Below are 72,089 nucleotides of genomic sequence, written 5' to 3'. Positions count from 1 at the left end.
TTCTTTTGAGTATCAACAATTGTCCTTTTGATATCATTATTGCTTTTATCCTTTTCCTTTATGAAAAACCTTCTCAGTTTTCTTTTCTTCATGAAAAACAACTTTTTCATCACAAACAATGTTAGTAGAAACAATTTTTGATATCTTAACAGGTTTATCAGTACTAGCTTTAAGAAAAATGTCTCTTAGATCTTTCTTCTTATTCTCATTTTTGTCATCCTCAAATCTGTATCCTAGACCCTCTAATCCTGATCTAGTAGACATGGTTTCATATAGTCTCTTTCCTATGCTAACCCAATTATTAATCCTTTGTTTCTCAATGGCTAATTCTTTTTCCATTTGATCATACTTGAGTCTAAATATGGATTCTGAGACTTTAGCAATCTTGCATTCATTTTTAACTTAATTCATCATCACTAGTTCTCCTTCTAAGAAGTCATTCCTCTTTTTACATTCTTCAATCTCACTTCTTAGTCTAGTATTTTCTAGTGTTTGCGTTTTAAAACTAAGATGCAATGATTTCAGAAAAGATTTTAGTCTATATGTATTATCAATATCAAAGTTGTAAATTGGCTCTTGTGTCTTATCAGTAGAGGATTCATCAGTGGTTTGATTTTCCTCGAAACTTGCCACCAATACATAATTCACTTCTTCTTCTTCAAATTCAGAAGATGATTACATCCAATCTTTGATTGAAGTAAAAAGTGCCTTACCTTTGCCTCCATATGACTTAGACTTTTTGCAGTCTTTTGCAAAGTGTCCCGTCTTCTCACAGTTGAAACACTTTATTTTTGACCAATCAACCTTGCTTCCATCTTTGTCATTCACTGATTCATAAGAGTCTTTCTTGTAGCTTACCTTTCTATTATCTCTTCCAAATTTCACCTTCCTTAGTCCTTTAGCTATATCTCCTGTATTTTTGATTCATTAGAACTATCATCCTCATCATCTTTGGAAGAGTCATCAGTAACTGATATGGAGTCAGTAACTAAGATTTGATTCCTGATCTGATTTCTAGGCTTTTCAGCATAGCTGCTCACTTCCTTTCTTGTCTTAGCCCTCAGTGCTAATGACTTGTCTCTATTAACCTTCCTGGCTTTTCTCTGTTGAATCTCCAAATCAGGTGTTCTTAGTAATCCATATACTTCATCCAAAGAAACAGTACTTAGGTCATACTAATGCCTTATGATAGAGCTTGTAGTATCGTATTCTTCAGGTAATGATCTGAGAAATTTTATGTTGGAATCCACAGCTTCATATTCTTTTCCAATAAGAGATAAGTTGTTCAATAGATTAAGAAAACGATCATATGAGTCAGTAAGATCTTCATCAGGATTTGTCTCATATTTATCGTAATCTTGAACAAACAATGCTCTTTGATCCTTTTTAATAGCTTCTGTTCCTGGACATTGAACTTCTAATGTATCCCATAGGGATGGCAACGGGTCGGATCGGTTCGGATATCTGTGATATCCAAACCCGAACCCGAAAATTTTCACCAAACCCGAACCCGAACCGAACCCGTTTGGATTTGAAAAACAAAACCCGAACCCGATCCAACGGATTTCGGATCGGGTTCGGGTTTATCCAAACCCGAAAATTCAATTATACTACATTTTTCAAATACCTGAACAGCTGAGCAATTGAACCACGATTAAATTAAAAGACACCAGGCAGGCAAACATTACATGATTACAGTGCAAGATTTTACGGAATCAAAGACATCAGTTGTACTACTAATAATAAACATACAAGTTCATAACTAATCAGCAGCAGGTGTACATCGACTTGGCAAAGATAGACCATGTAAATTGTAGGCGGAGATGGATTGATGGACTGGCAAAGTGGAGGAGGCTGCAGGCGGCGAGTCGGCGACTTGAAGTGGGTATATGAAATGAGAATATGAGATTTAGAATTAGGGATTCTAAGTTGGAGAGGCTGAGGGTTGAGATTTTAGACTAAATGTGCACACGACTACACGTGACTCCTGAGTAAAGATTATATTAAATAATGTTAAAATTATATATTATAAATAATAAATATAATATAATATAATAAATAATAAATATAATATGATATATATTATTCGGATTTTTTTTCGGGTTTCGGGTTTGGATCGGGTTTGGATCGGATTTGGATTTCGGGTCGGGTTTCGATACGGAATACCTAATATCCAGATCCAAATCCAAACTCGTTCGGGTCTAAAAATCAAATCCAAATCCAAATCCAAATCCAAAATATCGGGTTCGGTAAAATCCGTTCGGTTCGAAACGGTCGGGTATCCATTCGGATCGGTTTTTTCTGCCATCCCTAGTATCCCATATCTCTTTAAAAGTTTTACATGTAATTACTCTATTAGACATGACAGAATCCAGACTATTATGGAGAATTGATTTTACCTTTGAGTCTTTGAATACTTCAAGTCTTTCTTCTCGTGTCATCTCTCCTCTAGTTTTATCCACAGAGTGTTCTGGTGTCGTTCCTTCTTTAGGGACCAGTTTCTTTGGAACGTGAGGAACATCAGTAATCATGTCGATGAAGTGAGGATCTGCGGCTTCGAGATAGAGTATCATCTTGACTTTCCAGGTCGGATAATCAGTTTTGTTGAGGACTGGAATTTTGAGTGATTCTGGTTTGGTTGTTGACATGATTCGATCTTTACTGGTAGCAATTAACCAGCCTGGCTCTGATAACACTTGCTAGGCCTTTGTTTGAATCAATAGACTTAAGCGGAATTTATCTATTGATCAATCGATTGTCAGATAAGCTAGAATTGATAACAAACAAGATTCAATTTAACTCAGCTCTTATTGATCACTATAAGAACTGTTACAATACTCTTTCAAGAAAAACAACGTTCTCAAGAGCTGCTAGGTTACACAAATATTACTCGTGTTGTGCTTCTTACTCGTATCTTCGTAAGACCTAATAATCTGTGTTTATATAGTACACAACTTCTACAATTACTAACTTGATTTACTCAAACAAAAGTATATATCTATAAATAAGCTATCTCGTATCAATTACTTTCTTTCCTTCTCTAACTCAATCTCCGGATACTAATTATACTCGATACAGATCAAGTATCCGCTTACTGATGCGGTTTTATCAGTTGCTAATGCGGTCATCAGTTTCTGTCAACTGTATTATTCCTTGTCGCTTCATTGTGATGATCTCCTGATGCATAAATGAATCTTCCTACATAACAGATACATTAGATTTTTAAACATAATTTAAAATCTCGATTGACTATCACCTTTTTTTTAGGATAATTTAAAATTTTTGAATACTTTAAAATTCTAATACATTTTTTGAAATCAGAATTGATTACACCTGAATTTTAGTATTGAAAAAAAAATCTTTAAAAATCACCCACTAAAACCTTCTTAGTTACTAATACAATATATACTAAATTATAATATTAAATATAGAGATAATTTATATTTCTATGGTATCATATTTTTAACTATATCTTCTAATAAATCTGTTATATTTTTTTAAATTTAGATTGATGTGGACCACTAAGTATAACATTAAACTAAATTCAAAAATTTTAAGATTCGAATCTCACCAATAACATATCACATTATAATTTTAAAAATATAAATTTTAAATATAAAATTCTGACCGTTACGGTATATCTTATTTGGAAAAAAAATAATAAAATAATAATAAAATTTATTAAAGAAAGGTGCAACATCTTTAGTATTATGGGTGTAGAGAAAATTGAAGTCGAATTAGTTTGCTTAAAAAATTATATATACATGACGTTATATGTTTTTCAGAGAAAGAACCTACGAGCAGGGCTGCAGCTGGCAATATGAATATTAAATGATTGGTCATAACGACGTACATGAAAAATCCACGTGTGCATTTATTATTAATCTAATAAATAAATAAATAAACAAATACTACTGCTTAGAAACATGAGGAGTGATCGGTGTCTTCAATTGCTGCATCGACACTCGTTTCTCTCTCTAATCTACACACCATTAATGCATATATATCTCTGCAATACCTATTCACACACACACACACAAAGAAGCAATCGAAAATCTTTGTCCTGATAAATAATTACATGCACCATTAATCAATGATATAATAATATGTTCATATATTGAGTGTTGTTACAAACGCTATATTTATTGATTTTGTCATTCAGAGTGATAAAAATCTTTATAGATATATAAGAATGGCGACGGCGACGGTGCCATCACCAACGGCAGTGAGCGGTGGAGGGACGGCGATTAATAATGTGTCATTGTACGTGGGTGATCTGGACAAGAATGTGGGCGAATCACAACTCTACGATTTGTTTAGCCGGGTGGGGCAAGTGATGACGATTAAGGTTTGTAGGGATCTCATCCGCAACACATCTCTCGGTTATGCCTATGTCAATTTCACTAATCCACAAGATGGTATCTCACTCGCTCCTCTTTTTCTGCATTTTATTACCTATATATATATATATATATATATATATATATATATATATATATATATATATATATATATATATTGTGTAATGTGGTCTTCTAGCTACTTATGTTTGATCATATGTTTTCTTTTCTTCTTTGTATGACATATATGTATTCATGTGTTAGTGTTGTGCTTGTTTGTAAGTAATCGATATGATGTGCGTTTCTGGATCATTAGTACGAAGGGTTAATTCTAATTGTACTCTAAAATCCCATGCTTCCTACTTCTTTGGCAGGTTTTATTCTGTTGTGAGAGAGTTAATTGATGATTATTAGTGTGAAGGGTAAATTAGTTATCTGTTTTGAGTCTATTTGAATATATTCGTGTTTTAGAACTTGGTAGAATTTATATATGTTGCATTGAGATTTATTTTAATTATGAGACATTAATTGTGTTTCAGTTTCTAGAAAAAAATCGTAGCATGTTCTTGGGGTGTTAGCAACTACCGAATTTGGTTACAGTAGAATGCATTATTATCACGCTTAATTTTCATTTTACACATATATATCTTGAAAAATATTAACGAAGCCTCTTTGGGAACTTGAAATTCAGTTGAAATTCTGGATTTGATCAAAGGACATGTATGAATACACAAAAATGTTGGAATTTGATTTTCCTTTGAGATCCAGGACAGTCATTTACTACTATAAAATCGAGAATTTGAAAGATACCTCAAATCATGTCATGTGACATCTAATATTTGAAATGATATACATGTTCCTAAATGCAATCTATGGATTTCTATACTTGCATATTGATTCACTAAAGAAAAGATTATTAAATAAGTACTATATATATATATATATATATATATATGTAAGTTAAAAAATTATGATGGGAAAAATCTTAATTTTTTTTCTCTGTTGGTATATTTGTTGCAGCTGCTCATGCCCGGGACGTTCTAAATTTTACTAATGTCAATGGAAAACCGATCAGGATTATGTATTCTCAAAGAGATCCTAGCATGCGGAAGTGTGGATTTGCTAATGTTTTTATCAAAAACTTAGACAAATCAATTGATAACAAAGCTTTGCTGGAAACCTTCACAGCCTTTGGTACAGTGCTTTCGTGCAAAGTTGCTCTTGACAGCAACGGAAAATCACGAGGGTTTGGCTTTGTTCAGTTTGACCAGGAGGAATCTGCTCAATCTGCAATTAAACAGTTGAATGGCATGTTAATGAATGATAAACAAGTTTATGTTGGTTTTTTTATCCGTAAACAAGATAGGTGTCGGACTAGTGGCTCGCAGAAGTTCACTAATGTGTATGTTAAGAATCTCCCGGATACAGTTTCAGATGAGGACTTTAAGAATATGTTTGAGAAGTATGGTCTTATTACCAGTGCAGTTGTAATGAAAGATGCTGATGGGAAGTCTAGATGTTTTGGGTTTGTGAATTTTCAGAATCCAGATAATGCTTCCGCTGCGGTTGAAAATATGAATGGATTTTTATGTAATGAGAAAGTTTTGTATGTTGGAAGGGCTCAAAGGAAGAGCGAAAGGGAAGCTGAACTGAGAGCTAAGTTTGAACAAGAAAGAATTAGTCGATTTGAAAAGCTTAAAGGGGCAAATTTGTATTTAAAGAATCTTAATGATACTATCAATGAGGAGAAGCTGAAGGATTTATTTTCTAAGTTTGGAACCATAACATCTTGCAAGGTATGTCCTTGGACCTTGCATGTTGTTGTTGTTGTTGTTGTTGTCATGTGTTGATATGTATTCGAGCAATAATTTTCTAAAATTTACTAGTAATATCATTTAGGTAAATCTTGATCCTCAAGGGATAAGCAAAGGTTCTGGGTTTGTGGCCTTTTCTAGCCCTGATGATGCAGCAATGGCTGTAAGTTTGTTTACTTTTGTTATGCTAACTATATTATTATTGGAATTGTGATGGTTTAGATAATATTGGTTTTATAATCTCTAAAATTGTATTTATACAGTTGAATGAAATGAATGGAACTATGGTTGAAAGAAAGCCTTTGTATGTTGCTGTTGCCCATCGAAAAGATGAAAGGAGAGCTCACCTTCAGGTTAAACATTATATCATGGTTTTGAGTTATTTTATTATTTCTTGTGATTTTTATTTTTTTCTCCCATCTGCTAAAGTGATAAAAAAAATTATGTACTCTTGTTGGTTGCTTATCTAGTTATCTGTAACTGGTTGATTATGTAAAATAAATATGAGTATGAACTACAATAGCTATGAACTACGAAAGCTATTACACTGTATCATCTTAACGAGTATGTTCAGTTTGTGGAGAATTAAGCCTAATATAATAAAAGGTATGTATGCACGAAGATATTTTAGTAGGATTAACTAATCGTTATATAGCTAATAGCAGTTTTTGTGCCTCTCTTAATTAAGTTAAAATTTTAGGATGCGGGTCTTAATTTGTCTTAATTTCCATCATTAAAATGTAGTTCTTAAGCTGATTTTTTGGATGTTATTTTTCTAGTGTTAGCTAAATTTTAGGGTACCGTTTAGCATCATCACTTATAGTACTACAATGGTGCAATTATTATAGTTGCTTTTATTATCTATATAATATGCTTACAGACTTACAATGGTTGTTTTTGATAAAAAAAAATTGTTGCTATATATTGTTACTACTGCTACTACTTCACAATTTTTTTTTGTTTTTTCGCTAAATACTCAACAAACTAGATTGCACTAAATCTAAAAATATACAATAGAAATCCCTTCTAAAAGTTTTGGAATAAAAGACTATACATGAATGTGAGGAGGGAGATTGTGATCGTATATTTACTCCTACAAAGTTTAGAGGTAAAATTAAATGTTAATATGTAATAATGTTGATCAGATCTGTTTGGGTTTGCTTTTTTTTCAAAATATTGGTAGATAGAATATTCAAAATTTGATTATCATCTAATATTGTTCATTGTACTTCACCTATGCATGGCGTACCTCATTTATGCAATGACCACATTTTTCCCATTATGGTAACTCAGTAGGTTCTAACCTTTTATATTTTCACACAAAATTAATGTTAATTCATTAGTCACTAAAAATATTCTCTTTTAGGCACAATTTGCTCAAATACGAGCTCCTGGTACATTGGCAACTTTGCCTGGGGGAATGCCTGGGTTCCATCCTGGGCCACCGAGGCATCCTCAGCAGTCTCTATATTTTGGCCACGGTACCCCTGCCTTGATACCCCCTCAACTTACTGGGTATGGTTTCCAACAACAACTTGTGCCAGGAATTCGTCCTGGTGTGCCCCAAAATTTTGTTATCCCACCATATCAATTCCTAAGGCAAGGACCATCGGAACAGAGGATGGGTCAAAGAAGAAATGGAAATGCTCAGCACATGCAGCAGCAGGTAGATAGGAAATAACCTTTGTGGACTTCTTACGTTTTTCTTTCCAATCTGTGAAAATACGTATTCATCCGCCGTTAGGGTTAAAGTTCAACTTAAAATTTTAAAGAGGAGACCATGTTATGAAACATAAAAAATGACAAAATATAACTTCACTTTATATAGTACTACGATTTAAAATGGGGCTTCAGTTCTATGGATAGGTCTGAATTTAATTATTATTGTAAGCTTTAATGTTACCCCTACTTAGCAGATTAAGATGCTTTCTTTTCCATTGATAGGTATGAATTGAATTATTAGTGGAAGCATTAAAGTTGTCATAGTCCTGTATAGCCCCTTAAATATCATACTTATTGAACTCAAATTTTCTTGTTCACGACTGACTTTTTATTCCTAGACAATATATAGTTCAAAATTTATCTTACTCCTCTCTGGCTCTGCTTCTTTGTACTAATGGAGATAAAGCTTAGCTGTTAATGGATAATCATTGAGAAATATATGTAATCTTCAAAGACGTCATACTCCTTATTTTAGCTTCTTGATTGTATTGAAAAAGTGAATATTCATTGTTCATGGATTAATTTGGAATAACTTTCTAAGTAAGTGTCATGGACATATCAGTGGTTATTCTTTTTATAACTGACAGCTCCTTGATGAACAATCGGTACATTCTTATATAGTTTAATGTTATTCTTAAGTGTTTTGTTCTTAAACGACACATGTACATGTAGCCCCTTCATATTTGTACTTACCAAATTGTAGCTATGTTCTTCATGGATACTTTGATGCCTCATAACTGAAAGCTTTAAAGCCATCATATTCTTAGCCCTTCCCTGTTGGTTTTCAATATATGAATCATACAATCTTCAATAATGAATCATACAATCTTTAAAAACTTGCTTCTCATTTTTAATAAATCTCAATAAATACAAGCCGGGTAAAACCAAAATATGAGTTTTTTAGAACCAAAGTGTAAGAGGCTATAGGGTCAAGGAGCAAAAAAGCCCATGTGGTTTAGCCACATGAGCCGATAAGCCCTTGTGCTGTAAAAAAGGATTAAATATACCTCAATGGTATAGGTTTATAGTTCAATAAAACTGAGACGGACCCATCATAAATAACCGACTAAAGCATGCATAATACGATATTAAATTAAACTACAGAATTATAAATATTAAACTACAAGTCTAAAATCCACAATCCCGGAATCACCAGGGATGAGTATGAACAACATCTAAAGTTATTACAACCCAAGAAGTTAAGTCTAAGTCATTACTACACATTTTAAATCCCAAAAGTTTCCAAAAGATAAAATTAGGGAACTACGAGTTCCCAACCTGCTCCATCATACGGCGATACGCAATCCCTGATCCTGAGGTAGACTTACGGGCGGTCTACTTGAATCGGGCCATTCTCGGGTTTCACTGAAGGGTTATAATAAACAACAATATATATGAGCAAAAAGCTCAGCAAGTGAAAGCAATCTATAACAGTTCACAATATGCAGTATAATCAAGTGCAATAACAACAATGGATATCACAAGGTATAATCACAAGTAAAGGTGCAATGTGAGATAGCAATTTATTGGAATTGGAAACACACAGCGCTACGAGCATTGAGGGGTGATCAGCCCACACCAAGCTCCGAACCACATAAAGTGATTCAACCAGGGAGGATCCTCGGCACACATTGGCCATAAACAGACATCAGGCTCCCCGCTACTGATGCTGCAATAATTGACTGGCGCCTCAGTCTTAATAAATCATTATCCAATTCCTTTTAAGGTCATTTCAATTCAATTCATTTTCAAAAAGGGTCTTGATCAAAGACAAGTCATAAGCAAGGGTATTTTCAAAATACAAATGATCTTTCTAAATGAGGGAATGTTATTAAGATCAGGGTTCCAAAAGAGGTAATTCAGTTTAATGTGGGGTATCAACTTCTCATTATTCATCATGGGACTATTAGAGTGTATTCATGTGGGTATAAGGTGATATTATATGATAAAGGTAATTCAAGTATTGAGGGTATTATTGGAATCCAAAGTTTTGATCATAAGGGGTGATAAGGTAATTTAGTTCTAAGTAAACAGTAATTCAACATTCACAGGGTATACAATTATCAAGCAAGTATAAAGGAAGAGTTTCAATTGCCTAGACTACGCTTACTGAGCTCTTGTATAGATGCTTCTAGGGGTTCCTTTCCTGGCCTCCTACTTGCACCTATAATCAATAGTATCCTCGTCACTACAAGGCTAACTACCCTTTCGTGTATAAATATATATATATATATAAATAGATATATACACAAATATATATAAAATATACACTTAAACTTAATTAAACAAGTAACATATTCATCAAGTAATGCACATAACAAGTAAAGCATGGCATTTTATTACTTATCTATTATCATTTAATAATCCTCTAATTATACCTAAGTCATTTAAGCAATTAATCAAGTAGCACATAAGGCCTAAGACCAACACTTCCTAATTACACTCTACTGACCTCAACTTAACCAAATAAGAGTAAGGCACACTTGTGCCCCACCTCCCAAGACTTACAAGTGAAGTGCAACTTAAGTGACTTACTAGTAGTCTTACCTTGGCGACACTTGTGTGCCTTGGTAAAAATAATGTATCTACACTAAGTGCATTGACTTAAACTAACTTGCACTATCTATTATGACTTAAAAATAACTCATGGACTCAATATGAGGTCAAGGCCTCACTGATGACATACTCAAATGCAATGCACCCTAAGTTGGTTCTAAAATGTGACTCTATGTGTGACACTTGTGTTCTTTAGTGGAAATGAGGCATCTCCACTGAAGGCATTGACTCCAAACTAATTTCTACAGGTTGATATGATCCTAAACTAACTTTATGCAGTGGTGTTACTCAAAGGCCTTGCCTACAAGGGTCTTTAAAAACTAGTGTACTAAGGTGACCATTCTGCCTAGGCAGTTTGGCACCTCTTGGGGGTCTTGGCAAAAACAAGTGTTTCCACCATGTGCCTTGGTAAAATTGTGACTCCTCTGGATACCTAAGACTTACATCTAAGTTTTGCACTTGTAATGACACTAAGGCCTTGCTCCGGCCTCCTTGGGCCTCCATGCCAAGTTGGCACAGAACACCTTGACTTGCTGTGGGGACTGCCCTGACTTTACCAACTTGAAACTCACTATACTCACTCAATACACCAATCCAATGTCTCAAATAGCTTCCTAAGACTTCCCTAAACTCATCTAAATCAAGGCCCCATGAGGGCCTCACCAATGACATAGTTTTAACCTCTTAAGGATGCAATTGATCCTAAAGTGCCCTGTTCTGCCCTATACTCAAAAAAATGTGTGTGTGTACCTATGTAAATGATTGTTTTTATGAATTTAATGGTTACTGGAGACTTGTATATACCAAGTCCTAACTCCAGGTAACTCGGGCCTATGAGGGCCTAAGCATGACATCTCCATTTCTCAAGGTTTCTATGGTGTAAAAATCTGTTTTTGTGTGTGTGTGACTCCTTCCACCTTAACTCCCTTCCAATCACCATAAACCAACAACCAAGCCTCAAATCTAAGTCTATACTATACATATACCTACTGACTATCCTCACCAATAAAGATACCACAATTTTTAACCATATAACATACAATGCCGAAGTAAAATAGTGAACCAAAACAGAGCAAAATTTTCAGGGAGCATACATGAGCAAAATTTCGAATATATCAACATGATACTCTCAAGATAACTACTGACTATTACTAGATATCATCATACACACTATAAACTCTCATTTAATCACTTGGATCATGGCATGCATTACTCAAAAATCGCATACAAAACTCAAATTCATGGCATTGCATTCGGTTTTCACATAACTCAACATGCATTACTAGAATCTCTCATATATAGGTCTAAATCATGTTGTAACATCTAAATACAAGTCATGCAAGGGCTGAATATACACAATAATCTCACCACAACACTATAGCCTTCGGATTTCAAGAAACCAACTCCCAAAATCATGAAATTTTCGAGTGACAACATACATACATTCGGCTCTTCTTTAGAGTCATGGCCGAATGTGATGACTCATGAGTATGACTTGGTCAAATAGAGGCATAACCCTCACCAAGAGCACCTCAAGTTCATCTTTAAGAACCTCCAAAATAGTGACCCTAAGCTCATAAGAACCAAGGCCCTATTTCGGCTCCATTTGAACATGCAAAGCACAACTAACCTTGAATTTGAAAGTACTCACAAGAAGTTGCTAGAGGAGAGCGATCCTTGCTCGGTTTTGTGAAGAGATGAAAAAAAATGGTGAGAGGGAGATGAGGGTGAGCTTCGGCCGAATGGAGGAGAGAAAAGTGGAGAGAGTTTGTGTGGTTTTGTGTGGTTTTGTGTGTGTTGAAATGAGAGTTTTGTTTGGTTTTTGTGGCTTGACTTGACCAAAAGAGTGAGTGGAATGGAGAGATTACAAGACTACCCTTTTAGCAAGTATTAGTGGAAATGCATGCAAGGGCTTATTGGTAACCTACATGGTCAAGTGAGGTGATTGTACGGTCTTACCCTCGGTCATAATACTAGTCAAAGTTGCATGCAAGGATACACTAGTCATTTGCTAATTAATAAAAGTGTGATTAAAGAGTATTAAAAGAAAGAGTTTTAGTAAATAAAGTACAAATCTATAAATCATGAAATTAATATCACAAATAATATGAGATTTTAGAAGTTTAATAAAATAGTTTTCAAAAATTTTGGATCAAGAATGAATTTTAAAAGAATTATTACAAGTAAAGCTCTAATACTCACATCACACAAAAATATAAAAGCACGAATACAATACACGTAAAATCACGAAAGAAATCTATATCACATCGCTATTTAGCAAGTTATAATCTATCGGCTACTCGCAATTTATCAAATATCACTAAATCGCATAAATCTATATTATTATTAAATCGGGTAGCGACAACGATCACATTTATTAATATTAAGCCAAAACCGTCGCAACTAGTAATATCATTTAATCGCGTAGCGAGATTTATTCGTCAAATTTTAAACAAGTACATTCTAATTACAATCGGAAGTCACATAATAATAAACGAGTCAAATTCACATAATTTAACAATTAAGACACGAAATTTATATATCACCAAAATGAAATACTGTAATATATATATATATATATATATATATATATATATATATATATATATATATATATATATATATATATATATTTGAGTTAAGTTCTAAGGAGTACACAAAAACATTGGAGTATTGGAGTACAAATCATAATTTTTTAGTTTGATCCTATATAATATCTTTGATTATCCAAATTTTGATATAATCTATCATTTATAAGTTCTCTTGCACATTATTGTCAATTAATCATTAATATCTTTCAACTTTAACAAGTATTAAGATTATTGTTCTGCTTATTAGTTATATTGCAGAACATAGAGTCCTACGATTTATAAAAGTAATTATTCTACCATTTGATCACGATGTTTATGTTGCAGAACATAATGTGCAGGTTGTCAAATATTTACAAATAATATTATTGGACAAAAAAAATTGAAATTTAGATGACTAGATTACATTTTATCAAACTTTGTACTCCAATTTTTTTTGTACTCCATAGAACTTAACTCTCTCTCTCTCTCTCTCTCTCTATATATATATATATATATATATATATATATATATATATATATATATATATAAGTCAAATATTACAGGCGTTACAAAAACCCTTCATCAAGTTAGTTTTTCTTAAGCATGGTTAAAAGTACAAGCTTATATATATAAAAAAAAACTTAACTTGTGAGCTATATATTTATATTTATATTAATATATTAGAAAATTAATGTATATATAGTATGAGCTCACATTTATAAACTTGACATTATAATTGTCATTATGTATTCTCCAATTTCATTTAACATTATTAGTGCCAAAGATGAGTGCTAGAACTTAGCTCCTAATCTTAATAATTTGGTAAGGATGGTACCTAAATAAACTTATAAATGGCTTGATCTTTGTGTACGTGAATATGTTTTCAACAGACTATATTTTTATCATGCTATAAGGATGCTTCTATTAAGGAAATGGTTTTTAAGTGAAGATATTTTGATTTGGAATGACATGTCAAGGAAGTATAGCACAAGGTCTTGCTATTTAAGTCTTATCCAAGTTAAAGAAGATCCATGTATTTAGAGTTTAATGGGGAAATTCGAAATTCTAGCTAAAGTAAAATAGTCATTACCGCCTGTTTTTTTTAAGAAAAAGGGATATTAAAAGATCATGGATTTATTTGGTTCCGCAGCTAAAGGTGATTTTTGCTCCTTAACCTGAGGTTAAATTACCTCTATCAACATTGTTTTTGGGGATGGGGTGTTGAATGTTTTGTGATAGTTTTTCTTTTTAATCTTTTATATTTGGTGTTGAAAGTCTGGTGATAGTTTTTCTCAATCTTGTATATTTTATCATTTATATATTTTCTACTCCAGCTAATTAATATTTGACAACATACGCTGAAAATTATTATACCTCATATTAGTCATTACGGTCACATTTTGTACTTTGTTTTCAAAAAATTTGTAGGCACGTTAGAGTTCTTGATAATTTCCATGTAAAGTATTTTTCTCTATTTTCTTTATGCTACATTCGAGAAATTTAAACTTAAATTCGAGTCCAAGGTTATTTAAAGTTTTTGGTCAATTTTCATTTCATGCAACATGAAATTGGTAGCCCAATGTGTCCTTATACTCTTATTCTTATATCAAAGCAAGATCGTTTTGTTTTTTAACTTTTTACGAATGTAGTGGATGCCACGGAATGCCAATAATGGCTTCAGCAGATACATGGCAAATGGGAGGAGTGGTGACGCAACTGTGGTTCCTCAAGCTGTTATGGGCCAGATGATGCCATTGCCTATTGATGGGTCTATAAGAGCACCTCTTGATTCCCAGCATGCTGGTCCAGTGCCAAAGCCGACAACACTTGCTTCAGCTCTAGCTTCTGCTAATCCTGCAAATCAAAGAGTGGTACTTTATGTTTACCATCCTTTTGTATATCCTTATGTTAGGTCCTATAAATTTACTATATTAGTTTATATAATGAACACAATCAATCACACAGAATAACAATATAAGAGATTGAAAGCAGTAAATTCTTATTCACAAAGCTTAATCGGTTACAAAAACTCTCTCAGTGATTTATATATTATCACTAAGAGCTGCTAGGGTTCTGTAAAATATACTCGATAACTCAACTCGTATAGAGTAACCCTAATATGTGTCTATATATACACAGTTACAAAATCAATCTCTGATTTGATATCCTATAAATCAGCTATGTATTCTATCAATCAAAGATTGCTACTGTTTTCTGTTTGGTTTCCATAGTCAGCAAATCACTCCTCCGCTTCTATCCTTCCTTGAAGTATATCCGCTTCCGAGCTCTTTCCACGTGTAAACTCTGACGAGTCTTGACTATGTAAACTCTGATCAGACTTTATTAAACTCTGGTCAGACTTTATTAAACTCTGATCAGCTTCCAGCTTAAACTCTGATCACTCCTGTTCTAAAACAAACTTTAAGAACATTAGTAATCATCAATTATATCTAACAATCTCCCCCAACTTGTGCATAAATATGTTATGTGCAAGTTAACAGATAATTGATGATGTCAAAACAAATAAGTCAAATGCAACAGAGTTTAGCTATATAACCATAACAGAAAACTTTTTTAAACTTACAGATACTTTACTCCTTAGCTTCATAGACACCATGAGCTGTCTTTAAATATTCCTTGAGGAGTTCTCTTTCAGCTTCTGCAAGTGCTGTGATCATCTGTCTCTTGATCTCTCTTAGTTCTGGATCTGAAACTCCAGTTTGATAGATTGCAGCTCTAAGATCATAGATCTTGTTTCTTCTCATGTCTTTATCCAGCCTGATGTAGTAAGCTTTATCAGACTCTTCATTGAATGTAAGAGCACTGATTCCAGCTACTGTTTCTATTTTTGCTGAATTCTTCTTCATCTCAACTAGCTGACCTTGATCATTGAAGTACTTAGGAATAAAAGGTCCAGCATTCTTGTTTCCTGTTATACCCATCTTTCTCTTGATTTGATCCTTGATCAGATTTGAGATGTGCTGACATGATTTGTTCTTCACTTGAAATATGTACTGAACATATCTCAACTCTTCCCAGTGTTTAGCATAAAGATCAGCTTCAATAACTCTAAACACTGTTCCATCAGACATAAAGTATATGAGAACATTATCACCTCTGTCATTCTTCACCAGTTGAACTGAATCAAGCTTGTCCATTCTTTCTTGCAAAGCTCCAGTCTTTGGTGCACAGAGGGATGAGGGATCATTAGGCATTGATGCTATGCTCTGCTCAAATACTTCATATTTTGATCCTAACCCTCCTTTATTTCTTCCTGCTTTTTGATGAGAGATTGGTTGAATTGAACCCTTGTCAAATTTTATCTCAGTCATCAAACTAGGCTTTACAAATCCTGATAAAGGAGTGATAGTTGGTTTAAACACAACTTGAGCCTTGTTAGAGGTTGTATCTTTCTTTGCTTCCTCATTAACTTGAGCTGTGTCAGAGGTTAATTTTTCTTCTTGTGATTCTGCAATATGAGCTTTGTCAGAGATTGCAGCTTCTGATTTCTTTCCTTTTACAACTTGATCTCTGTCAGAGGTTGTAGACTTCTTCTGAATCCAGCCTTTCTCAAGGCGATCATCTACTATGCTTTTGCCTTTGCTTGTATATTCATCTTCAGAGTATACCTTTTTGATTGGTAAACTCTGATCAGCAATAGTAGTTTCCTTGATCATTATTCCTTTTTCCTTTGGTCTGGCAGTTGATTTTGCAGGTTTCTGAATTTGTCCTGAGTTTATAGCTTCAACATATTCTTTCTTCAGTTCAGCTTCCTCTGCAGCAATCAATTCCAAATCCAATTTAGCTTCTGGATTTTCTTGTTCAAATATCAGTCTAGCATATTCTTCATCAGTCATTGGTTTATCTGATCCAGCCACTGGTCTTTGCTTTGATCCAGATGTGACATTGTGTGTTGGAGCTGGAGCAGACTTTGAGCTTTGCTTAGACTGTTTTGCACTGTCAGAGTTTGAAACTCTTCCACCAGTTGCAGCTTGAAATCTCTTGTTCTTTGTGAAGTCATCCACATCATCATCATCATCACTTTTCTTTCTTTTCAGAGTTTGAGAAGTAGACTTGCATTTGACTTTTGCTACTCTCTCCCCCTTTTTGACATCATCCTCATCAGGAATCAGTACTGAGGTTATCAGAGAAAGTGAAGATTGGATGGCTTCAAGCTGTTTAGACATTGTCTCTTGAGTGGACTCAATGTTTGACATCCTCAGTTCCAGAGATTGATTTGCAGACACCAGCTTCTTCATGTCTTCCTTCAGAGGTAGTAAATGCCTTTTCTTGTCCATATTCTGAGTTTCAGACAAGTTAGCTACCTCTGTTCTAAGACCATCTACTGACTTAGATGTCTGAGCATGAGCAGTATGAAATGTCTTCAGATATAGAACTGTGGCTTTGAGGCTTGACATGACATCAGAGTTTGTAATTTTTTTCTCTGCCAAGGATAGAAATTCTTCAGCCTTTACTGGCTCCAGAGAATGCTGGTGACTCAGCCAGAGTTTATCCCATACTTCATTAGGTGGATCAACCTGAAGATCCCTGGAAAGAGGCTCAGAGTTTGTCTTCAGAGTCTGCAGTCTGGCATTGTATTGACTGGTAGACTCCCACTTCTGTTGTTGAAGAGACATGGGGACTTCATCCTCATTTTCATCATCTTCATTTTCATCATCCTCATCATCATCAGATGCAGGATCAACATCATCTTCAACAGGATCTGGAACAACATTCTCTTGATCTGCAGATTTTTATTTGCTGGGCTCTTCATCAGCCTTAGCAAGTGACTGCAATGCTTCCAATACTACCTTGTCAGAGTCTGCAATTACAGCATCTGACTTGTAATTTTCTGGAGCTGTATCATGAATTATGGCACCCTCAGGAAATTTCAATGGAGATTGAGGAATTGGAGTGGAGGGTCCATGATCAGAGATTGGAGTGTGAGGATCAGACAATGTTGTCCCAGCTTCAGTTGTAACTGGTTCCTTGCAGATCATTTCCTCATCTACTTCAGATGAAGTAGAAGATGCTGTAGCAGTAGAGAGTGGAACAGCTTGAAGAGGATGCACCATCAGAGCTTGAGAAGAATCAGGAAGTGTAGTAGATGGTGCTTGCTCTTCCTCAATAGTGAAATCAGTGATCTCAGTAATGGGTACCTTTGCCTTCTTAGGCTTGTTTGCCCTTGCTTTAAATCTAACTTTTCTTGACTGAGGGCTAGCCTGAGGAGGTTCAGAGTTTGTTGCATGAGAGGGTTCCAGATCATCATAGTCATAAGCTGCAACAAGTCTCCTTCTTTTCTGCTTTGGTGGAGAAGCAGCTTCAGGGTTTAAAGTCTTAGAGACTGTATCAGAGTTTACAGTAGGAACTGTATCAGAGTTTGTTGGCACATCAGACTTTGTCTTCAGAACTTGTGTAGCAACAGAGGTTCTGGTCTTCACAGTGGAAGGGGCTGCATCAGACTTTGTAGCCCTTGTTGACTTGGTCTGGAAGGTTGAGGTTGTTGTTGTTGGGGTTGTTGTTGTTGGACTGGGGGCAAATCCATCCTAGCTCTAACTGGAGCTGGAATTAGGAGAGGCCTCTGGATTGGATACTTCTCATCTTTTAAGATGAGGTCCTTGAACACCCTTTTATGAAGCCTAAAGGGCTTGATCTCATCATCAACAGCAAAATCCACCTCACCAACAGTGGCATTAAACAGTAATTGACAAAATCTTGAGAAATATATGATTTGTCTATTTTCATGCATTCTTTCACCAATATTTCTAAGAACTAATCTACCAAAATCAAAATTAGTAGAGTAGATCAGAGAATACCCAATTTGTAGCATATCCATGGGTATAGCATCCCAGTTGGTGCTTTTCTTCTGGAAAGCCCTCGTGATACAGTCAAAGAAGAAGCTCCATTCCCTTCTTAGTCCTGAACGCTTTAATTGTCCCAATTTATCAAGCGATTCACTGTAGCCCAGAGCATTCATCATGCCCCTGAGATTGGTATCTCCATTTGTGATGTAAGCTACATTCTCTGGCATGTTGAATGCTTGACGAACTGTGGCTGGAGTAACAGCATACTCCTCCCCTTCATATTCGAACACAATAGATGGTGATCCATCTGCACCACCATTATCATATTGCCCTGTCCTCCAAAAAGTGATGATTTGGCTTCTAGAGAGTCTGGCAGGAGCGGTAAGAGCAGTAGCCAGGGCACTCTGTGCCAGGAATTGCTGGATTGGATGATAATCCCTTGGAGCATCTGCTGTGTTAAGAATGGCAGCGTGGTTGTTGGGAACAAATTCCACACCTGCATGAGTAAACGCTGAAGTCGCCATTAGAACAGAGTTTGTAAAGGAAGAAAGGTGTTTGAGAAAGTGTGTAAGATAAGATTTGAGTTGCAGAGAGAAAAGCTTAAGAGTTTGTTGAGAGAGTGTGTGTAAAGATGAAGTGTATAAGTGAATAACAAGCAATAAAATCTGATTTGATAAACTCTTCAGATTTTGTTTAGCTGTACACGCTTGGACTTTTGTTCAGCTGTACACCTGTCAGATTTTAACTGGTAGATGAGTGTTAGTGGCATGGAGAAAAGAAAATAGTAATCATGAGCGCAGTAAAACTTGTGCAGTTATAAATGTTGATTACACGTTCTCCTATTAAAAAGTTTTACATGTAAGCCCACTAACAATACAGCCGTTTGGAACACTCTCTTCACATTCTCTGAATATTTAAACTCCTGAGATGTACAAGATTTTAAAAAAAAATCAAGATCAAATCCCTCGAATTTTAAACTCTGAGATTTAAAACAAAGAAAATAAATTTCTAAGTACCTCAGAATAAGACATAATGTTTAGAAAATTCATCAAAAATCAGATTTTGTCATAAAATCCATAGCTCAATAATGTGCTTGTGAAATAATGTGTGTGATTTAACATATTAAATCAGAGACTAAAGAATTTCATAATTTCCTAAGAATAAGGAAGACAAATATAATCTGTTCAAACTCTCAAGACATAGAGAAGTGACATACTCTGATGAAGAATTATGCAATTAAATACCCCCTATATATATATATATTTATATATAAGGACGCTTCTCAGGGCAAATGAGGCACGACCTTTAAATATAATATTGCATCAGTATTTCTCCAATAATCAGAGATTGTGACTGGTCACCATAGATTATAAAATCTTAGAAATTACTTAATACCAGCAAATGTTTGGGTCTTCCCAGTCACTGTCATATAGACATCTAAGATCTCAAAGGAGTACCATGCTTATCATCTGGGGTGTATTGGCTTAGATATAAAGTCATCAGAGTTTATAACCACTGTGCATCTCTAATTTAATGAGAGAAAATTCAAATTAATCAGTCTCACTTATAATTAAGATATGTGAAGTAAAAGAGTCTCAATGATATTAACATGCTTCTTGTGTAATACAGTTGCACAAAATTGAGATCAAGATTGAAGAACTTAACTGAGATTCATGATTACTAATTCAGATCATGCTTCATAGTATCTTCACAGGTTATTTGTCTCAAAGAAATAAAATGAGATCATTTATCAAGATTCAGAGTTTACAAACATCAGAGAATATCGTCAGAGAATGACAATCAGAGTATAACAAACAGAGTATATCATCAGAGAATGTCATCAGAGTTTAACAATCAGAGTATATCATGGCAAATTTGTGAGCAATACATATGGTAATTTGACAATTTAAACTTGAAAGATCTGACCATTATGTTTACTCAGTTCCTGATATCATTCCTAGCTCATTCACCAGCCTAGTAAAGGTTGCTTCACATAGTGGTTTAGTGAATATGTCTGCTAGCTGCTGTTCAGTGGGAACAGAGTGAAGTTCAATGGTTCCTTCCAGTACATGCTCCCTTATAAAATGATATCTTATACTGATGTGCTTTGTCAGAGAATGTTGAACTGGGTTTCCTGTCATAGCAATAGCACTTTGGTTATCACAATAAATAGGAATTTTAGAAAAGGATAACCCATAGTCCAACAATTGATTCTTCATCCAAAGAATTTGAGCACAGCAGCTGCCTGCAGCTATATACTCTGACTCTGCTGTTGATGTTGATATTGACTTTTGCTTCTTGCTGTACCAAGAAACAAGTCTTCCACCCAGAAATTGACAACTCCCACTTGTGCTTTTCCTGTCAATTTAGCCTCATCAAGCATAGTTCTGGCAGCTTCTATTAGAGTCCTGTTTTTCCTTTCAACTTCACCATTTTGCTGTGGTGTTCCTGGTGCAGAAAATTGTTGCACTACACCTCTTTCTTTGCAGAACTCTTCCATTGTTGAATTTCTGAACTCAGTTCCATTATCACTTCTAATGATCTTTACTTTGTCTTAAGATTCATGGTCCAGTTGCTTCACATGATCCATCAGATGCAAAGCTGTTTCATCTTTAGAGTGAAGAAAATATACCCAAGTGTATCTAGTATACTCATCAACAATGACAAGAGCATATTTCTTCCTTGAAATGGATGGTACATTAACTGGTCCAAATAGATCAACATGTAGAAGATGATATGGCTTCTTTATTGAGAATTCAGTCTTACTCTTGAAGGATGTCTTTCTCTGCTTGGCCTTTTGACATGAATCACATAGACCATCTGAAGTGAGTAGTGATTCAGGGAGTCCTCTCACAAGCTTTTTCTTTATAAGCTCATTTATGGAGTTGAAATTGAGATGTGAGAGCTTCTTGTGCCACTTCCAACTTTCTTCTGCAGAGATTCTTGTAGATAAGCAAATTGCTTTTCCTTCAGAGTTTGTAGGCAAGTTGATTTCATAAATGTTTCCATGTCTGTGAGCAATCACTGCCACCTTGCCTGTTGACTTGCTTACTATCTCACTGTGTTCTTCATAGAAATCAACATGATATCCTCTGTCACAGATCTGACTGACAGAGAGTAAATTGTGTTTTAGCCCTTGAACAAGAGCTACATTTGAGATGATGACATTTCCAAGATTGATGTTGCCATATCCCAGAGTCCTTCCTATGTTGCCATCTCCATAAGAAACACTTGGGCCAGCTTTCTCCACAAACTCTGACAGCAGGGCCTTATTTCCAGTCATGTGTCCTGAACATCCACTGTCCAAGACTAGGATATTCTTTCTGTTGCCCTGCAATCACAAAGACCACTAATTGTTAGTTTAAAGGACCCAGACTTGCTTGGATCCCTTGGCCTTATTAAGTTTGTTAGCTTTTGCAGCGGAATTATTATTATCAGAGTTTGAGCTAACAGACTTTGGAACAGAGTTTGTACTAGAAACAGATTTTGTACTTGCAGAGTTTTTATTAACCTTTTTCAAAGAAGGTTTCAATTGATAATAATCATAATACAAACTATGATATTCTTTGCAAGTATAAATAGAATGCCATAAACTACCACAATGAAAACATGGATCTTGTGGTTTATATCTAATACTACTTTTTCTAACTCCAGACTTTGTAGGTAAGGAGTTAATGTCCTTGTTCTTCCTGCAAAAATTAGCAAGATGATTAGTATTTCCACAGTTATGGCATGTCTTCCTAGGTGCATTTGGAATAGGCATGTAGTTATTACTCTTGTCTATTCCAACCTTGCCATTTCTATTTTTCCTAGGCTCCTTGTCTTTGTTATCAGACTTCACCTCTTTAAGCTTATGCTTAAGCTGTTTCTGAGTCATCAGTCCTATGTTAACCTGTTTGGGCTTATCAGATTTTAAATTGTTGTTAATCTCTGATTCTGGTCTACTCTGTTTAGACTTAGAGGATTCAGCAACAAATTTAACAGGTTTAACCTTAGGTTTTTCAGTTTTAACAAACTCTATTTTTGATGACTCAGCTTCTGAGTTATCAGTGTAACCTAGTCCCTTCTTCCAGTTTCCACTACCTAAGATATCCTGAGTAGTTTTGCCTGAATTAGTCCATGTCTTAATAATATCCCTTTCCTTAGCAAGTTCTGATTGAAGAGATGCATACCTCTTTAATAGTTCATCTTTGACAATGACAGCATCATCTCTCTCTTTCTGAACTTCTAACATCTGAACTAATTCTTTTTCTAGATAATCATTCCTTTTCTTTACACTTAGAGTTTCAGATTTTAATCTTTCATTCTCTAAAGTCTGATCTCTAAAGCTGATATGCAAAGTTTTAAGGAACAATCTTAACTCAGTTATATCTTCAGTATCAAAGGCAAGAGTAGAATGAGGTACCTTAGCAGTAGATTCAGAGTTGTTGTCAGTGTTTGCCATCAGAGCATAATTGACTTCTTCCTCTGAATCAGATGTATCTGTCCAGTTTCCTTTCTTGGTGATAAAGGCTTTTTCCTTTTCTTTCTTGGCTTTCTTGCATTCAGATGCAAAGTGACCCTTTTCACCACAGTTGAAACAGGTATACTTGTCAGCTTTTCCAGCTTTTCCTTCCTTGCCCTCATTCTTCCTGAAGTTCTTCTTATCATAAACTCTGTCAGAGTTTCTGTCTTTCCTTGAGAAACTTTTGCCTTTGTTGAACTTTTTGTAAGCCAACTTCTTGAAGCTTTTCACCATCAATGCTGCTAACTGCATCATCTCATCATCACTGTCTTCAGAGTCTGAGGGAACATCAGAGTTTGAGTCATCAGAGTTTGATGACTCAATGTCAGACTTTGTGACATGAGCTTTTCCTTTGCTCTTAGCAGCTTCCTCTTGAACTTTTAGAGCAACAGACTTTGATTTGCCTCCATGACGTTTGCTCCTCTGCTCCATCTCAAGTTCATAAGTCTTCAGTCTTCCAAAAACATCATCAAGAGACATTTCTCCAAGATCAAGATTGTCTCTTATTGTAGTGACTTTCAAATCCCATTTTTCAGGAAGAGCCAGAAGGAATTTGAGGTTTGAGTCTTCAAGATCATATTCCTTGTTCACCAGAGATAAGTCATTCAACAGTTTGACAAATCTGTCATACAGATCTGTCAAGGACTCACCAGATTTTGAGTCAAAGTGCTCATACTCCTGTGTAAGGATGGTTTTTCTGTTCTTCTTGATGGCTTGAGTTCCCTGACATCTGGTTTCCAGAGCATCCCAGATTTGTTTAGCAGTTTTGCACCCAATCACCCTATTAGACATTGCATTATCAAGGGCACTGTGCAGAAGGTGTTTCACCTTTGAGTCTTTACCAATTGACAAGATGTCCTCAGGGGTATAATCTTTCTTGTCTTTTGGAACCATCTTCTGAGGTTCATCTCCAAGCCTAACAGAGAGTTTGGTGGGCATATGTGGTCCATCATAGATCCTGTCAAGGTATTCTGGATCGACGGAGTCTAGAAATATAATCATTCTCTCTTTCCAGACTGGATATTCAGATGCCTTAAGGACTGGAACTCTAAAAGACGAAGCTTGTGATTTTTCAGACATGATTGTGATTAAGATCTCACTGTAGTTATCTTAACAGACCTGGCTCTGATACCACTTGTTAGGTCCTATAAACTTACTATATTAGTTTATATAATGAACACAATCAATCACACAGAATAACAATATAAGAGATTGAAAGCAGTAAATTATTATTCACAAAGCTTAATCGGTTACAAAAACTCTCTCAGTGATTTATATATTATCACTAAGAGCTGCTAGGGTTCTGTAAAATATACTCGATAACTCAACTCGTATAGAGTAACCCTAATCTGTGTCTATATATACACAGTTACAAAATCAATCTCTGATTTGATATCCAATAAATCAGCTATGTATTCTATCAATCAAAGATTGCTACTGTTTTCTGTTTGGTTTCCATAGTCAGCAAATCACTCCTCCGCTTTTATCCTTCCTTGAAGTATATCCGCTTCTGAGCTCTTTCCACGTGTAAACTCTGACGAGTCTTGACTATGTAAACTATGATCAGACTTTATTAAACTCTGGTCAGACTTTATTAAACTCTGATCAGCTTCTAGCTTAAACTCTGATCACTCCTGTTCTAAAACAAACTTTAAGAACATTAGTAATCATCAATTATATCTAACACCTTATTTTTTAATTATTTGCTCTATTTTTAGGAGGCATTTGAATCCTTTACTGGTCTCAAGTGTGTTAATGGTATTGAAATTTCAGATGTTAGGGGAACATATATATCCTCTTGTACAATGTTTAGAGAATGAGCATGCAGGAAAAGTTACTGGTATGTTGTTGGAGATGGACCAAACGGAGGTGCTTCATCTCATTGAATCCCCAGACGCATTAAAGAAAAAGGTTGCCGAGGCAATGGATGTTCTCCGTGTAGCAAACACTGCAGCAGCTTCTGATGTTGCTGAGATTTCTTCTTGACAAAATGAGTGGAATCTCATGGTTACTGATCTCTATAAGCAAGACTTACATGTTGCTGCTTTGGGCCTAATTTTTGTAATGTTTGTAAACGGTGACTGCGGTTTTTTTTTCTCTTTTCGTTTCAAAATTAAACTAGACTGTCATAAGGTGTTTTTTCTGAGGTTTAGCTAGACATTGTTTAGGCTTAAATCCTAGTGAGTATTTAAGAACTTGTGGAATACTTAACCTTTTACTTGACTATTATTACAATTTATCCCTATTGTTACACCTCAAGCTCTGTACTTATTGTGATATGTTTATTTTTGTCATAGTTAAATAACCATTATAAGTCGTGACTGCACCCATGGCCTATACATTTCATTGTCAAGGATAATAGATTTTGCTCCAGATTTTTCCTCAAAATCTGATTATAAGGATAATGTACTTGTGTTGATTATGAATTTGCTGACTTTCTTCTCGTTCACCTGTCTCGTATATATATGGGTGATTCAAAACACAGTTTGGAATCACCTTGTAAACTACAAAAAAATAGCATCAAGACCCTTTTCATATTTCAACTTCACGACTTGTTCTTCATGACCTGTGCGAACACCACTATTTTGTCATTGTTTTCAAAGACATATTCAATAGTATGCTTGATATACGTGGATGTTTTCTTTACTAACAAAAATATGCTAGTAAGTAATTAAAGTCTAAGATATATGATGAATAAAAACAATTTAGTAATAGGGGTTCTTCAATTAGTTTTCACAAATGTCTAGTATATATGGGAAAGACAAAAAGAAACAAGGTAAGACAAAAACTACATGGGCAAGACAAAAAGAAACAAGGTAAGACAATATACAACATTGCCTACCAAGTTAATAAACTCGGCAGTAAGGCAGTAAGACAAAATCCCATTTTGTCTAGGCAGTTGCACAAGATTTCGGTAGGACAATCATGTCCTTTGTCTTGGCCGCATCATCCATGAGTCAGTAAGACAAACCTAGGTTTTGTCTTAGAAGCTATTCAATACACATGCTTCAATCGGTAGGACAATTAGAACAATTGTCTTGCTGAGTTCCTTAACCCCTTGACATGCTTCGTTGGACAAACAATAAGTTAGTCTTGCTGTGGCACTTGAGCCATGCCAACAACTCGGTAGTACAATACTTTGAATTGTCTGGCCAAGTTGTATAGGTGTTTTAAATGAAATATAATAATAAATATTAAATAGAAAATCATTCATTTAATTAAATTAATCGCATAGATTCATAAATTAATTAATTCTAGAGTGAATTAATTTAACAAATAAATTACCCAATTAATATAATTATTTGAGAAGTGAAATGATAATCTATAGAATACTTAATCACCTATTCTTCAGCGGAAAAGCTTTCGGTCTTCTTTAAACCTTAATATCTTTACCTTGAATTGTCAATCGACTGAACTACCACTTTTGCTTGACGTTCAATATTTAATCTGAGTAACTGATACACAGTTGTACTGTCTGGTTCATCTGTATCTAGTTAAATCAAATATTCTTCGTCAAATAAACAATAGAGATTTGGCTTGTTCGTCGACTCTTCGTCTTGTGAGTTCCTCTTCATAAAATGGAATCTTCTGAATAAATAGAGTATAGAAACTTTATATCTTCTGAAATCCTGGACGTGCCACAAAAGATTATTTGTGCACTGAGCCTTGAACATATTAATGAACTTCTTTTAGTGGTGTGCAGCAGCATCCTGGAATTCTTCTGACATATAATTCACATAAGTCATTTGACGTTCTTCGTACGGATTCCGATAACTTGCTATTTACTGAGCTTTCTTATATAAGTTGAGTTTTATCTCTTTAAATACAAATAGGCTGAACATATGCCTTTCAATCTCCTCTATTTGTTTGTTAACATAACATGCAAATTTCCTAAAGGATAACTCAACTAACAGATAAGACAAAGAATTAAACATAGGAATGCAAATAGAAAAAGTTTCTGGCTTTACATTAAATATTAAACCAAGATCACTGATAGATTACAAAAGAATGTTCTTTGAACATATTCTACAAATATCCGAACCAATCTATTCACTCAGAACGAGTGACTTCTCCTTCTTCAGAATCTGAACAGTGAATAATAGGAGTAGAAGGCTCTTCAAGTGACATTCGAATATACATATATGCAACACAAACTTACGAAATCAACAACAACATCTACAAAACTATTGTAATCTCAAAGCTGAAAATCATACTGAAATCTGGAATCGTAAGCAACACAAAACGCAACTATTAGATGCTAGTTCAAGCGAATTAACTCAAATATACAAAAGCCAATTTACTCAAATCTACAAAATCGAATTAACTGAATTAGAATTGAAACTTTAAAACCGAGATTATACCTTGTTCAAGTGATTAGGTACTAGTTGATGATGACGGAGTGCGAGGTGAGGAAGAAACGCGACTGAGAGTGCTGGAGCGAGTGCCGGAATGCTACAGCGAGGGATGAGCGAGTGCTTGAGTGCAGGAATGGGCTGTTCTTTCTTATTGTGCTTGAAACAGAAATAACGTATTTTTGAAAATGGAGAGAGAAAGAAGGTATTTTTGAAAATTAAACTTTTTTTAATATTATTTGTGTAATATATATAAAAAACATATATATGTATAAAAAAAGCCCTTATACCAAGTTATAATGCATGGTAGTCTTCCTTTTACATGTCCATTTTGACTTTTGACGAGTCAAAATGATTATTTTTTTATTGAAATTTATATGTATCATATAACTGTAAAATATAATAAAAATTATACCATTTAAAAGTATAATTATCCTATTTTAATATGCAACTTTCATATTTTAAAAATAATGAGTGGATAATTTTAAATGTTTAATCAAAAATTGGTCAATTTACTCCTCAAAAACTAAAATGATCATGTAAAAAAGGACGGACGGGAGTAAATCATAGTTGTTGGAACCCTTTGACTTTGTTGACCTAGGCTTCAAGATAATTTGATTAGAATTAGATGTCTAGAGCAAGAGATGTACTGCCAAGAAAAGTTGTGGGTAGCAATTACCAATGGATTTAGGGGTGGCAATATCAGACACGACCCGAAACCCGACACGAACCCGACCCAACCCGAAACCCGATTTACTGAGACAGAAACCCGAAAGTGACCCGAAAATCACCCGACAGACCCGAAATGGACCCGAAATGACCCGAAACTAGAATTTCATTTGTAATAACTTCAATTTTTGGTTTTATTCAATTTTAAGTGATTTTAGGTTGACCCGAAATCGACCCGATTGCTGACACGAACACGACCCGTTACCCGAAATTGCCACCCCTAAATGGATTGCTCACGGTTATTTAGTGACAAATTATTTCGACTCACAAAAAAAAATAACACGTGTTGAACTAATTTAGCTGGAAATTAATCATGATAAAATAATGAGTTTGCTTAATTTAACTTTAAAAAAATACTTATTACTAATTACTAAAAAGTTGTCTTTTACATGTTTATAAAATTAAAATTCAAAACAAAAAATAAGTAATTAAAAATATAAGCATTTTGAACTTTGGGTTTAAAAAGCATAAATTTGACTTCTTTTTATAACCAACTTTATATGTCATAATAAATATTTTATGGACCAAATGGAATTTAATTTTATTTATTAAAAGTGTGAAATTATTGAGTAATAAGCTATTTAAATTAATTAATAATATGTATATTGTAGTTTTGTCAAAAATTTCTATAAATTTCAAAAGTTTTGTCAAAAAATTTCTACAAATTTCAGAATTACAAAATCTGTATTATCTATCTATCTATTATATACTTCTATACTATCTATACTATATACACTATAATAAGCCAACATTGGTATAATTTGTAATCCTAGATTTTGTTCATATTTTTTGGTTTGGTCATGTTTTTTTAGTCATTTTTATGTTATTATCTTGCTAAAAACAAAAAGAATCACAAGTTTTAAATAAACTACAACCCAAAAAATGTATCTCATAATAAATACAAGTCTTAAACCGATCCAAAACACCACATTTTTTTTTAACTATAATATGTTGCACTACAAATATCTTTTTTTCATACATATGAAGATATACCAAATATGGAAAATAAAATTTAAAATTAATTGAATAATAAATTATCCTATATAAATAACAAAAAAGTATTTTTAAATAGATAATAAATTGTAAAAACTAAATTTTCATGAGAAAATATAATCCGTTGATTAATATAATTTAATTAAAGTTCAATTCATTAATATTAAAATACTAATAAAATGATGTTACAATTTAAATTAAAAAAAATAAATTACGAATTTTATAACCGCTCGTGTTTCGCACGGGTTAAAGGCTAGTATATTATAGAGAGAGATATTACAATTATATGGAGTACTTGTTGTAGGAACAGTCGGACCTTGGCCCTGCGTTTTATAATACCAATTAAAAGTTCGAACAGAATATTAACCTTAATCGCTACGGCGCAAGCGATTCAAATCCACGTCTTCTACTGTATTCCCTGATTCTCCTTGTACGAAGTGTGGCCTTCGATCTCCCAAGATGTGCCTCTGCTTAAAGCTCCGAAAACCCAAAACCCTAGCTGCCTCCTTGAGAAAAACGTCTGCCTCTCTCTGACTCTAGGATGAATTCGTTTTGGTGTATCTTTCAGTTTTAGGAGAACGAGAATATATATAGGCTACAGTAGGGATCATCGACCATTAGGTCAGGCCTTCCAATGACATTTCGGGCCAGGCCCAATGTCATTAAATATTAATTCAATCCACTAAAGAATTAATATTTGCACTACTTTTCCTAATTCCGAAAATTAATTATTTAATTCGGCTCTCATATTAATTGCTTATAAATTCCCCATGTTTAAGATATCGCATGTCCAATAATTAAATTAATTTCTGACAATTAATTTAATCAATATCTTTTACCCTTGATCATCCACTCAACCTTATAATTATGCAAGAACAAATCTACCTGTAGGACTAAAGCATAATTATCTTTATGAGCTTTCAAGAGGACATCATCACCCGAATATATTTTTCGGACACGGTTTCCTTCCATAGTCAATATCCTACTCTGTATATAATGTCATTGCCCAATACATAAATTCGTAATTTAAAATAAATTACTTAACTTATGAGTCAAGGCATGTACATTAAATACAAGTGTCAATCACTATATCCGGATTAAGAACCTAAGCAATAATAACATCGTAGAATCTTAGTTCTTTATTGTCAGAATAAAAGAAACAATTATTCTACTATTTTGATCCCGTTCAATATACACAAAATATATAAGTATTATTCAATAGTCAAGATAAACTATTTCCAAATAATACTTCAGTCGTTCCAATGATTTGTTTAACACCATTTAGAATGTGAATCTTTATTATATTATATAAGGAACTCGACAATCTAATCTTCTGCTATCCCATTTGATACTAGATTATCTACGATATATAATATACAGACAATGTGAAAACATGCATTCAAGATTCTCAAATAATTGTTATATACTTCAAACGAATATTTGAGTATAACCCTAACACTTATTTTGTCGGAGTTTTGGGAGTCCCTTGCGACCATAAATTCTATTTTAAAATCAAAAATCACTTTCTAATTTTATAATATAATTGTAATTTTATAAGATGGGTCTTGAATGAAGTCTTCTATGTATGCCAGGAAAACAGAGCAAAAGGGACGCCTATTACAATTACCCTGACAAACAAAACGTGAAAGCTTTATGAACAGTAGCATCGTGGGTCCTGTATGGTTCTTATCCCCAGCACCATCATGGCTCAGCTACTGTTTTTGTGCATAAATCCATGAAATGATATGTTACTCTACCCTCTGCATTGATGTTTTTGGTTTCTTTGTATAATTTTGTACAGCTACATTTTGTTTGTACCTAATATAATAAACGTTATATAGTTCAAATTTAAGTTAAAGTCGGCTGCGATTTACTGACCGTGAAAAAGTAGAATATTTTACGAAAGAACGGAGATCTTTTCAAAAGATATTTGATGATAAAAAATCTTATATTTTAAAATTAATTGGCCAATATAATCATACGATCCGGCAAATTATTTAATATAACTGAATCTTTTTTAAATTAAAATTTGCAATTTATTTGCAAATATGAGTTAAACTTAAGTTCTGTTTGTAAGTGCCGTTAAATATTGTTGTGTTGTTAGGGAAAGTATTGGTAAAAAATAATGTTGTTGTAGAAATTCAATAATTGTTTGGTAATTTTTGGATATTTTCTTATTTTGAGTTATAATATAAAAAAATAATTGTTTTTTATGAGATTTGATAGTGAAATATGTATCAGCTTTCTATAAAAGCTAAAAGGAGTTTTTTTCAAAAACATATCAGGATTTCAAAAAACAGCTTTTAATCTAAAAGATGTTGTTCAAAAAAATAATTTTTAGATTTATCAAATACATTTTCACCTGATTTTGAACAAAAAGCTGATGTTGCTGTCCAAGCAGCAACTGACGGTAACGATATGGGGTGGCGATGTTTTGTACTAAAATTTAGGTATAATTTACTTTTTAGTTTAGCACAATTATATTTATTTCTTGGATTTCTTATAGTTGATATTTTAGTGAAAACATATAAAAATCGTATTACGCAATACTCTTTCCGTCTCAAAATACATGCCGCTTTGACTTTTTGCACGTAATTTGATGTGCAAATAAAACATATTTTTATACATTATTTTTCAAATTTTCTTTCTCTGAATAAAAGTATAACATCCATATTTTTATTCAGAAAAAAAAATTGAAAAATAATATATAGATATATGTTTTATTTACATCTCAAATTACGTGAAAAAATCAAAGTGACATGTATTGTGGGAAGGAGAGAGTATATTCTTAGATAGTGATTCAGTCATTATCTTTTTAGTTTTTTAATTTGAAGTTAATATTTTTAGTATTTGTTGAAATCTTGTTTAGATTTTTAAGAACCTAGAATAAATTCAATTTTTTTAATTAGAATTTTTCTTATGTTACATTTCTTTTGCGGAATCATTTCCTTTGACATTTATTCTCACACGCAAAAAATTATATATGATACAAGGTATGAATATCAACTTTCACTTATATTAAAAAAATTTCCATCTTAGTTTGTTTTATATAATTATCTAAATCTAAATCAACTTAAGTGATAGGGTAATAGAACGTATAATATGAAATCCAAGACCAGGATTAACTACGACGGTAATGGTTGGTTAAAATGAATTGATAAGATGTTATACTCCCTCTGTCCCATTTTAACTGATGTTTGACTTTTTAACACGTATATTGAGGTGTAAAAAAACAATATTTACACTCAATAAAAAATTTCAATTCTTATATCAAATAAAAGTTTAGACTCTAAACTTTTATTTGATATAAATTTTATAAAAAATAATCATGTTTAGATGTAATTTTTTTAACATCTTAAAATACGTGTAAAAAAGTCAAAAGCAGTTAAAATGGGACGGAGGGAGTATAAAATTTGTTTGTTTTGCGTGTTATATATTGGTTACATTCGTTGACTATAATTTAAAATTAATATATTATTAATATTTAGATTGTTATAAATAAGATATATTTATTTCAATATGATAATAAATGATATATATTCATACATATTTTTTACAAACTTGTACTGATTAGACAAATATAATAATCAAGAAGAACATAATTACAATTATAAACAAGATATAGGTATGATTGAATGTGATATACCAATTGACTTTAACCAGAAGTTTTACATAATTAGAGTTGCTCGGACAAGTTTTGCCTTACAAGTTGAAAATATTACAAAATATTTGTATCCAGCACAAATCGAACCTATGAAATATGAATTCATAATAGATTTTACATGATTAGAGTTGCTCCGATAATTTTGCCTTACAAATATAAAATATTACAAAATATTTGTATCCGGCACGAATATAACCTATGAAGTACGAATTCACCCATGCGCTTGCGGCAGTCTGCTGCATCAATTCGCGCTACAGATGCATGTTTCTACAGCGAGGATGGATAGACTCAAAATACGTGCGATTGAACTTAGTACTCTTATTTTTATTAATTTCACTAGAAAAAAAATCAAAATAAAAACGGCTCAAAACAAATATACTGGAGTTATGTTCAGACGTCCAGTTGTATCTTAAGGTGTGGACCATTCGTTGTAGAACTGTCTCTTTCATGCGTATCCTATTGTTTAGGGCAAATCCACCGTAAGATCCAAATTTGAACCGATTTCGGTCAAAATTCTGCCAATAGTGCCTAAATTTTGGTCCAAATTTAAACAATGAACAGCACTTGAATAAATTTAGGTCCGCACTATTCAGCGGCCTAAATTTTTTTTTTGTTGGGGCCTAAATCTTTTTAGTAATATAATAATAATTTTTATCTTTTGTATATTTATTTAATTAGATGATTTTATGTTAATATAATTATTAAATATTTATAAATTATATTTTATATATTTTACTTATATTATCATATATATATATATTATGAAATATAATAAAATTAAATACTCTTAAAATAAGGGTTTTATATCAAACTGGTTACCGGTTACGTCAAAATATATCAGTTGACCCATCCATCTCATATGTGACTCATTTAAGCCATCATAAACCAAATATATATCATTTTACCCACATCACTATTTATACCTCTTTACTTAATTATTTATCAAAAATTATCCGTTTAACTTTTTACTACAAAACCACTTCGAGTACCTTCGTAATTGTATCTGGTATTTATCAAAATAATTTGAAAATTTATAAAGCAACATAGTTAGGGTGATCATTTAAATATATTTTTATAGCTATATATATTTTTAACTACGTAGTTACGTTATTTTAGAAATTCCCAAATTATTTTGATAAATATTAGAGACAATCATGAAAGTACTCGAAATGATTTTGCAGCAAAAAGTTAAACGGTTAATTTTTGATAAATAATTTAAGTAAAGAGGTATAAATAGTGATGGGAGTAAAATGATATATATTTGGTTTACAGTGGCACAGATGAGATGGGTGGGTCAACTGATATATTTTGACGTAACTGGTGGCCAGTTTGATATAAAACCTCTTAAAATAATTCAAATTAATAACACAATAAAATGCTCGATTTCAACAATTTCTTGGACGACATCGAAAATTTAAAAATAAAAAAGCTCATATTACATTTCGAGATGCATAAATTGGGCATTTGTGGGAAAAATATATTAATTCGGAGTAGTATTGAATCATTGTAACTTTTATTTTAGTTAATTAAATAAAATGTTAAATTTTCTTTTACTTTCTTTGTTTAAATGTAATATTTTTCTAATTTAATGAATTTATTGAGTTTAATATTAATAGAAAATCATATATTATTGTTAAAAGATCAGAATAATAATATAAAAATTGTTAGAAAATAAAATATTAATTTATGAATTTGGATCAAAATTTAAGTAAAATTGTTGGAATGGAAAAATGATTTGGTCTAAATTTGGACCAAAATTTAGTCCAAAAACTGATTCCAAAATAAGCATCAGCAACGACCTCTGTCAACTAATTGCGCCGACTCAATTATTTATTTCACAGAAAAACTTCCCACTGGTATATACTTTTACTTGATTCATAATTAATTTTGACATATTTAGTCAAATAATTTTGATTAATATTAAACATCTTTTGCAGTTCAGGCCTATATACTTGTATTTTTCATCTTTTGCACTACTTTAGGCCTATATACTTGTTACTATTTATTATTATATATAATCATTACAATATTTACAACATGTAATAAATTAAGGAGGTCCTAACCCCAGTACTAACCAGTCAAATTTTTAATAATTAATCTCTAATAGTTTAATAGTTTATAAATATGAAAAAAAAAATGAAGAATATCAATAGGACATTCTCGACTATAAACTTAGGCAACCTCCTCATATAATATATTATAACATATATATATATATAGTAATATTCCAAATTATTACTTATGATATTAAAATAATATATTTTATCTATTACAACTTGAAATAATAGTAACATATTATTATTTTAAAATATATAAGTATTCATGTATCATCGAAATACATAATTATAAATTTTATAAATTTAATATAATTAATATTTTATATATTTTCGTTACTCATTCACCATGTTGGGAGATGATTTACCTTCACATCGAAATATTGGAATAAGAATGAAATGAAAAACTATAAAACGATTTTATGGTAAATAAGAAGGTATAAACCAACAATGATTAAATATGACTAAATTTAAAATTTTTATAATAATAAATAATAAAAATCTACCAATCACCTCTTCTTTAGTATTACTCATAACTATTATTTGATTTTTTAAATATGTATTAGCGTGCGAATTTAATATTTAACTTTTACAACTTCCTACTTAGAGTGTTTATAAAATATCTACCCAAACTAGCTATTGAAAGAAATAATCCCTTTCTTCAGAATTAACATGCATAGAGTTCCATCATCATTCCTTATTATCCAATATCCATCACCCACTATTATATCCTCTACTCAATGTAATATACACACAACTAGGTTATCCTTTTCATAAATTTTATTATAACAAACCATACAGAAATATGTACAAGAACCAGCATGAGGTACGTACTACTACTCTGAGTCAATACATAACACATACATGTATCATAGGAGCTGTTAAATTGATTTGTATGTACAGTAATATTGTGTTTTGCAGCTTGGAATGGTGGCGAGGAAACTATTGAATATAAGAGACAAGGGTAAATCGAACTACAGCGCTGATGCGGATGATTTTAATTATGCCGAATTCGATACGGAGGGTATTAAAATTTTAGATTCTTATTAATTTCCCTGTATTTTACACACACAGTAGATTATATGTACTCATTTTGGTTGTAGAAATCTGCTGCAAATTTTCATCATCTTTCCTGCTTGCAGAAGTTTTTGAATTTGCAGGACAATCCAAATTTCAGGATAGTCAAGACGAAGAGGTCGTGGTTGATCCTAAGGCTAATGTATGTACTTTCATCTTCTCGATATGCTACTGCTATGGTCTTGGTTTCTACTGTTTTGTTTGGTTGGAATTATTTTATAATTAATCTGTAACTTGGATACATATATACAGGAGTAAGATGGTAAAAAAATCCCATAACAAGAGAACCAATGAACCCCTCTATATCTGTTGTTCAATTATATTCTAAGATTAATCTTTATAATATGGATGCAATCTAGTGTGTTTGGGGTTATTTTAATACTGGAAAATGTTGGGAACCTTTAAAATTGTTTTCAAATTCTTTTTCCAAATCCAAGTGGCAATTTATGATGAGTTCCACCTACACGATGGGACCCCTCTGTGCACATAGATCACGCAATTCTAAACAGCATATGTCTGCCACGTTATTTGGTAAAAAAATTTGGGAACAAATTTTGGGGTACGTAGCATTACCATATTTATGACTTCTTATGACATAAAAAAAATTTACGACATCTTATTACCATATTTAATAATATTCTAAGGATCTAATAAATTGTGTGTTACAATAAATAAATTAAAATCAACGTGACCTCTGAAATAATAGTAACTGCTATAATATGTAAATACAGAGGTTATGTTGATTTTAATTTACTTATTTTAATACACAATTGATTCGATCTTTCAAAAAATTAAGAGTGACAAGAAATCCATTAAATATGATAATAAGCTGTCATACTTGTTTTTTGATAATACAAAAATACCCCAAAAACATTACATTTGATTGATATTATAAGGATATAATTTTACAATACCATTGGATTGAGTTGTGTAATCAACCCCAAATAGAGGGTTCATTTGTTCTCTCTTGCTATGAGATCTCTTAGCATCTCTCTCTCTCTCACACACACACATATATATATGTCATTGCTCAAAAAAGAGCATTATTAAAAGAAAAACAACACAAAACACTTTAGAATGCAAATTTGAAGGTTATTAATTTTTTATTATGAATAATAATAGTATCTGTCATGTTTACCAATAAATTTGGGTTAAAATAACATGATTTTACGTAAAATTAATCATGCAATATATATATAGATACATATACATGTACATATACACACACACACACACACACATATAGCGCATTAATCAAAGAAGAACACCCTTAAAGGAAGAATAAAGAAGAACATTTTAGAATCGCAAATAGAATCTCATTTATAACTTGAATTGAATTCTAATTTTAAGTTAATTAACCTTTTATAATGAATAATAATAGAATCTAGCATGTTTAACAATAAATATGGATTAAAACTAACATGATTCTATGTAATATTAATCGTGCAAATTATATATACATGTTTCTATTTTGGATTCTGTTCTGGATTCTATTCTGGATTCTATAATATTTCATATTAATAATTTAGATGAGTTTGGATGTTAGATTTCATATATTATGTTTAATGAGTTTTTAGTTATGAAATTATAATATTAACAAATCATTTTTTATGAAAAATAAAGTTTTATGATAGTATTCTTTGTTGTTATTTTTTAAAGTGTTTAGTGTGGAGTGCAACCCATACGCGTGTGTGTGTATAGAGTCATGTTCAACTACAAACCATTTTAAAATAATAACTAAAAACCATTGGCCCAGCCCACATTTGGAACATTCCAGCCCACCCAATTAAACCTAGCCCACTACTTTACACTAAAACAGCTACCCGTTACAACTGATACATACGCCTATACATACAAAACCATTAGAATGCACTAAACACAAACCCACTTTCTCTCTTCATCTTCTTCGATTTCAAGATGTAATTACAGCGTGTTATTAGTGTTTTGAGCAAATATTTTCTGTTTCGAAGTCTGATATTCTCGTTCACAGGTGATTTTCATTTTGAAACACAACAAATGTCAGTTCTTACTCTAGAGTTCACGAATATCACTAATTTATAAAGCGAATATCACTAATTTGTAAAGAGAATATCACTAATTTGTACAACATTAATCATCGATTTTTATAACTATGTTAACATTCACCCCACCTCCACCTCTTCCACCACCTTCACCTCTACCTCGACTTCTACCACCACACCTTCACCTCCACGCGCTATCTCAGCCCCTACTTCTGTCATACCTCCACCTCGACCTCCAACTCCGCCATCTCAACCCCACCCCCGCATCCTCCATGCCCCTGCCCCCTCCATGTCCATCACTTCCATCTCCTCCACCGTCACCACCACCAGAAACAACAAACAAGAACAGATCTGGAAGTTTTCATTCAAGTTCTGAAGACTATAACGAATATCACTAATTTCTACAGCGAATATCACTGAAATGTACAACTGATATCACTAAAATGTATAGTAGGCATCATTGAATTCTATAACTATATCAAAGATTGAACAACACTAAAATCCACGACTGAACTTTAGTCATTTAAGACATTAAGAAAGAGGTCGTCGAAAAAGATTGGGGGAGGGGCAGGAAAAGATGAAGGTGATGATGACGGAGAATGAACGGAGGTGGTGACGGCGGGGAAACGAAGATGATGTGATGACGAAGAAGATGAAGGGTGGGGATGGTGACGATGATGGCGAAATCAATGTCAGAGATGGATCGACAGGTGGCAGCGGTGGTGGGTTTTAACTCGAATCACAGGAGATAGGGGTTTGTGAAAGTTGGTGAGGCAACTGGGTTTACTAAGTGCGGGTGTGTCTTTTACTAATTGCAGGTGTGTGGCGTTGGTAGATGATTTGTTTTCGTTGAGTGCCTTTAGTATTTATAAGAGTTAGATAGTGGTTTCTAGTTTCTATTTTTAGCTTGGTTTTTATTTAATCATGAGCCTATATATAAATATATATATATATATATATATATATATATATATATATATATTGTCATTTAACACTAACTATCAGAAAAATTGTAGAAAGGGGGTTGAATACAATCTCTTACAAATATATATAAGATTCAAGAATAATAACACTAAAAGCAACAGTATAGAAACACACCAAGTTTTTAAAAATATGGGTGGATTGAATGATCCACCCGTGAGATTTTATATAGAAGAATCTGTGGATAGATTACAATTCTCACAGCTGCAGGTTCAACACTCGAACTGTTTCTAACACTCCAGTTTTCTTACAAGAATATTTGAACAAGTTCAACTGATGCTACTAACTTGGTTATATACTCCAAGTTTACAAAGTTTAACTAGAATACAAAATTTGCACTCTAAACTAAACTATGCTGCACAACTTCGTCTTATGCATGTCTTCTATGATGTCTTCATCTTTGACCATCTTTTTGATTTGATCCAGATTGCATTGCATATGATAAGTATGTTTCTGGTTCTTCTTTATTGTCCTAATCAGGCTTCCATGTCCATTTTAGTGTAATTCGATCCATGTGACTTGTCAAAATTAAGCTCTTGTCACTTTCAATGGCTATTTGCTTCATCCGTTGAAAGTTCCCTCATCCATCGAATGAATTACAAACTTTCTCGATTGAACAATGTCTCAGTCTCATCAGTTGAAAGCTTAGTCTTCATCAGTTGAAACATAGTGCACTCTTCATCAGTTGAATTGCTACAACTCATCTGTTGAATATCCTTCACTATGACAAAATTACATGGCATTGGATATTTACAATTAGCCATCCTATTCTATCCATCCGTTGATAATTCTCAAGACAAGTAACATAACAATTACAGCGATAAAATGATAAAGATTCTAATTTAAACATGTTACAAAGTGTTTATGTTATCATCAAAATTATTGATTCCTAACAATCTCCCCAAATTTATGATTGGAGAAGATGCAGACATAAATTCTACACTTCATGATAACAAAACACAAAATAAAACAAAGTGCAAAATTTGAATGCAAGAGATAGAAAGTTTACAGATGATATTGCTCCTCTAGACTGAGCAGTTCACTTATTCCTAAAAGATCTTCTTCTGGACTTAAGTTTTTCTTCAAGCATTTCAATCTGTTTTTGAAAGATCCTGTAGTACCATTCTTCATCAATGTCTTGTCTGTTGATTTTGGATAGTAGAGTTTTCAGAGTTTTGATGCTAGCAGCTTTGAGTTGATCTTTAGGTCTGAAAAATCTCCTAACACCCTGATTGTCCCTAAATTCCATGATAGGAGTTGGCTCATGATGAATCCTCTTTCCAGTGTAGGGAATTTTTAGTTTTCTAGGCAAGCTATGATTCCACTCATTAATGATTTCTTGAATTCTCTTCAGCACCATCTGCTTGGCTGGAGGTGTAAAACCTCCAGTTCTTTTCATTGATGCAAAGATCTTGGTGAGAGAACTGAATCCTTCAGTCTTGAGTACTCTGTGAATAGGCCAGACAATATCTCTTTTTCTTTTGTATGAAAAATCAAGTCTTTCAGGTAGCCTGGAAGTCTGATAAATTCCTCTCATTTTGCAGTTCAGCTTCTAATTCTTCCATGAGCTCTATAGCATATCTTTCATCAACTTCTGTTTCATTGTGAACAGCAAGTTGAGATTCCCTTTCTTTTCTTTCACATTCTCTGGCCACCTCCTCAGCTTTCACAAAAGAGTAATGTTGGTGGCCAGCTCCAATAAATAACTTTTGGCTTTCTCTGTAGATAATGGAAAAATGAGCTTTAAGAGCTTCAACTACACTGTCTTTGTAGCTTTTGATTTCTTGGCCCAAAAGTTTGTATTCATTCATATCTAGCCTGACAATAGGGAAGTATATTGAGCTTGATTCTTTCCCAGGCCTTGTGTACTCAGAATTGGAAGGAAAAAGGGTGGCTTTAAATTCATTGAAGATAGATGGCCCACCCTTCTCCCTTTTTGATGGAATTTTGTTGTTGGATAAGAAGTTGGAACTACTGTGGCTGATGATTGTGAAGTTGAGGAAGATTTCCTTTCCATCAGTTGATCCAACCTTTCTTTAATAGAGTCCATCTGATTCCATGCCTTGAGCTCATTTGCTGTGAAGTATGGAGGAGGAATTCTAGCCACCAGCTCTGCAGGTGAAGGCAAAGGATCCTTATCCCCTTTTTTGTTTTCATCAAATGAAGGGGGTCTAGGCACAGAAAAGCCAGATGTCATGAGAAGATGTTGGAGCATATCAGTTTGCACCCTTTGGTGTTGTAGCATCTCATGCATCCTGGCATCAAGAACATTTACTCTACTCTCTAGAGTATCCAACTGCTTTTCCAGCTTGGCATGCCTTTTCTCAGAAGCATTCATTGTAGAGACAACCTTGCTGGGAAGCCTTTCGTCAATTTTGACAGACAAGTCAGATTTGACCATTCATGGTTAAGTTGAGATGCTCCACTTCCTTTTGAAAATAAAGAGATTGGTACTTGTGGAGTCTGAGATTGTCCAGAGCCTGGCTAGAAAAAGTAGCAGAGATGGAATAAGAGTTGTTAGCTTGGGAGGAGACCAAAGTTGTAGATTGTCTTTGTAATTCCATTCCAAGCTAACAACAGTGGCATTTGCAGACTGAATGGAGAGCCAAGAAGGTAGATAAGTAGATGGCTCTGCAGGCTCCCTTCCTAGAGATATATCTAGAGCTTCATTGAGGTCTTCATCACTGTCATCTTCATACTGAAAATCATCCCCAACATTGGCAAGCAGAGCTGCAAGTGCCTCCTTAGCTCTCAGCATAGATGCAGTGGTATGAATCAAGTGAAGACTCCTCTCAGCAGCTTGATTGTCCAACCTAGAAAAATCTTGGTAGGAGGATGTTCGCACAAAATCACGCAAGTGTACGTGGTCACAAGTAATATAGAATATAATTCAAGTTCGTTCCCACAGAGACTGGTGTATTCAGAAATATGCACTTATGCACCAATGTATGATTATTATTCAATGCTTAGACAAGTATCAAATTGGGTTTTGGTTTTCTACTTAACTAATTCGATTTGAATTATGAAACTAATAATTATAAAGTAAAAGAATAACGATTTACTAATGAGAATAAAACATGGGATTCTAACTTCATCATATACTTCATTCAGCATTATGCCTTATCGATATGTGATGGTTGATAACTAATCAGATACCACGAAACTTATACACGCTAACTGTCGTTATACGTGCACCATACTGCTACACATCCACAATTAAGATAGAAGGTAAACGGACACCAATTATGCTTAGACCCTATATGTCTATAGAATTTGAAAGCATAACGGTTGAAGAACAAGTTATCTATCAAGATTACATAGGGGGGCGATGCAAGATGGTTAAAATCACACCACTAATCATGTATATCGAATACATAATCCTATGTTCGCATGGCAAGTTCTAAATCAATATATCCACTGTCACTTCAATAAATATTAACCCACAACTTAGATGTTAGCTACGCATCCAAGAAGAATAAGCACAACCAATACGAAGAAATCAAACATTCATCACACAAATAATTAAGGCAAATCAACTACTGAAATCCATATATAAATCCGCTAGAATCCCACGATAATGATTAGTTCATAATCGAACTTCTCATCATCATGGGTTCGAATGTAAACATGGTACTGAATATGAAAAACAAAGTCAAAGTACGAGAATAAGAGTTAAGAAACAAATCCGAAATGAGCATCCAACGTTACGCCTACTTCGAAGAATTACAAAAGTAAAAAGCTATGAAATTCGATCTTGATTTTCTCCGTAGCCGTCACGTGCTCCTTCGAAAGTTTCTAGGTTATGTTTTTAGTCCCCCCAAGCCTTCCTTTAACTTCCCCAGCAATCGGGCCTTCAAACGGATCAGAAACGGGCAAAACGGGCCTAAATTCGCTGATGGTTTGGTGCGGGTGCGCCAGATTTGGGGCAGGTGCGCCAGTGGGGCAGGTGCGCCAGATTTGGGGCGGGTGCCCCAATTCAGCAGCCCACTTCTTTGTCCATAACTTTTGACTCGCGCATCCGATTGCTTCGCCCTTTTTTTTCAATGAAAGCTATGAATCTCCTCTTCGTTCTCCTCCAAAGAAACCTACACAACATCACACTAAAACATATCAAAAACATCAAAAACTTGAGGCCAGATCATCCATTTAAGTCAAAACGAAGGCTTCCAAGTGGATATAAAATCCACTTATCACACCCCCAAACTTAAACCGATGCTTGTCCTCAAGTATAGACACGCACAAAAATACTAATAAAGGAATGCATGAATGCAACTAAATGCCTACATCTAAGCGAATCATGAAGTGCAATCCTTGTTAACATAGCATCCTCATAACACGCAACATTCTCGGCATTCATCTCTTTCACATATTAACCATGTTCTCTTCCACTACAAGTGTGAGTGCATCGTGTGTGCTAGCATGCTCTCTAGTGAAACAAAACAAAGACCATCAAACTTCAGCAGAGTCCTCACTATGAGCCGTTAATCAGAATAAGGCTTAAACACTTCTTTACTAAAGAGTCAACTACAATTTAGGGTCACTAAAGAATTCCTATGCCTCTCCTATTTTTTTTTTCTTTTTCTTGCTAAGTCTAAGGTTGGGACGCTTCTCAGTGTAAGTGAGTCACGACCGCCATTCGACTTCGCTTTTCTCTTTTTTTTTCTCTCTTTTTTTTAATCAAGTAATTCTCCAGTAATCAAAGGTTGTGAAAGGTCACCAAGAATTTGCTTATTCTAATACATTTTCACTTAATACCAGCACAAGTACATGGATCGTCCCTTTCACATGACATTGCATTTTACCCATTGATCTCAAAGGAGTACCTGATATTTTTTTGTTCTTTTTTTTCTTTTTTTTTTCTTTTTTTGTAGTAAGGCATATTCATCCCTTAACTCCCCCAAACTTAAGATTTACAAACTCTAATTTCAAAAAGGGAATACTCCAAACTCTACGCCCGACTCAACGCAAGGACTCAAGAAATAAGTTAGTCTAAGTCTTATCTCTAGAGCATAAGTGTAATTACAATTTCCACACAAGTAGTTTCCAATTACAAGGCATCACATATAATCAAGATTACTAGCCAAGAACTTAAGCACATAAACTCATCATAGGACATCAACTTGGGAAACAACTTCAAGATTCATGCAAATGCAACTATATGAAACTACTAACACATACTAAACACAAGCATATATAAAAAAAAACGAAAACGAAAATGAACTAATATGCAAACAATATGAGATAATATGCTAAACTATATGCAACATGCAACCTATATGCACACACTATATACTAGTCCTTAGATTACCACCCCCAAACTTAAAATCTTCAATGTCCTCATTGAAGGTGATAAAAAGGATCGAATGTACCTAGAAGTCGGGAGGATCACCCTCCTCGGGTGGAGGATCAGGTGGTGAATATACCATGCCATCTCCAAACACTGGCCAATCAACCTCTACACCAATAGCTCGAAAAGCACTCCCAAGAGCCTGAGTCAAATCCTTTGCAAAACGGCGGTGAATGTCATGCATGTCATCTATGCGCCGTGACAACCTTCTAAACTGCACATCACTTAAGAGATCCGGTGGTAGTTTGAGTTCGAGTATGGGAGCTTCTTCAATAGATGGTTTAATATGCTCATGAACATTTTTAAGCTCTGTTACTCCTTGAGACTCGAATGGAATATCAACCTTCCTCTTCCATGGAGATGCATTCAAGAACTGAAGTTGCTCTGCTTCCTCTTCACCTCCGAATTCAGCTTCACCTGTTAGAACCCTTTCCAAGATGTCATTTTTCAGCCTTGGGTCAATTTTTGGATGAGCTGCAGCTTCTATTGGCTCCACCTTAAAGCATTCTTCTTCGTCAGTTGGAAATTTCATTGCGTTGAACACTTTGAAAGTGACACTCTGATCTTGAACTCTCATTGTAAGCTCTCCCTTTTGCACATCGATCAAAGTTTGGCCTGTAGCTAAGAACGGCCTTCCCAAGATAATGGGAATCCTCTCATCCTCCTCAAAGTCTAGAATGACAAAATCAGCAGGGAAGATGAGCTTATCCACCTTCACCAAGACATCTTCCACTATACCTCTCGGGTATGTGATGGACCGATCAGCCAATTGTAAGTACATGTTTGTAGGTTTCGGCTCCGGCAGACCAAGTTTCATGAAGACAGATAACGGCATCAGATTGATGCTAGATCCCAAGTCACACAAGCACTTGTCGAAAGATATCTTTCCAATAGTACAAGGTATCGTGAAACTTCCCGGATCTTTCAGTTTCGGAGGCAATTTCTGTTGCAACACAGCACTACACTCTTCGGTCAAAGCCACAGTTTCCAATTCCTCAAGTTTGAGTTTCCGAGATAGAATACCTTTCATGTATTTAGCATAACTCGGCATTTGTTCTAGAGCCTCCGCAAAAGGTATGTTGATTTGTAATTTCTTGAAGACCTCTAGAAATTTTGCGAATTGTTTGTCGAGCTTATGCTTTTGAAGTCTCTTCGGAAAAGGTGGAGGTGGATATACTTGCTTGACCCCAGTATCAGTTTTCGGGCTAGACTTTTCGGCTGAATCCTTGCTTGCTTCCTCGTTGACTTTATTCTTGTCAGCCTCAACAACAGTTTTTCCACTATCAGACTCAGATGAGAGCACGGGTGTTTCAACCTGTTGATCACTCTCTTCCTTGTTTCGCTCTGTTGCTGATTCTTTATCCTTCGTAAACTTTCCGGACCTCAAGGTGACAGCCTGTACCTGTTCTTTCACTTCCTTCTTACCCGGATTGGCCTCAGTATCACTAGGAAGAGTTCCTTGTGGTCTATTAATCAACGCATTAGCAATTTGCCCAATCTGATTCTCCAAGGTCTTGATTGACACCGATTGGCTTTTAACCATTAGTCTTAATTCTTCCAATTCTGATCTTTCATTGGAAGACTGTCCAGCCACCCCATGATTTTGTTGCTGGAATATGGGTGTATGGAATTGCTGCCTCGGTGCAAACTGTTGTTGAAAACCAGAAGGGTTAAAAGGTCTAGATCCTTGCTACTGAAACTGTTGCTGCTGTTGTGGCATATAGTTCTGATTATTGCTCCAGCTGAAATTCGGATGATTCCGATTATTGGGATGATAAGTGGCCGGAGCTGGATGTTGCGACCTCTGAAAGTTGCTCACAAACTGAGCGGATTCGCTCGATATAGCACACTGATCTGAAGAATGTGTTCCAGCACAGAGCTCGCAGAATGAAGGTGGCTGCTGATTTCTTAGATTTGCCAAAGAATCCACCTTCATAGCAAGAGCCTTAAGCTGAGCAGCTATGGCTGAAGTAGCATCGACATCTAGAATTCCTGCTGCCTTGCCCTGATGAAGACGCTGAGTAGGATTCTGATATTCATTCGCAGCCATCATCTCGATCAACTCATAAGCCTCATCATAGCTCTTAGCCCATAGAGCTCCACCTGATGCAGCATTGAGCATTGGCCTCGATTGAGGACCCAAGCCATTGTAAAAGCAATTAATCACCATCCAATCAGGCATCCCATGATGTGGGCACTTTCGAAGCATCTCCTTGTAGCGTTCCCAAGCTTCACATAAAGTTTCACCAGACAGCTGAGAGAATTGAGTGATAGCATTCCTGATTGCAGCTGTTTTGGCTATAGGGAAGAACTTAGTAAGAAATTTCTGAGCCAGATCCTCCAATGTCGTAATAGATCCTGCAGGAAGAAAATGCAACCATCCTTTAGCTTTATCCCTCAGAGAAAATGGGAATAGCCTCAATTTGATAGCCTCGTCGGTAACACCATTGAACTTGAAAGTGTCGCAGATCTCAATGAAATCCCGAATATGCATATTAGGATCCTCTGTCGGAGAACCCCCAAACTGCACTGAGTTCTGTACCATCTGAATAGTGCTCGGTTTGATCTCAAAAGTGTTGGCCTCGATCGCTGGCCTGACAATGCTCGACTGAATATCATTGATTTTAGGCTCAGAGAAAGCCTTAAGAGCCTTAGTATCATTCGCTGGCGGTCGATCACCCATTGTAGTGTTCACTATCGTTTCTGCCTTAACCACTGCTTCCTTACGAGCCTGAGAACGTGTTCGCATACACGTCACTCAAGTACCTGAAACACACACAACGAACTAAAGTGAGAAAAGAATCCAAGTCACTGAACTTTAACGACCACTAATGACAAGCACATAAACTAAAGTAAACACCGAGTCCCCGGCAGCGGCGCCAAAAACTTGTTCGCACAAAATCACGCAAGTGTACGTGGTCACAAGTAATATAGAATATAATTCAAGTTCGTTCCCACAGAGACTGGTGTATTCAGAAATATGCACTTATGCACCAATGTATGATTATTATTCAATGCTTAGACAAGTATCAAATTGGGTTTTGGTTTTCTACTTAACTAATTCGATTTGAATTATGAAACTAAGAATTATAAACTAAGAGAATAACGATTTACTAATGAGAATAAAACATGGGATTCTAACTTCATCATATACTTCATTCAGCATTATGCCTTATCGATATGTGATGGTTGATAACTAATCAGATAACACGAAACTGATACACGCTAACTGTCGTTATACGTGCACCATACTGCTACACATCCACAATTAAGATAGAAGGTAAACAGACACCAATTATGCTTAGACCCTATATGTCTATAGAATTTGAAAGCATAACGGTTGAAAAACAAGTTATCTATCAAGATTACATAGGGCGATGCAAGATGGTTAAAATCACACCACTAATCATGTATATCGAATACATAATCCTATGTTCGCATGGCAAGTTCTAAATCAATATATCCACTGTCACTTCAATAAATATTAACCCACAACTTAGATGTTAGCTACGCATCCAAGAAGAATAAGCACAACCAATACGAAGAAATCAAACATTCATCACACAAATAATTAAGGCAAATCAACTACTGAAATCCATATATAAATCCGCTAGAATCCCACGATAATGATTAGTTCATAATCGAACTTCTCATCATCATGGGTTCGAATGTAAACATGGTACTGAATATGAAAAACAAAGTCAAAGTACGAGTTAAGAAACAAATCCGAAACGAGCATCCAACGTTACGCCTACTTCGAAGAATTACAAAAGTAAAAAGCTATGAAATTCGATCTTGATCTTCTCCGTAGCCGTCACGTGCTCCTTAGAATGTTTCTAGGTTATGTTTTTAGTCCCCCCAAGCCTTCCTTTAACTTCCCCAGCGATCGGGCCTTCAAACGGATCAGAAACGGGCAAAATGGGCCTAAATTCGCTGACGGTTTGGTGCGGGTGCGCCAGATTTGGGGCAGGTGCGCCAGATTTGGGGCGGGTGCCCCAATTCAGCAGCCCACTTCTTTGTCCATAACTTTTGACTCGCGCATCCGATTGCTTCGCCGTTTTTTTCCAATGAAAGCTATGAATCTCCTCTTCGTTCTCCTCCAAAGAAACCTACACAACATCACACTAAAACATATCAAAAACATCAAAAGCTTGAGGCCAGATCATCCATTTAAGTCAAAACGAAGGCTTCCAAGTGGATATAAAATCCACTTATCAGAGGACATCCCATGAGTGAAAGTATCAGGGTCAAGTGGCACACTGTCTAGAATAGACTTGTACTCAACTTGAATTTCTTGCTCACTTGACCCATCATGGACACCTGCATTTCTCTCAATTTCTCTCTATTCTTCCATCAAGGGCTCCCCTTGGCTCACCACACAACTCACCTCTCCCTCACTTGTTCTTGCTAAAGAACCACTCATTTTTTCTCTTTTTTCTTGGCTGGAAGAAGTAGCCAGACCCTCCACTCCCTCTCCTTTTGCCCGCTCCCAAGGCTGCCTCTCCACACTTTCACTCCCTTCCCTCAATCCTAGAAGTGTTTGAGCAATCATATGATCAACTGCTATTGTTGAAGGAATAGAGGTTGAAGTAACAGCAGTCGTCAACTGATGAGAGTCATCAGTTGAAACAATTGAAGTTGCAGCTGTCAACTGATGAAGGCTGTTAAGCACATCAGTTGAAGGACAAACACTGTTCGATGTATGAGGGAGATCCATCGAAGATGTAGAAGGAACAGCCATCGAAGCTGTGACAATTGAGTCTGTGGTGATTGATTTTGAGTTTAAGTCCACAGGACACATTGTCATAGAAGAAGAAATTTGATGAGAAAGATCCAACAAATCATCAAAATGATGATGATCAATCTCGGATTTGGGCTTCTCCATGAAATATAAAGATGGAGAATTTACTATTGTGGTGTGAATTAATTCCACATCCACAGAAGAAGTGGGAGATAGTGTTTGGGGTTGAGAAATAGTAAGATCAAAAATTGAAGAGATGGGGATTGAAGAAGTAGAAGGGGGTTGTGACTCCACATTTGTTGGAGTCATATCAACCTGACTTTGAGAAGTCTCAGGCATAAAATCTGGGATTTTATCCTGAGAAGTGTGTGCAGATTTGTGCTCAGACTTGCCCAATAGCTTCTTTCTTCCATAAGCCTTTATGTGTGATGTGTCCCTCCCTCTCTTTTGATGTGTTCCTGATTGGGGACTATATTCAATAACAACATCCTTTTGGGAGGATGTTGCCAGAGATGAGCTAATTTCCTTATCAAGCTCTGTAGTCTTTTGGGAGACTACCGAGTGGCTAGGCTGGTTTCCACACTCCTCACCAACCTTATCCTTGGGGTTTTCTTGATGTTCACCCCTTCCCTCACCCTCACCAACTCCTTTCACACTCCCCTCATGTTGTGTTTCTTTGATTTTACAACAAGTGCTTTTTGGGAAGCACCTGATGTTTATTTCTTCGATTTTGGTTTAGAAGGTTGTGCCACTTGGGAAGGCTGCTGTGGGTCACTACCAGCAACCATTGTGGCAGAAGGCAAAGAAGTAGGGGGTTGAGAAAGAGTTCAAGGAAAGCCAAATACCTTCTTTTCTTTACCAGCCTCCATTATTGGCAGATAAACCACCTCCAGAGAGGGGTACAAATTCATCCTTGAGAGGTCTTTAAACACTTTCTTTTCCTGCACAAAACTTGGAAGCTTGGCTTCTTGGTTAGTGATGACTAGCTTATCATCAACATGATTAGCTAGCATCATGAGAAACCTCACATAATACATATTTTAGGCCTATCACTTATATCGCCTAATTTCTCCCCAATTTCTTGGATCATCATACCACCAAAATTGAAATACTCATTTGTTAAAAACATATAAAGCATTTGCAAAATTTGTGAAGTAATAGCATCAAAATTACAAATTTTTCCAAAAAAGGATTTAACAAAAGCATCACATGAATAATTCCATTCTCTCCTAAGCCTTTTTTATAACTATTTTACCTAAAGCAAAAGTAGGTAAAGCATAGTTCATGGCATTTAACAAGTTGACTAATTGAGGGTCACTAGGAAAACTATTTACAGTATCCATAGGAATATTGAAGCATGCTTTCATAACATCAGAATTAACAACATGTTCATTATTTTTACGAGAAAAGGTAATAGTTTCATCCTCATTATTGAAAATGGCGGTTGTCCAGATTTCCTCCACCACTTCATGATAAATGGTGGGAGTTGAAAGCATTGCATGAGACAACTGGCTAGCCTTGATGAACTCCATCATCCTGTGAAACTCCTTTTCTTCCACAGCTTCTGTGTTCACGAAGGATGCAAAGTTGTTCTTCTCGTAGATAAATCCAGTGGAAGTTGAATACTTCTTCATGGGTGCCATTGAAGTTGCAGAGAAAATCTTGAAGAAAATTAGGAGTTTCTTTTGTAGAGAGAGAGAAGTGCTTGTGAATTCGAAAGAGTGAGATGAAAAGAAATGAAAATAAATTGAAAAATCTTAAATACTATCACAGAAAATTGCTGTGATTGGCTGAAAAATTACCATTGTGGAGCATTAACTTTTAATCTACTCCGCAAAAATTACACACACGTTCATATGTATAAAGTAGAGGAGATATAAAAGTAATTTCAAAGGCTGAGATGTAGAAGATATTTCGATGGATGAGATCAGTTGAAAATGGTTTCAACTGAAGTCATCCATCGAAATAAGAATTGAGCAATAAAATATTATTTCAATGGCTGAGCTAGAAAGTCATCCGTTGAAATAACATAGAATAAGTCTCATATCTCATCAGTTGAAATATCAACTATTTAATCCAGAATTGTAACTAATCCAATTGTAGAGAAATTGACCTTAGCTGAATTCTGGCTGCCAAATAACAGACAAATTCACTATAAATTAGGAGAAATTGAACATACCTAATTTACTTACCAACCTTGTGAATATGGATTCATCAAGAGGCTTTGTGAAAATATCTGCAATTTCTTCTTCACTTGGGACAAAATGCATCTCAATGGTGCCAACCATCATAAGTTCCCTTATGGAGTGATATTTGATGTCAATATGCTTGGTTCTGGAATGTTGCACTGGATTTTCAGTTATAGCAATAGCACTGGTGTTGTCACAAAATATTGGGATTTTTGATAGATTTAAACCATAATCAAGTAACTGATTTCTCATCCATAATATTTGTGCACAACAACTTCCAACTGCAATGTATTCAGCCTCACCTGTAGAGGTTGAAACAGAATTTTTCTTTTTGCTAAACCAAGAAATCAACCTATCTCCAAGAAACTGACATGTGCCTGTTGCGTTCTTTCTATCAATTTTGCATCCTGCAAAGTCAGCATCTGAATATTAAATTAGATCAAATCCAGAGTCTTTAGGGTACCAAATACCAAGATTTGGAGTTCCCTTAAGATATCTGAATATTCTTTTAATAGCAATCAAATGTGATTCCTTAGGATCTGCTTGGAATCTAGCAAAAAGGCATGTAGAAAACATAATATCATGTCTGCTAGCTGTCAAGTATAAGAGAGATCCAAACATGCCTCTATAGTTTGAAATATCCATAGATTTCTCATTTGGATTTAATTCTAATTTAGTGGCAGTTGGCATGGGAGTTTTAGCTTCTTTGCACTCCATTAAATCAAACTTTTTAAGTAAATCACAAATATACTTAGTTTGATTTATGAGTATACCTTCCTTAACTTGTTTAACTTGTAAACCAATAAAGTAGGTGAGCTCTCCCATCATGCTCATCTCATACTGACTTTTCATCAGTTTGGCAAATTTTTTGCAAAGTTTCTCATCTGTAGACCCAAATATTATATCATCTACATAAATTTGAACCAGGATAAATGCACCATTTACATTTTTGTAAAATAGAGTTTCATCCATGGTTCCTCTAGTGAAATGATTATCTAATAAAAATTGAGATAGAGTGTCATACCAGGCTCTTGGTGCTTGCTTCAAACCATAGAGTGCTTTTAATAAAAAGTAAACATACTCTGGAAAATCTGGATCTTCAAAACCAGGAGGCTGACTTATATATACCTCTTCTTCCAATTCACCATTAAGAAAAGCACTTTTGACATCCATTTCATAGACTTTAAAATTTGCATGAGCAGCATATGCCAAGAAAATTCTTATAGCTTCCAATCTTGCAACTGGAGCAAAGGTCTCATCAAAATCAATTCCTTCAGACTGAGAATATCCTTTTGCTACAAGTCTTTCCTTGTTTCTGGTGACAACTCCATTCTCATCTATTTTGTTTCTGAATACCCACTTGGTGCCACCAATTGTTCTATTTTTAGGCTTGGGTACCAGCTTCCAAACTTTGTTTCTCTCAGATTGATTTAGTTATTCTTGCATGCCCAGAACCCAATCAGCATCTTTGAGAGCATGTTCTACAACTTTAGGCTCATCCTGTGAAAGGAATGCACTGTACAATCATTCATCTTGAGTGGCCCTTCTGGTTTGTACAGATGCATCTGCATCTCCAATTATAAGTTCAAAAGGATGATCCCTTGTCCATTTTCTCTGAGGTGGAAGTGATTGTCTTGATGATGTAGCCTCATTGTTAGAATTTAGATTTGTATTTTGAAATGCTCCCCCTAAATTTGACATCTCATTATTCCTAGATTGATTGGAGTTTTGAGATATTATTTCGACTGATGAATCCAGAGGAGTTTCAACTGAAGCTTCAGCTGTGTTTTCGATGGCTGTTGACTCATCCATCGAAAGCTCATCAGTTGGAATATTAATTCCAGGATTAATTGCAGCATTTTGAACATGATCATCACAATCATCATCACTATCATACAAATCACCTTCACCTTCATTATCAAATCTGAGATTGTCATGAAATTCTTCATCTGAGAGACCTTGAATCTTCTTATCATCAAATACCACATGGATTGATTCCATAACAATGTTAGTTCTCAGATTATACATTCTATATGATTTTCCATTAGAGTATCCAAGAAAAATAGCTTCATTTACTTTGGCTTCAAATTTCCCAAAATTTTCACCTTGGTTTCTTAGAACATAGCACTTGCATACAAAGACATGAAGAAAGCTTATTGAAGTTTTCTTTCCTTTAAACAGTTGAAAAGGAGTTAGGCTGTGAGATTTGGTTATTAATTAGATATTTTGAGTGAAGCAAGCAGTGTTAACAGCTTCAACCCAAAAGTAGGTTGGCAATTGAGCTTCATTCAACATGATTCTTGCAGCCTCTATCAAGGTTCTATTTCCATTTTGCTATGGTGTTCTTGGTGCAGAGAACTCATGTGTAATTCTCTTTTCTTCACAAAATTCTCTCATCACTGAATTCTTGAATTCAGTTCCATTATCACTTCTGATTCTTTCAACCTTGACATCTGGATTGTTATCTAATGCCTTGATGTGATTGATAATGATTTTCCCAGCTTCATCCTTAGAATGAAAGAAGAAAGTCAAAGTGAACTTTGAAAAATTATCAACAATTACTAGGCAAAATCTCTTCTTGGAAATGGACATGATATTAACAGGTCCAAATAAATCTATATGTAGAAGTTGAAGTGGCTTCACAATTGATGAAAGAACCTTGCTTTTGAAGGAGCTTCTCTTTTGCTTTCCTTGTTGACATGCTCCACACAGACCATCTTTGGAAAATTCCAACTTTGGAATTCCTCTAACCAAATCTTTCTTAACCAATTTATTCATTGTCTTGAAGTTTAAATGAGACAAACTTTTGTGCCATAGCCAACTGTCATCTGAGCTTGGTTTGCTGAATAAGCAAGTGATTGAATCAGATTTAACAAAGTTGAAATCAGCTACATACACATTCCCTTTTCTTTGTCCAATTAGAACCACATTGCTGTCATCTCCCTTGGTGACAACACAGGCTACGGGAGTAAAACTAACCTTGAAACCTTTGTCACATAGTTGACTAATGCTAAGCAAATTATTCTTAAGACCAGACACCAATGCAACTTCATCAATGATGACATTTAATTTTGCTATCAAGCCATATCCCATAGTATATCCTTTGCTGTCATCTCCAAAGGTAATGCTAGAGCCAGCTTTCTCTACAAACTTTATGAGCAGGGAAGAATCACTAGTCATATGCCTGGAGCAACCACTATCTAAGTACCACAAATTCTTCTTATTGTTTCTCTACACTCATGTTTAAAACAGATCAAGTTGATTTTGGTACCCAAATTGCTTTGGGTCCGGATTTGTTAGTCTTAACAGCTTTTTCCTCAGTCTCAACCTTTTCCTTGGATTGAGATGACTCAATCTTTGGTTTTGGTTGAGCTTTTGGAACATCAGCATTACTTCTAACAACATGCATATTTGGCATTTGAGGCATGTACACATTGTTTATACCAGGCATGGTTGAGTGAAATTGAGGCAAGTTGAAAGCATTGAAATATGGATTAAACATATATGGCATGCTTGACTGAGAGTATGGATTGTGAGGTAATAAACCAGGCATCATGTTCATAGCAGATAAATGCAAGTTTGATCCAGATGGCATAGACATAGGCATGGATAAATTAGGAGCAATCACAGTTTTACAACTGGCAGACAAATGATTGACACTACCACATTTACTGCAAGTTTTCCTAGGAGCACTAGCATTGGGAGTGTAATTAGTGTGTTTGTTAACTCCAATTTTACCATTCTTATTGTTTCTTTTCTTTTTAGTCTCATCTGATTTAGTCTCACTAACATCCAATTTCTTCTTAAGCTTTTTATCAAAATAGTGACTTTTATACACACTCTCATTTGTCTCAGAAGAATTACTCTCCCCCTTAACAAAGTTCTTGTTGACAGGTCCATATTTCTTGTTTAGTTTCTTGAGAATTTTCCTGTCAACTGATGAGTCGTTTTTCAACGGATAACTTTCATCCGTTGAACTTTTTGTTTTCAATGGATGATCATTATCCGTATTCTCATCAGTTGAGATGATATATGAAATCTCAAGAACTCTTTTGTGTCCCTTCCACTCATTCTCAACAAAAGTCTCTCTGCCTTGAATGTTGATTGTGTTTGCAGAAACATCTCTTCCAGATTTCTATCTGGTAATTATCTCTTGTTCCTTATCAAGCTGTTTCTTGATCACTTCTTCTCTTTTCAAAACAATCAAAAGATCATCTTTGGCTATTTGGCACTCAATCTTCAATTTCTCAAGCTCAATAAATTGAGCCTCTAACACACTGTTTCTATCACTAAGAAAAATGTTTGCTTCCTTAATCCTACTGTTTTCCTTAGTGAGAGATTTTAAAGAGACATGCAAATGATATAATTCTGTGGACATTTTGTTGATAGTAGCATTGCATTCATTTTTAGTTAACTCAACCAAGTTAGTGGTGAATACCTAACTGTTGTTTGCAGTATTCTCTTCTTGATCTGTGGAGTTGGCAATAAGAGCAAGATTGACAAACTCCTCCGCTTCATCAGAATCATCTCCAGCTGCCCAATCATCCTTTGTAATGAATGCTCTTTCTTTTTGCTTGTGAAGCTCATAATATTTCTTCTTGTAGTCCACACTTTCATTGGACCTCTTCTCAGCTTTAGTCTTTCTGCATTCATTGGCAAAGTGACCTGCATTCCCACATTTGAAGCATTTGAATTTGGATCTATCCACCATGCTTCTATTAGACTTGGGATTGCCCTTGAATGGCTTTGCTGAATTAAAATTCTTTTTGAATTTTAATTTAGCGAATCTTCTTAATAGGAAGGCCAAATGCTCATCAATCCCATCAGTATCTTCACCGGAATCAGCTTCTTCTTTCACTCTTGCTTTTCCTTTCCTTGACTCTGAGCTCTCTTCTTTGACCAACTTCTCAGTTTCTTCAACTTGTGATTTTCCTTTGTCCTTGACTGAATCTTCACCAGATGCAACTAGAGCCACAGATGAGTTTCCTTTCTTTTGATTCTTTTCAATCTCATCATCTTGTTCCATTTCAAGCTCATAGGTCTTCAGAGTTCCATACAGTCTCTCAAGAGTATAGTCTTTAAATTCTTGAGTGTTTCTTAAAGAGACTGTCATGGGTTTCCATTCCTTAGGAAGAGCCCTTAAGAATTTCAACTTTGAATCTTTAACCTGGTACACTCTTCCATAAAGCTTCAGACCATTTAATAGCTTTTGAAATTTGTTAAATGTGTCACTCAAATTTTCACCAGCTTTGAAATGGGATGACTCGTATTGTTGAATCAGCAACTGCATTTTTTTCTCTCTTACTTGCTCATTTCCTTCACAGATTATCCTGATGGTGTCCCAAACATCCTTGGCACTTGTGCAGCTGATTACACTATCAGTCATTTATTGATCTAGACCATTAAACAAAATATTCATTGTCTTTTTATTCTTGTGCACTTCTTTAGTGTCTTCTTAAGAATATTCATTGATAAGCTTAGGAACCATTTTGCCTGCCATGTCTCCATCAGCTCCAATACTGGTACAAACCTTCGTAGGAACATGAGGTCCTTTTTCTATGCTGTTGACATAGCTTTCATCAATTGATATCAAATGCAAATGCATTCTTACTTTCCAGTGAAAGTAATTGTCTTTGTCAAGAACAGGAATCTTCACTCCAGCATCCTTCTTTCCCATCTTTCATCAGTAGTGTTGATCTTTTTCCCTGTTTGTTGGGAACCTCGTTCTGATACCAATTGTTATTTTACACTAACTATCAGAAAGATTGTAGAATGGGGGGGGTTGAATACAATCTTTTACAAATATATAAAAGATTCAAGAACAATAACACTAAAAGCAACAGTATAGAAAAACACCAAGTATTTGAAAATACGGGTGAATTGAATGATCCACTCGTGAGATTTTATATAGATGAATCTGTGGATTGATTACAATTCTCACAGCTGTAGGTTCAACACTCGAACTATTTCTAACACTCAGGTTTTCTTACAAGAATATTTGAACAAGTTCAACTGATGCTACTAACTGATGTGCTAGAAATATTACCTTTATAAATCGCAAGCGCACGATCACCGTTTTAATATTTAAGATTCGTCCACAGAGATTAAAATTATTTTCGCGAACCTTTTTAGTTATCTAGGCGAATTAGAACGAAGTTTTGAAATTTTGGGAAATTATGATTTATTCTAATTAAAAACTAAAGAAATAGTTTAAATATCTAAATTAACTAATTAAAAGATCAAAGTTAAAACAATAGTTGATTAAAATATGAACTTCCGATTTGAATTTGAAGCAAAATTAAAAAGTAAAAGAAACTAGAAGGAAACAAAAATAAAACAAACAGACAAACAAAACTCAGCTTTTGTAATTATCAAAATCCACTATGAAACCATGCCATTTACTTGTTGTTCTGATTATAAAATCTACGCAGCACTAACAACTTAATTAACCCACCAAAACTAATTAACACAGGATTCAAAATCAGCAAAAGCAAGCCTCGAAAACTCATTACAAACCATATTGACTTCACACCACAAAATACTTGAAATAACACGAAGGCACGGCGCTAAGACTCGACCAAATAAATGGAACAAACAGCTACAAATCACAGCCTAAACGCAGCAGCAAAATACAAAACAAACTTAGTACCAGACTCGACATACTACGACTCGGCGAAACTGCAAGCAACCTACAACTTCAGAACAGCCAACTCAAACCACAATTCTGAACTCGGATGACTCAGTAATAGACTCGCGACTCGTACTTGACTCAGCAGAAAAGAAGCATGGCTCGACGCAGAAAACCAAAGCTAAGAAACTCAGTAACAACAGCTATGATTCGATTACAAACAGAACAGGGGCGACTCGATAGACTCGGTGAACCCAGAAAAGTGGACTCGGAAAACAGACTCACTAGCCTCAACTCAGACGACTCGGCTACTGACTTAGACTAGAACTCGACGGAAACGCAGCTAATGCAACTCTGTAATACAAACCCAGCAAACTCGAACACAAGCAATGATTAGCCAAGAAATCGAACCCAGACTCAGTTACTCGAACTAAGCTCAGGCTTCCATTCAGACTCGACAAAAACTCAAGAAGACGCAGCAAGCAACTCAGCTAAATGAAAGTAAAGAGAGAGGTGACTCGGTGAAAAATGACTGGGGAGTAAAACTCAGTAGTGAACTCGGACAAAAACTCAACACAAACAAGTACAGAGCATATGCAGGTGTGTCGAAACTCGAAAGAAATAAAGCAGGGGAAGTGTTTTAATCTAATAAAACTAAAACAGGGGAGAAAGGGTATTATGTATAACCAAAATAAGAGCAGGGGTCTATGGCTTGATTTCGAGGTTAAAACACTGAATACAACTGCAACTTAATCTACTCGGTTGCCATGGAATTTTTATAAAATTATTTTAAACTATTTTCAGAAACTAAACCCCCACACAAATGATCTTTTGTGCTAGAGTTTAAGATTCATCTAAAATTTAAATCTAAACATAAAGATAGCTATAACTAATTAATGGCTCCTTCCAATCTACAAACAACTTTGAATTCTTTTGTAGTTAGAGGAAGATTTCGTAGCCAAAGAAAGCATAAAGAACAAGAATGTAAGAACAAAGGATAAATCTTGCATTAAAATATTAAAGTGTTTACAAAATGATAAGAGAGCATACAAATTAAAACTAGATCTAGACTATAAAAGAGAGGCTACTAAAAAGAGAAAATCCTAGGTTAAAAAGATGATGATTACAAGTAAAGGGGGTGGGGTATTTATAGCTAGAAATGTAGGGTTTAGGGGTAGGGTGGCTAAATCTAATCCATCCATGTGTGATGTGTGTTGGGTAAATCATAGCCATCCATGTGCCCCCTTTCTTGCCAACTCTCTTTGATTTTCTTCTTTTCTTTTCTTTTTCTCCCTTTTTTCTTGCATTTTCTCTTCTTTATTTATCTACAATTTCCTGAAATAAAATAAATAAACGATTAATACTACGAAAATAAACAAAAAATAGGCACTTAAATTTGCAAAAATATGGACTAATCACTAACTTGGTTATATACTCCAAGTTTAAAAAGTTTAACTAGAATACAAAATTTGCACTCTATACTAAACTATGTTGCACGATTTTGTCTTATGCATGTCTTCTGTGATGTCTTCATCTTTGACCATCTTCTTGATTTGATCCAGATTGCATTGCATAAGATAAGTATGTTTTTTGTTCTTCTTTATTATCCTAATCAGGCTTTCATGTCTATTTTAGTGTAATTCGACCCATGTGACTTGCCAATATTGAGCTCTTGTCACTTTCAATGGCTATTTGCTTCATCCGTTGAAAGTTCTCTCATCTATTGAATGAATTACAGACTTTATCGATTGAACACTGTTCTAGTCTCATCATTTGAAAGCTTAGTCTTCATCAGTTTAAACATAGTGCACTCTTCATCAGTTGAATTGCTACAACTCATCAGTTGAATATCTTTCACTTAGACAAAATTACATGGTATTGGATATTTACAATTAGCCATCCTATTCTATCCATCCGTTGATAATTCTCAAGACAAGTAACATTACAATTACAAGTGATAGAATGATAAAGATTCTAATTTAAACATGTTACAAAGTGTTTATGTTATCATCAAAATTATTGATTCCTAATATATATATATATATATATATATATATATAGAGAGAGAGAGAGAGAGAGAGTTCTACTCCAATAGAAACCAAATTAGCCTAAAAACTAAAAACCAGTTTCTGGACAATTTTTTATCACTATTTTTAACTACAAAAATCACTAATTTGTACATAACTTATCACTAATTTATATATAGCACATCTCGCGGATATAAATATATATACACACATATATGCAATGTATATGACCATCATCTTCACCCAAATCGTAATAATGGACCTCTTACACCATTACTAGACGTTTCCATGACTTGCCACCATTGTCTATCATCACCAATAGTCACATACACTTTCCATCATAATTTACAAAACTAACGACTACTTACCATCATCATACAACTTCTCTTGCGGCTTCCTACCGTCAAGAACCTTCCTACGGATGAAATTGATCATCTATAATCGATTATCAATAGTTTAGATAAGTAGATTTTCTCAATTTTGATAATAAAAATCGTTGTTTACATACTGTATAAAAACAGTGATTAGTGCAGTATAAATTAGTGATACCTGTAGTTATAAATAGTGGTAGGGAAACTGGTTTCTAGTTTTTATTTTAAGAGTGGTTCTATTTGATCATGAGCCTATATATATATATATATATATATATATATATATATATATATATATATATATATATATATATATCCGTGTATATAAAATTTTATTCTGGATTCTGTTCAGGATTCTATAGTATTTCACAATAATAATGTGGATGAACCTGGATGTTAGATTTCATATATATTAAATTTAAATGTTGTTTAACTATGTCATTATAATCTTAACACATAATTTATTATCAATCTAATAGAGCAACTGCTAGTAATTTAATTTGAAGACTAAACTACCCTTGCTCACTATATATATTAATATATATAAAGGTTATTATGGACTTTTAATACTAACCTATTTATTAGACATTAATGCCTATTCATTAGTATACATTAATAACTTTATAATCAAAACTCCGATACAAATATGTATATTATATACAAATATGCATATTATATTTGTAATTATGATTTAATAAATAAATAAACAAATATTCAGTAAAAAGCGGGAATAAGAAAATCGGTGATTAATAGAAATGATTAATAAGATTATAATCTTGAATTAATTTAATATTATATATATATAATCACTTTTTAAAATTTTATATTTAAATCTGTCCCACGATTATCATTGACGTTTGATACTGGCCTATTTATGAGACATTAATATCAATTCATTAATATACATTAATTATTTAAAATTAAAAGTCCAATACATATATGTATATGATATTTATATTTATTATTTAATAAATAAATAAATATCCCTATTGTTAAAAAGCGAGAATTCAGAAAATCGATGATTAATCGATTAATCATCCGCTTTTTAGAATATATAATTATTATTATTTAATAAAATTATATATATATAATTATAAATATAATATATAACTATATGACTAAAACTCCAATATGGCAAAAATCTCATTTTTATAAAATATTCAACAATTTTAGGTGGGTGGTAATTTAATTATATAATAAAATTTTAAATTATGTATATTTTTTATATTTATAGTTTAACAAATATCTTAATATCTAGAATATACGTGTATATAGAGAGAGCAACATAACATGACTTAAAATATGAACCGAAACATCTAAGTAGCTACATGAAGGGAAATGAACCGGGACTCCGTTACTAGCGCCGAGGAGAGTGGATTAAAGGTTTGAAGAAAAACAAACACGAAGTTTCGTTTCTCAGCAAACTGTTCACTGATGAAAAAGCAGGTTTCATTCGATTTTTTTTATTAGATGATGGAAAATTAAATATCAAATTAAATTTTTTATAATACAAATAATGTTAATTTAAAAAGAACAACAAAGAGATGTAAGAAATATTGAAAAATAATTTAAAACAACCCCAGCTTTGCACGAGTTAGAAAGCTTTCTTTATAAAAAATAAAGTGTTATGATAGTGTTCTTCTTTTAAAGTGTTATGTGTGTGTGTATTCCTGCTCCATTACAAATCTTTCTTAAGCTAAAGAACTACAAATTGAAACAAAAAATTTCTAAATCACATCGAAATATTGCACATATGTTATGCAATATATATATATATATATATATATATATATATATATATATATATATTAATTCTAATTGATTAAAAAAATTAAATCATGCCAAATATTAATACCCTGCAAGCCACCTTATATATGTGATGATGCTCAATATTTTTCCATCTCTTCTTTTTGCTAAGTATTTTTCCATTTCTTTAGAAATCAAAAAAGAAAATAATGATTTTATTTAACTAAAACATATGTAAATTCATATCATAATATATATTTAAGAATTTGCTTTTTAAGAAAATCAAAATTTAAAACATGATCGAATGTTAATATGTAAAAGGTTTTTATAACTAAACAACAATAGTTTAAATAAATATATCAAGGACATTAGACTTTTGATAAATAATAAATTTAAAAGTTATATAATCTGGTGCTTGACATGTATTATAAGTTAGTATATATTATGTATTTGCATATTAAAAAAAGAACACACAAAATATAACTTCAATCAAAATATTTTATTCAGATCAATCTAGCTTTTCTATAATTTCAAATTTTAAAAATGAAATTCTGAGGTTCTCCTCTTGAAGTGTATATAAAGAGCATAAGTTTAATAACTTGTAAGAATGAGCGGGTGGTGGTTCGGTGTTTCGAAATAAATCATATGCTCTTGTTACAGGATTGTTTTTTTAATCTTCATATGTTTGTGATTTTGAAATACGTCGAATATAGTTTAAAACTTACATCAAATGGACAGTTGACAACAAATTTGGTATCACCATTATAATGTTGGATTGGATGAGTTTTTCAATCAAAACTGACATGTATATTGGTTTAAGATTCAAGATGCTCTTATGTGATCTGTGCATGTGTGTGATTCATCTTAGCCCATACAAAAAAATCCAAGTTTAATGCTGTATTTCACTTTTAAGCTTGAGGCACTTCCGAGATTAAGAAGACGAAACTCGGAGACATTCAGGACAGAGTATATAACTGCAAGAGAAGTCAGGTATGTTCTCGACTTTTTCAACAAATGATAAATAATTCGAGTATTGTAAACAAGGGTGATGTTCCTCTTGAAACCATTAGCCTAACAACTTTAGAACCCTTAGCCTTGTTTCTAGTATTAATTAGGGTTCTGTTGTAGAACTATATATGCAAAAACATTGATGATATTTAATTGGTTTTGCAATGTGTTTTATTAGAATATTTGCTGGGACGTGGAATGTAGCATGTCAACTTCCAACAGATGATCTAAATATTGAAGAATGGCTAGATATCAATGAAGCTGCTGATATCTATGTTATTGGGCAAGTATCAAATCCGTTTATATTTCTGTTGGATTTACTTGAATATCAATTATAAGCATCTTGTTTCTCTACAGACTTCAGGAGATTATTTCATTAAATGCCGGCAATATCTTTGGTGTGGAAGATATTCGACCTATTCCCAAATGGGAACGCCTCATTCGCGAAACCTTAAACAAAATTCAACCTGTCAAAATGAAAGGAAAATGCTATAGTGATCCTCCTTCTCCGTCAAAATTTGAGCAATCTGAAGATTTTTCGCCTACAGGGGATGAGGCATCGGTTGAAAGCGATGGTGATGAGCAGGAGGAGATATTTATGTCTAAGAAGGAGTCTGATTTTAAAAATAATTATCAAGTGATCCGGAGAGATGAGTTGCTTCCAACTGCAGGTGCTAATTTAAGTATTCTACTTGATGAACAATTATCAACCCACTTTTATGCTCCAAAAACATCAAAAGCATTTGGTGACCGAGTAAAGAAAAGAGTGAGTAAGAAAGAAATAGTGGGTTTAAGCTGGGCTGAGCCACCGTTGGATCTTCTGGCTCATTGTAATATAGATAGGACCACTTCTCTTACTAATTCCAAGTCTTTTAAAGCTTTCAATTCAATTAATTTCTTAAAATCATCTATGAATGATGACACTAGTCCCAAAGGGCAGCCGCCTGATACCGCAGCTTCTACCTCAAAAGTTGACCTCGAACCACTTGTGAATTGGAAGAGGAGATCCCACTATGTAAGGATAGTGAGTAAGCAAATGGTGGGTGTTTTCATCACTATATGGGTTCGACGAAGTTTGAGAAGGCATATCCAAAATGTGAATGTGTCTACTGTTGGTGTTGGTGCTATGGGTTACATGGGAAATAAGGTTTGATTATCTCTTTGTCATTTTTATTGTTTAATTTCACTACAGCTTTTTGAATATTAAGTATGCTAGTCATGAGGACAATACTATTGGAGCAAGGTTTGTTGGGTATCATTAGATAACTTTTCCAATCTGAGATACTATGTAATTTCCTGCCAACTATCCTGAAATATGGTTGATCAACCTATTTACCATAATCATCTTATGTTTTGATGTGGCAGGGATCGATATCAGTCAGCATGTCTATATACCAAACTCTCTTCTGTTTCATTTGCACTCACCTCTCAGCAGGTGAAAAAAAAGTTGATGCAATTAGAAGAAACGCTGATGTGCGTGCAATACATTCCAGAACCCATTTCAATTCATTTACAACCATTCCACTTCCTAAGAGCATCTATGATCATGAGTGAGTCTCTGAATTACTACCTTAACTTCTCTAGAAAGATCAAGAGGTTTTCCTTTTTTTTTACTAGAAATAATAAATGAACATTTTGGAAATATATAAAAACCCGAATATGAGTTTAGAAATAAGTAATGTACTCCTTCTGTCCCATCTTTCTTGTACACCTAGCTTTTAATCAGTTATAATAAATAAGCTACATGTTACCTAATGTTTGTATTGTTTCTTAGAAGAATTAACAAATTTGACATATAATTTATCATAATAACTTAATGTGACCAATTTTTGCAAGAAATCAAAGAAATGAGACTAGAAAACTCGGACGGAAGAAGTACTAACCTTTGTGTAGCAGATGTTACTTTTAGCAGTTGAATTCATTTTGAGGACTGAGCTTAATATTGCTTTTTCACTTGGCAGGAGAATAATATGGCTAGGTGATCTTAATTATCGCATAAATTTGCCTTACAATGAAACACGAAAGCTTATCTCTACAAGTGACTGGACTAAACTAATCGAACATGACCAGGTAGATACCACTCATTTTTCCTTGGTTTTGTATGTTTTGAAAATTAGAAATTATTACACTAATCATCTAATATCATTCCCGCATTATAGTATTTTATTGAATCAAGTCTGTTATGTTGAACATGGGCATCTAATCAGATTGTATTGATCAATATCCTTACGTGGAAAATGATTAGCAGAAATTTCATTAGTTACGGGCTTCCTAATTTTAAAGATGCTTTAGAATAAGCTGGCAGTAATTTATCTTTCTCTGCAGTTTAAAACAAAGTATGCTTAATTAATCAAGAACACTGAACTAATACAAGAGATAAATGGGATCTAGGCCGTAGTAGTTGTAGCAGAAGTATATTTGTATGAGGGGTCACCTTCTATTCTTTATGAAAAAGGCATGAAATGATTTAGGCATAGAAAGCTAATAGTCTGATAATTGTTGTGTGACTGTTAAGTTAATGTTGATTTTGAAACTGAAACTCCTTATTAGGATGGTAGTAGATGCCTAAATCTGAACTATTTAACAATCTTCTTATTTAACAGCTAGTTCAAGAATTTAAAAAAGGCGGGACATTTGATGGATGGTCTGAAGGCACTTTAAACTTCCCCCCAACTTATAAGTATGAATTGAATTCTGACAAGTATCGCGGAGAAGATTCAAAAGAGGGTAGACGAACTCCCGCATGGTATGTGAAAGTTTTTTCATCGCCTCGAATCTTGTTATAGCTATCATGGGCGATTATTACATCTTGCTACTGGTATTATTCATTATGTAAATGCATTTCATGTTAATTCTTTTAGGTGTGACCGTGTTATATCATTTGGAAAGGGAATCAAGCTTATAAGCTATGGGAGGACTGAGCTTCGACTCTCTGATCACCAACCTGTGGCTGCATCTTATATGGTAGAGGTTGAGGTTTTTTGCCCAAAGAGATTACAAAAAGCACTTAAATATACTGGCGCTGAAATCGAATATGAACTCAATCTTTTAGATTATGAACTAGGAAAGATATAGGATGTGACCCATACTAAAAATAAGAACCATATGCTTCACATTATGTTTCAACCATGTTAAACTCTATTGCACGATTTTAGCAGCGTTGTTTGATTCCCTGTTAATCTTGGTTGGTTTGACTTATTATATCTCAGTTTCAATTAAGGCAGCTTATGAAAGGGGTTGATACAAATTAACTAAAAATTTCTTTAGAAAACACATATAAAAAATATTATAATTTATTGATTTTAAAAAAATTATAGATCGAAAAAAATATTGCACAACTTTTGGCTTCAGTTTGGAACCTAAGTCATTAATTAATTTTAAATTTATGCAAACGGCTCATGTGCAACGTTTGACTGAAATACATTTACGACTAGTCAAAATTTAAACTTTGGGCATTTTTTTTAAAATTAAATATTACAATCATTTGAAATAGCTAAATATCACATTAACATTATGTATAATTGGGGGCCGAGAGTGTGTCCCCCCTGATCATCTTGAAAAATGTTATAGTAGTATTGAATTGTACTATACGTTATGTCTGACATTACAACAATGATTAAATATGATTAATAAATAAAATAATTATATGAATTTTATATGCATCATTTTTTGTTTTGTAGTTCAAAATATCCATATAACTATTGTAGTAATATAATTTTATTAAAAAATCCATCAGTTTATCCAATCAGATGGAAAGCAAACTAGAAAATGAACTATTATTAATTAGACTTTGTATATTAGAATACATTTTTATTAAACCTAAACATTTTTAATTTGAATTTAAAGTGTGAATATTTGTTAAATTTTGCTAAGATTTTGAAGAATTATAATAACAACTCAAATTTCTTATAATAAATTTAAATGTTATCAACATAAATAAAATTAAGTGAAATATCTCATATTTTGTCGATGGTGATTATTGATATTGAAAGAAATGTCAGTGTGCTGCATGTTATGCCTTATATAATTAATCATAAACACTTGGACTCTCCTAGATGTATTCCACCATACTCCCTCCGTCCCCCTGAGTAGTATACATTGGGGGACGGGGACGCGGCACGGACTTTAATGCTCCTGTAGAGTGTAGTTGTGTAATTTATTTTTAAAATTTTCTTTTTCTGAATTAAAGTTTGGATGTTGTATTTTTATTTTAAAAAAAAATCTCAAAAATAAGTTACGGAACTATATTTTTTAAAAGCATTGAAATGCGTGTCGAGCAGTTGAAAAGAAAAGTATACAATTAAATGGGAATCTTTAGCACCAGGTGAGGCATATACCAAGTGTTGGGCGCTCTCATGCAAGAGAAAAAAAAACCCGAGGTTAATATATATGACCAAGTCTTAGCACATCACACCTCTATACTAAGCCACTCCAGGTGCTTTCAAGAAACCATGTGTGGAAAACGTCAGGTGGTGTTTTATATTTAACAATTTATAAATATTAAAAATTATCTTACTATATAAATCGGAAATTATTTTTCAATCATAAGCAACTTTTCATCATGCCCGAAGCACCTTAGAAGGTGTTTATCTTATACGCCTTGAAAGTTATTTATCCCGAAATTTATGTCATATGTTTAAACTAAATTCCAACTTCAAATATATAATATATATTTGTGCATTAAATTTGATATAAAATTAATATTACAGTTCAAACTTTAGAGCGAGATATTTTTTCACTAAAATTATTTTATTTTTGATGATTTCATATAATAAAAATTGATATTAACATCTAAATATAAAATATATTAAATTTATCACTACTATTATTTATATTGTTGCACAAACATTAAAAGTGATGGGATTACAAAATCCTTAATTTATCACATGTTCTGATCAGGTTCTTATTATGATTAAAAATATCTATATCTATATATATTTAAACATTCTCTCATTAAAATGGTTGGTATTTGGGCCCAAGGCGTTTTATAATTTGTAACATCGAAACATGTAATTATGGATCCTTTTTGGTATGGTCTGAAATTAGCCCTAAAATATATCGGAAGTCCGGGTGTGATAAAAGGCCTGAGTGTAAGGCTCGGGTTCATGGTTTATCACCCAGAATTCATAGCTAGCAAATTGAGACTATAAAAAACCCACTGGGCATCCACGTTTGAGAACCATAAGCTGCCCAATCTCAAGGTACGAGACCCCAGCCCTGCCAAGGCCCGAAACTTGGATCCTAGTCCTACGAGGAGTCAGATTGATGAGTCCAAGACTCCAAGAGTGTAACAACCGTGAAATTTACAAATACGTAAATATACATTTATTTAATTTAATTATTTATTGTGCGAAAAGACTATTTTATTACTTTCAAATTTAATAAATTTTATAATGTGAGAAATATTAATTTCGAGAATGCTAGAAAACACGTGATGTCTAATTATGTGGACCGGTCGTTAATCTAATTATGTGGTTCAATTATTTTGAGTAATAATGCACACATTTTCGTACTTGCAACTGCGACAATCTGCAATAGCTTATCGTACCATACTAGTTTTACTTAGGCATATGATTAGGGTGCCATTCGTTCTAGATATTATAAATCCCTACCGTTTACTCATAAGCAAACACACACAGGTACATACGTATATACATTTTGACGATTTCTGTTTTCTAGTCGTGGTAGTTGTTCAAAGTAAAACAACCTCTTTCGTTGGAGTAAGTGGTGTTATGATTCGGTAAATCTTCCAAACAGATTGAACTTGCTCTGTATGATATTGTACAAATTTTCAATATTATAATATTTTGAACTTGCAAGTTCATTGTTGAATAATATTGTTCAAAATATTATACAATATCATAGCAAGTTTAAAATATTATACAATATATTATACATAGTAGGATTTTCAACTTCCGCTACAACATCAAAATCTTCCAAACGTAAATGTGGTCAAGATCATGAACATAAACCACTCCATATCAGGCTCATGAACTTTCACTCTATGTTTTAAAAAAAATTATTATGATTTCATAAACAATATATCAATGATCCATAAGAAGATCAATAAATAACTAAATATTATGAACGTTATCACGAACAGTACAACAATGATACCAAACGAGCAAGAGTCAAAGTTCAAAAATACGACGGTTTAGTAGATCACAAGTAGTTATGACTTAAAATAAATATACTTTCATGTTTTACTTTTATTGAATTAAAAATTTTATAATCGATAAATAATTTTTCTCAACATTTTAAATATATTACAAATAAAAATTATTAAAATTATCAAAAAGTTCCCGTGCATTGCACGGCTTATAAGCTTGTATAACATAATAAGCCAAACATGGGTATAATTTGTAATCCGAATTTTTAGTTATGTTTTTTCGTTTGTAACATGTGTACGTCTATTACTCTTATAATATTAAATATTTTTGAATACTAAAAACACTCATGAACATTATCCATATAATATTTTATAAAAAAATATAATAATGTGAAAAATAAAATTATAAATATCCAATTTTGAATATCTTTTTTAACATGAACCTTCATATAACCTCTTTCTAACTCTAAGGTATTCTATTTCAATACAAAGACTAATCATTACGTAACCATTTTCAACTCTAATCCGTTAAACGATAAATATCTTTTTTTATACATAAAAAGATATACGAAATATAAAAAATCTGTAAAATAAATTAAATAATAAATTATTACATATTAATAAGAGAAAAATATTTATAAATAGATAATAAATTGTAAAAGATAAATTTTCGTGAGAAAGTATAATGAGTTGGTTAATATAATTTAATTATAATTCAACTTATTAATATTAAAATATTAATAAAATGATGTTAAAAATTAAATAATAAATAGCAAATTATATACTCGCCCATACTTCACGGTTAAAAAGACTAGTATATATATAATGTACTTCCTCTGTTCTATTTTAGTTGACCTTTGTTCTTTTTTATGACATCACAAAAAGAATGAACTTATTTTATATACTATTGAACACCACTTTTCATTATATTACGCCCACGTATAAGTAATCCAGTATTCACAACTCCCACTAATGAATAATAGATACATACATACACTGATACATATACTCTAAAGTCCGTCCTTGAAATTTGCTGGACAAACCCATGAAGCTCATCCATCGTTCCAAGAATCAGCATGAGGTACGTGCCCTCGATTAATCTTCTATAGTTTACTGTTTCTGCCTATTTCTGACTCTCTCTTCTTTTCAAGCTTGGTATGCTAGTGAGGAAATTGTTACATTTAAGAAATAAGACGAAAAATGATCACACTGCCCAAGCTGTGGAAGACGATTTCGATAATACTGAATGTGATACAGAAGGTTTTTTTTTTTCTTTTCTTACTGATAGAATTTATCTCTCTACATTTGTTGGTTTTGATTTTTTTGGTTTTTTCGTCTTGGCAGAAGTTTGTGTATGGCCGAGGGAATCCAGATTTGAAGATAACAAAGGCGAAGCGGTCGTAGTTGATCCCAGCGCTAATGTATCAACATTCTAAATCTTTTCTATTTCCGTGTTGTTTTGTTATCTCTTCTGATGATATTACTATTATGTCTGCGGAGAATGGAATAGAATGAGCAAATTTAAAACAAATAATTATGCGAGAATTTTTGGATACTGTTATGATGAGATTAGAGAAAAATTGGTTAGGGGTTTGGTTTAGTGTGTAAGGAATGGAACGGGAAAGAATCAAATTTTGACCCATAAGTGTCATTAGTATTATTTTTTTGACTTGTGGCTTTTAAATGTGATTCTTGCTTAATTATTAGTGCCAGGTAATGTGATGCTGGCTCAACTTTGTCATGTCTTTTAAGTAGGATCAAGATTTAAAGATCAGCTGTTTTATGCTTACTTTATACATTATAACATGCTATGTGAGACACAAGGAATAAACGTGTTTTGGTATAGTCAAGCTCCACAAATACACAAGTATTTACATAATCATATTTTCACAACCCCTATTATCAAGGTGTTTGAGTCTTCAAACCGTCACCTGTGATGCGAGCAAATATCTATCTACGCAACAATTAGACCGTGTGTGTAAAGAATCGAAAATCATATACGTGACATATTATATTAGGAAGATTTATTGTTTTCAGATGCATTCTATGTGTGAATTTTTCATTTGCAGCCAGCTTCCATAGAGATTCTAGTACTTGAGCACATTCTGCTATACCATTCATTAGAAGATTCTTTTTTGTGCGAATATAAGAAATGTATTAATCAGTAGCTTTGTAAATTTAACAAGACCCTCCCTGCATCACAGCATAGGAGTCCAAGACAATGTGTCTGAACGGTCTTAAAACACTACCAATTGCCAAACAAAAAATCCATCTTTATGGGGGACTGAACTTGTTGTATTTGGGTCGGTGAACTACTGAACTGAGTCAATCAGGATAAATTTGTTGGTTGTCAATGTACATAATATATCTGAGTCGGCTACGAAAGTTGTTTCTGCAGTTTTCAGTGTTATATCCTTCAAGAAAACGTTGCAGTCCCCATAATTTAAAATCTTTTTTTTGTTTGTCACTTTTCTCTTAAGCTTAAACAATCACTTCCTAGATCAAGAAGGCGAAACTCTGAGACATTCAGGGCACAGTATATAACTGCAAAAGAAATCAGGTAGCCCTGCTTATACCCAACAAAGCTGACAAATTGAAGAAAATATTGTATTTTGACTATTATAAGAAAAAGATTGGTGATTTTACAACTGATTCCCGCATCTTTTGTAATGCGTGTTATTAGAGTATTTGCTGGTACGTGGAATGTTGGAGGTGAACTTCCACCAGATGACCTAGATATT

General features: G+C 33.8%; 3 protein-coding genes and 1 non-coding gene across 7 annotated transcripts in view; all 4 read left to right on the top strand.

Annotated features, from left to right (window-relative positions):
- Window positions 1-4,192: 4,192 nt before the first annotated feature.
- LOC108212638 (polyadenylate-binding protein 3) lies at window positions 4,193-25,334 on the top strand. The gene is made up of 7 exons (XM_017384359.2): window positions 4,193-4,418; window positions 5,361-6,136; window positions 6,240-6,317; window positions 6,418-6,507; window positions 7,521-7,820; window positions 14,653-14,874; window positions 25,085-25,334. The coding sequence occupies exons 1-7, from the start codon at window positions 4,193-4,195 to the stop codon at window positions 25,295-25,297; spliced, it is 1,905 nt and encodes a 634-aa protein (XP_017239848.1). The 3' UTR covers window positions 25,298-25,334.
- A 10,409-nt stretch (window positions 25,335-35,743) lies between these two features.
- LOC108211797 (type IV inositol polyphosphate 5-phosphatase 3) lies at window positions 35,744-66,410 on the top strand. 2 transcript variants are annotated; one of them, XM_017383483.2, is made up of 10 exons: window positions 35,744-35,929; window positions 36,025-36,127; window positions 36,246-36,322; window positions 63,145-63,221; window positions 63,418-63,522; window positions 63,597-64,386; window positions 64,605-64,789; window positions 65,201-65,309; window positions 65,843-65,985; window positions 66,101-66,410. In XM_017383483.2, exons 1-10 carry the CDS (start codon window positions 35,909-35,911, stop codon window positions 66,312-66,314), a joined length of 1,824 nt encoding a protein of 607 aa, XP_017238972.1. In that variant the 5' UTR covers window positions 35,744-35,908; the 3' UTR covers window positions 66,315-66,410. The 2 variants fall into 2 exon arrangements, with proteins under 2 accessions (XP_017238972.1, XP_017238975.1); XM_017383486.2 differs by having other exon boundaries at window positions 36,007-36,127.
- LOC135151882 (small nucleolar RNA R71) lies at window positions 46,710-46,816 on the top strand. Its single transcript, XR_010290789.1, has one exon. It is a non-coding gene; the product is annotated as a small nucleolar RNA R71 (small nucleolar RNA).
- Window positions 66,411-70,272: 3,862 nt separating the features above from the next.
- Window positions 70,273-72,089, top strand: part of LOC108215472 (type IV inositol polyphosphate 5-phosphatase 3) — a 6,974-nt gene continuing 5,157 nt past the window's right edge. For all 3 annotated transcript variants that reach the window (XM_017387988.2, XM_064089287.1, XM_017387989.2), the window contains exons 1-5: window positions 70,273-70,429; window positions 70,500-70,608; window positions 70,693-70,769; window positions 71,829-71,908; window positions 72,032-72,089. The exon at window positions 72,032-72,089 is cut by the window's right edge and continues 47 nt beyond it. In XM_017387988.2, the coding sequence (XP_017243477.1) occupies window positions 70,394-70,429; window positions 70,500-70,608; window positions 70,693-70,769; window positions 71,829-71,908; window positions 72,032-72,089 (360 nt within the window). In that variant the 5' untranslated portion in view covers window positions 70,273-70,393. The remainder of the gene's footprint in view (window positions 70,430-70,499; window positions 70,609-70,692; window positions 70,770-71,828; window positions 71,909-72,031) is intronic.

This window comes from Daucus carota, chromosome 3 (genome assembly GCF_001625215.2).
Source record: "Daucus carota subsp. sativus chromosome 3, DH1 v3.0, whole genome shotgun sequence".
Classification (NCBI taxonomy): Eukaryota; Viridiplantae; Streptophyta; class Magnoliopsida; order Apiales; family Apiaceae; genus Daucus; species Daucus carota.
The sequence above is the reverse complement of the archived record's forward strand: the minus strand, read 5'-3'. Positions and strand labels throughout refer to the sequence as shown.

Excerpts from the sequence above, each read along its gene's own strand:
- LOC108211797 (XM_017383483.2), top strand. The coding sequence starts at position 35,909 with ATGTACAAGAACCAGCATGAG. Across the intron at positions 35,930-36,024 it reads TGTACAAGAACCAGCATGAG|CTTGGAATGGTGGCGAGGAA; the intron begins GTACGTACTACT and ends TGTGTTTTGCAG. Across the intron at positions 63,222-63,417 it reads ATAACTGCAAGAGAAGTCAG|AATATTTGCTGGGACGTGGA; the intron begins GTATGTTCTCGA and ends GTGTTTTATTAG.
- LOC108212638 (XM_017384359.2), top strand. The coding sequence starts at position 4,193 with ATGGCGACGGCGACGGTGCCATCACCAACGGCAGTGAGCGGTGGAGGG. Across the intron at positions 6,318-6,417 it reads CTGATGATGCAGCAATGGCT|TTGAATGAAATGAATGGAAC; the intron begins GTAAGTTTGTTT and ends GTATTTATACAG. Across the intron at positions 7,821-14,652 it reads CTCAGCACATGCAGCAGCAG|TGGATGCCACGGAATGCCAA; the intron begins GTAGATAGGAAA and ends TTACGAATGTAG.